Genomic DNA, 72089 nt, shown 5'->3' with positions numbered 1-72089 from the left:
CGCAGCTTGGAGGCAACACTATTTATTAAACGGTAAGTAATATAACACTGTACATGAGGTGGTGACCACCTTCCTCAACTCGCTAACACTCTGGAACGCGACACAGACTGGACCAGGCAGGCAACGGCCTGCCTGGCCCAGGACGACGACTCGGGACTTGACGACTCGTGATGTCTTCACTTCGGAGTACAGTACAACAGCCTAGCTCTGCGTTCACACCACGCTTATATCTGGTTTGGCGTGGCTGGCTCCGCCCCGGCGTGGCTGGCTCTCTTCAGGCCACGCCTCCCTTCCCAGGACACGCCTCACTTCCCCCACCTCTGGGAAGGTCCGGATCCCTCCACCACGTGACCCGCCAGGCACCCCCTTGGGGCCCCCAGCCTTCGTACAGGCCAACACAGTAGTGACCGTTCTGTCACTACACTTGTTAAATTCCGTCCGTGTCCAGTTAAGAGAGCCGTGTTTTTCACCATTCTCAGATTGGAGGTATTTGTTAATTCTCTGATGTCGTGCTACACTGTGGACAGCAGGTGATTGTGCGGAGGAGGAGCATCTACTCAGGATGTCAATGTTAATGTGAAATGTGGGGTTGTGTTTTTCAGGATCCCGTGCATGAGAATCTCAGGTCAGTGCCAACCCAGACTCAAACTACTGTCTGCCACCTGGTGGACAAATAAGTGATCGGTCGTGATGTGCTTCCTAATACACTCCATTCGATGCAGTTGCATTCCATATTTGCCATGGGTAGAGATAATTGACCCTCATTTGTCTACGTGTCTCGTGCATGTCTATAGGGACATGGACCCTCATTAGACTCCGTGTGTCCCGTGCTGTGTGAGTGCAGAAGCTCCGACTCACAGGGAATCCAGGATGCCCCTCCTCCCACATTCAGTCACCAAGAGCTCACAGAGGTCATCTCTCTAGGAGGAGTGAATACAAAGCTCATTGCTCTCGTGTGTGAGTCTCTCTGCGCTGCATACTGATCTCTGTCAACATAATTAATGACAAACACAATGTTCCAGAAAGGCACTGCTGGGTAGGCTGGTGACCTTTGTTAAGACAGGTGACATAGCATTGGGGAATGTATCTTCAAAAAATATTTGTATTTTACCAGGTAAGGCCTATTGAGCTATTTAGCGCTTTTTCAGAAGCCGCCTGGCCACAAATGATAGCTCAACGAATTGGATTATCACTTGGAAATGTATAATATCAGTCAAATAATCTAAACGCGTGACATTGATGTATACTCATGTTGATTCTAAATGTGGAGCAAACAACCGGAGGACCTAGAGAAAAATCCACGCGACCACGGGGAGAGACACACAAACTCCAAATATACAGCAGGCATCATCAGTCAAATGCACGACCTCCTGCACATCAGGCGGATCTAGAGTAAGCCTAGTGAGAAATACAGAAAAATACAAAGTTTCCCCGTATAACCTTAACAGACTATTGGGGCAAGTCTTGTTAGCGAGCACCTATACAGGCCGGCACCGCACACGAGAAAGTGGGTGGCCAGCACCACGCCCTGCCGCTTTTGTCTCCCCTGCAACAAATGTTTACATATCACGCCAGCAGAGGGCAGTGTAGTATAATTCATTGTTGTATTGTACCTCTATGCTTCTATGGTTATGATCCCAACCTTCACCAACGAAAACTGACAAGAGTGGTAACGTATGGGCAAATAACCCCCATGACCTGCACAGGGTGGAGAGGCCCTCATCAAGCATTGGATTGACAAAATGTCTGTGCGAGGCTGTGGTGACTATTGTACAAATGCCGTGTTTATAAAGAGATGCTACAAGAGTGGCATTGACATCGTCGTGCTGGTATCATCACCAATGTTCATTACTATGGCACACACATTCATAGTTCTATTAGTATTATTAATAATAATCATATTCGTAAGTATTTGTGTGTACATACTAGTATGCATTTGTTATGCATGTTATACTAATTGTGCATCTGTTACGTATGAGATGTATTATTTATTGCATTATTGCCATAACATAAATGATAATACAATACACAATGTGTTTTTCGACATTATCCATGCAATGCTTGTGTTGCTACTCGCCTTGCTGTGACTGATATGCGAGCGTTGTCGCTCTCGTCACCACAGATGGACGCTCACCGACTCTGGACACAAACTCAGCCCACGACAAACTTCAGATTTCCTCGGATCTCAGAACGGTGACGTGGAACGACATCTCCCAGGGTCGCCCCCACCACCCACACCGGTTTGATTGGTATCCACAAGCCCTGTGCTTTGAGATCTTCTCATCGGGTCAGCACTATTGGGAGGTGGACGTGGGGAGCGTGGAGTCATGGTGTCGGATTGGAGTCGCATACGGGACGATCCCACGGAGAGGGGGTGGTGCTGAGTGCAGCCTGGGAGGGAGTGACGACTCCTGGAGTCTACAGAAACGTAACAACAGCTTCTTCGTGTGGCAGGGCGGGGTGAAGATCTCACTATCGGTGCCAGAACCTCCACGGAGAGTCGGAGTTCATCTGGACTGGGACGCGGGCCTCCTGTCGTTTTACGACGCCGACTCCATGACGCTGTTACACTCAGTTCGCCAAACCTTCACTCAGCCCCTACAGCCTGGACTGTGGGTGGGGGTTGGTAGCACAGTGACGATTGTGGATCTGAGTCGTTAACATGAACGCCGTAGAGAGCAGACACCACGACACACGACGCTCGCCACCGTCATCACCATTACACGCAGTGCCACGCCCCTGACTGGTAGATGGGCGTCAGTGGTTAGGAGTGCCGAGGGTCTGCATTAGAATGTGGGTGAGTGTAAATTCCTCGCAACCTTCTGGAGCAAGAATTGGCAACCAAACTAACAAGAAAAGCCATTTTATTTACGAATTCGGTCAAAAAACCCATCACTATTTCAGGAGCCACAATGCACGTGATAAATACGAGATGGTGGTCCTTAATAAATAACGTCACGGAGCAGTCCTTGAAGAGCCGCATGCGGCTCCAGAGTCGCAGGTTGCTGACCCCTGTCCTAAGGGGTGATAAAATAACAACCACCCTGTGTGTGGCGCTAAAATAGATGTATTCACCCTGCCAGAAGAGTGTGATTAGAGTGTAGGGGTGTAAGTATTATATTATCAATGGTGAACTGGGATGTGCTTATACAGCGGTGATGTAACGCATTGTGGGAGAAATACAATAAAAATAGAAATTTTAATAAAAATAAATGTAAACGTACTAAAATAGCATTGTAATGCTTGTATCGTTAATACTGAAATAAAAATATGAAACACAAATAATAATTTCGTTTTATGTAGCGTTATTCATGCTCATTTTTTCCCACAACGCTGTGCATTAATTAAATATGACGACCAAATACTACATTCAGCAACTACCAAACAAATTCAATATAAAAATGAATAAGCAAATAAAGAAATGTCACCACAAAAAAAGGCACTAACAATAACAATCTAACTATTTTCGACTTCATCTAATAAAAAAACCTTTATTATGAATAATATTGGGTCGCGAAAGCCTACGTGTTAAACTTCTTCAAATTATCTGCTGCTGTATTATCGGCGTGGTGATGTCACCACGCATGCTTTGTGCGCCGTGACGTCACCACGCACGTTCCCGGCACGGTGACATCACCCCTCAGCAGCTGGTCGAGGAATTCTCATCCTCCTTGCCCAGCGCCAAACTCATCCACTCCCTCGCTGGTCCAACACTACTGGACATCTTTGAAACATTGCTTTATAGCTCATCGGATCCCTCCTGCAGTATAAATAAATATTCAGAAAACAAAACGATATTCTGCCTTCCCGCCACTGGGGATTCCCTGCATTGTAAACAAGGCCCGTGAGTCGAGACCATTCCCAGAAGAGACATCGCTGATGAGCCATGTGGACGCTCTCTTGAAGGCTGCCACCTCAGAGCCTGGCATCGTCAACAACGAGAGTGGGCATAGCGGGTGGAGAGAATTTAGTTCTGTGACTCCACACCACACGGTTACAACCCGCTAACACGTGAGAAAGCTATTTTTTTTACTATACTTCACCACGCTTGTCAGTGCGGGATGGGGAAGGCGAGAAGTGTAGATGTTGGAGCGCAGTACAGCTCAACTGCACCATCCTCTATGGCAGGGGTACGTGGCAATGTCCCAGGGGGTACGTGAGGTCATTTATAAAGGTGTGAAATTACATCACACATGAAAGTCATTGGTGAATAATCACGTATGAATCTGCGAAAATAAAATAACTATGATAACATTTAAATCCATATGGTAACCGACAACGATATAGTAGACCTTTCTAAACTCATTAATTGCAAACAATATGGTTGTCAAGAGTAACCAGCAGAGCACGAACAAATTACTCCATGCATGTGTAGTGTAATAGCACCGGCTGGTGGACAACGGCGGCAACTGTGGTGGACAGACAGTGCACACGCCAGTGAGCGTGTGCACGGGTGTGTTGGCAGAGCAGAGGAACTAGGGCAAGGGTCACAAAGGACCCCATCTGGAAAACCCTGTAACCTGCTTGTGGGTTCGAGAAGGGAGGCGCGGCCAGGGCGGGGCCAGGCCGTGCTGGTAGGATAAAAGGAGCCGAGAGCGGGAGCTCGAGGCTGCCGGTTCTGGGATATGACTCATCTCGACGTTGCTGTCGTCTCGTCGACGTCGTCGCTGCCGTCTTCGCTAGATATTGTGCTTCCAAAAAATGTGTGCTTGGCTGTATCAGTCAGCACCGTCAGTGTTAGACTGCTAGCATTGTGTATAGGCTAGGCTAAGCGACTGTAGAGAGTGTGTAGATGAGACCATGAATGTTACTAAATAAAGAAGGTGCCTCCTACAAACATTGTCTCCAAATAACTGACACTAAACATGCAGACAGTACGTTGAATTTTGTTTTATTTACTTGCAGGTGTAAGTACCCTGAGAAAATAGCATAAAATAGCAAAGCTGTCTCATCCAGCTCTGGAGGATAGGAGACACGCAGGGATTAGTTGAGAGGAGGGGGGAGAAGGACATGATGGCGGCCGATACTGGGAGCTGATGTGGTGCCACGGCCTCGAAGCAACTCTGTAAGCGCCGCAACTCCCCCCTGGCCCCCACCCTGAGTTCACACACACAGTGCACACACATAGAGTCCTCGCGGGGGATTTCCTGGCACAATAGGTTTTAATCCGAAGGGTCCCTAGGAGGAAAGTCCCACGGTCTCCCGGTGCTAGGAGATTAGCCGACCCTCACAGGACAGGTCACATTGCGGTGCCCCTGAGTTGGCTTAAAATTGTATGGGCACCAAAAGGTTCACCGGGCCAGCCGCATTGAGTCATACACGACATCGGGGGGGGGGGGGGGGGGCTGGGGTGGTATATTAAGCTAGAAGAGCAGACCATGAGGTCAGGGGATTGCAGAGCCACGACCCCCCCCAACCACCATACCGAATACACACTCGCAGGGTGTGTATTCGCCAGCCGGGCATCCTTCCAGATTGACCAGAGTGAGTATCAAATTAATGAGAACGGATGGACAGACAATGGGTTGCAGAAGCACCACCGCAGCGCTCCATGTCAGAGAAAAAAAATGGGCGATAATCACAGGTAGGCACCAGTGGCGGCTTGTCAATAGAGGGCGCTGGGGCGCTGCCCCCATCAAGATTCAAGAAATATACATATACAAAAATTATATAAAAATACATGAATAAAATATTTTTTTCATACGATGTGCCGGCTGGTAGTAAGAAAAGCATCAGCATTTAATAAAAACTGGCTTTAATCGGTCAACTATTTTCTATGTTTTTCAATGTGTTTCATGCGGGACGCCGGACAAATGGATGTCTATGTGAGACTTTAAATTTTCGGACAGCATGTGACCTGAAGCTGGTCTCTAATTGGTTTCTTAAAGATTCTCCTCAGGGCGCAAGTCGTTGCGTCCCTGGCCAATCAGAATTGGATACATGTTATTTTATCCAATCTGATTGGTTCTCGTCACCTGTCATTCAACTTTACGCTCTGGGCCATTACTGCGAGTGCGCAGGCGACACCACTTCGACACTTGCTAGGCTGATCAAATTTTTTGTGTAAACAATGGCAGCAGTTCATCCAAATTCTGTAATTTATTTACAAAAAAACCCTTTCACAAGGCTTTCGCTGGAAGAAATAAAAAAGATAAAGGATCTCGGACCGGACCAACCCGATTTACAAATCCAGCAGCAGGCCAGTGACAGAGGACGAAGCTACACACGAAGCTTCACCCGCGCTTGTTATGAGAAACGGAGGTGGCTGGCTGGATGTGATGTTAGCAATTCTCTTTTTTGTTTTCCCTGTCTTTTATTTCAAAGTGTCGGCACTGAAGTTTTGTGGACAACGACGGCGGTAAGAGACCTCAAACATCTCTCTGACAAATGCAAACGTCATGAAAGTAGCCGCAGCCATATTGATAATAGCATGAAACTAACGTTTTTGGGCAGAGTTAGCATTGCTGAACAACTAGATGAAGGCTACAGGATTGGCATTAGAAGGCACAACGAAGAGGTGACAAAAAATCGACACATACTGTCCAGGATAATAGACTGTGTGAAATTTTGTGGAGCATTTGAGTTGGCGTTACGTGGCCATGATGAGAGTGAGAGCTCAGATAACCCCGGTATATTTCGCGGGTTGGTGGATTTTGTTGCCTCTCTTGATGGAGCATTGAAAGAGCACCTTGACAGTGCTACTGTATTTAAGGGAACGTCGAAAACTATACAAAACGAGCTACTGGACTGTATGTTGTCTGTTACAAGAGAAGAAATAATCAAAGAAGTCCAGACAAGTAGTTTTTTATCAATCCAGGCAGATGAAACAACAGATATTGCCACACAGTCCCAACTTGTGCTTGTGCTGCGCTACATCGACGACAAAAATAACGTGCAGGAAAGATTTTTTGAGTTCATCCCTCTGCAGTCAGCTACAGCTGAGTCCATTGCTACTGCACTAAAAGAGCGTCTTGCTTCTATCCTTCCTAAGGATCAGAAAAGTAAGCTCATCTGCCAGGCATATGATGGGGCCAGCGTGATGAGCGGTGCCACTGCAGGTGTTCAGAGAAAAATACAAGATGTGTACCCAAATGCCCACTACATCCACTGCTACGCACATCAGCTCAACCTGATAATGCAACAGGCCACGTCTCACATATCCAAGACGAGAATATTTTTTTCTAACATTGGTGGATTTGCCAGCTTTTTTTCTAAGTCACCCAAGCGGACATGTTTTCTGGATAAAGTGGTTGCCCATAGACTGCCAAGATCCAGCAACATCAGATGGAACTTTCATAGCCGTGCCATTAATACTGTTTTTGAGCACAAAGAGGATCTCATTCACTGTTTTGAGAGCATACAAGACTCAGGTGACTTCGACCCCAATACTGTCAGAGAAGCAGGAGCCCTGGCAATGCTACTGGAGGATGAGGATTTTAAGTTCTTTCTGGAACTTTATCACCACATCATGCCACATGTAGACTTCCTCTATGCCAAGCTCCAGAAAAAGAACATTGATTCAGTCCATATCAAAGTGAGCATCCAACAGTTCCAACAAGAAATACAAAAGATCAGGTAACTTTATTCCTGTAATATGATCATTATTTGCTTTCTCTTTCATTTTTAACTCTCTTTATCCTTTGCCAAAATTATAATAAATTATCTGTGTCCTTTGCAGAAACTCTCTCCACTCCTTTGGTGAGCAAAGCAGTGGTTCTCGTCCAACAAAGAGGCGCCGGGCGCTCAGTTCGGAAGACCGTGAAAGGATTGCAGCAGAGGTGAGTTTGTTATAGAAATCAGTCAAAATACCATTTTACATTATTGTTGTGCTGCAGAGATGTCCTGCCTACATATCATATTCTACAGACTCAAGAAAACATTTTTAGTTTGGTATAAATCCTAACAAAAATCTTAATTTTAATATACAATAGCATCCCAAAAAAAATAAATTGGCAACATAAAAATAAATGATGAAATGAAATTTGAAGCCACCAAAAACTACAGTCTTGTATGGGCCAAAAACTCAAATGGCTCTATTTTTCTTTTGAAAGTAATTGCAACTGTGACAATTAGTGGTCTACTCCAGGCTACTACCTTACATTTATATATCTACTAGCTGTACTACCCGGCTTCGCCCGGGACTTGTATCCACCACGGCCGGCCGCCTTTGTCTCCCCAGTGGCGATGTTAATACGCCACACCAGTTACTCGTTTTGAGGCTGAGTCCGTCCCTCACCACTCTCCCTCCCTCACCACTGTCCCTCCCTCAGCACTCTCCCTCCCTCAGCACTCTCCCTCCCTCACCACTCTCCCTCCCTCACCACTGTCCCTCCCTCACCACTCACGGCCGGCCGCCTTTGTCTCCCCAGTGGCGATGTTAATACGCCACACCAGTTACTCGTTTGAGGCTGAGTCGACCTAGGGGAGGTTCAAATAATCTTGACCGGTGGTGGCCATGAGCGGGAATCGAACTCGGTTCGCCGGGTTGGTAGCGCAGCGTAGCGTTAACCACTACACCCACCGCTCCTCACACACGACACACGCACAGACACACACACAGACACACACACATAGACACACGCAGACACACACAGACAGACACAGACAGACACACACACACAGACACACAGACAGCACGCTAAGCACTACACTACCGCTCCCCACACACCACACACGCACACACACAGACACACACACATACACACACACACAGACACACACACACACAGACACAGACAGCACGCTAAGCACTACATTACCGTTCCCCCTACACAACACACGCGCGCGCGTCCATAGGTACACATACACGCGCTTGCTGCAGACACACACGACTTTCAGGGTGCTAACGGCAGTAAACGACTGAAATAATAAAGCGGCAATGCTGCGCGAGGAACGCCTTAGACCTGCAACACATTTGTGTAATGCGAGCGTAAACACACAAACACATACAAACACATACACACACATACATACACACACATACACACAAACACATACATACACACACATACATACACAGAGACATACACAGAAACACACACATACATACAAACAAACACATACACAATACACACACACATACATGCAGACACACAGACACACACATAACACACATACAAACACACACATACACACACATACATACACACACATACATACACACAAACACATACACACACATACATACACACATACATACAGACACACAGACATACACATAAACACATACACATGACCCGGCTTCGCCCGGGATTTGGATCCACCCCGCCCGGCCGCCTTTGTCTCCCCAGTGGCGATGTTAATACGCCACACCAGTTACTCGTTTGAGGCTGAGTCGACCTAGGGGAGGTTAAAATAATCGTCACCGGTGGTGGCCGTGAGCGGGAATCGAACTCGGTTCGCCGGGTTGGTAGCGCAGCGTAGCGTTAACCACTACACCCACCGCTCCTCACACACCACACACGCACAGACACACACACAGACACACACAGACACACACAGACAGACACAGACAGACACACACACACACAGACACACAGACAGCACGCTAAGCACTACACTACCGCTCCCCACACACCACACACGCACAGACACACACACAGACACACACACACAGACACACACACAGACACCACGCTAAGCACTACACTACCGTTCCCCCTACAGAACACACGCGCGCGCGCATCCATAGGTACACATACACGCGCTTGCTGCAGACAGACACGACTTTCAGGGTGCGTACGGCAGTAAACGACTGAAATAATAAAGCGGCAATGTTGCGCGAGGAACGCCTTAGACCTGCAACACATTTGTGTAATGCGAGCGTAAACACACAAACACATACAAACACATACACACACATACATACACACACATACACACAAACACACACATACATACACACAGACATACACATACACACAAACACACACATACATACACACAAACACATACACAATACTATGGGAACCTCATTTGCCAGTAAAAATATGATAATTGGTTCTTTACCCTTCTATCTGGCAACAAAACTGACACCTTTTTACAAGGAGTCATGTTTGCATAGACCGCAATACCTGCAGTCATAATACAAACAAAAGAACATGACTCTGATAATGTGCACTGTCCTTGAAGTTGATTGGTCCACACCCGAGACAGCTTTCCTTAGAGCCTAGTCTCATATGGGTTGGACCAGATGACGCCAAAAGGCGCACAACTCAAGGACAATGCACCATCAGAGTATGAGAGCTCGGGGCAAGCATCTACACTATGGGAACCTCATTTGCCAGTAAAAATATGATATTATTTGTTTCTTTCGGTTAAGTCACGTCTAAAGATAAAATAATAAATTAAATTAAATCATAGAATACGACGTTTCGATTGCAACACAAGCAATCATCATCAGGTATAATGAAATAGCGACATAAAATCTAACCAGAAAACTATAGACAGACATATTAGCAGACAGATGTCACCAAGATACATAGCGAGAGCAACACAGGTAACAGAGAGGGGTGATCGTCTCTGTGTGGTGGCCTTAAATAGACAGAGGGGGGGGCGGAGGCAGAGAGAGGGAGGAGGGTTAGAGAAAAAATTAGCATATCAATGAGTGGTCAACAGACGTGGTGCTGCGAATGCGATGGCACGGCAAGCAAGCCTGAAAATCAGGAGAAGGACACACTAAAATTAAATAACCTAGTAAAATATCGAAATGTAATGTAATACAACACAGAGGGTCGGTCAACACACAATTAACGCATAGCCTGGTTGATTACGTATTTCAAAGATTGCTAAGTTAGAATTTAAGTGTGAACAATCTAAAGAGAGGACACAGGCAGAGAAAACAAGTCGCCAGAGAGAGAGAAAAAAGATAAGCTTAAAACTTCCCCGTAGAAGTGGTTCAATCTTAATTTTAGAACTTTCGTGACTGCAGGAATTATTATTTGTTTCTTTCGGTTAAGTCACGTCTAAAGATAAAATAATAAATTAAATTAAATCATAGAATACGACGTTTCGATTGCAACACAAGCAATCATCATCAGGTATAATGAAATAGCGACATAAAATCTAACCAGAAAACTATAGACAGACATATTAGCAGACAGATGTCACCAAGATACATAGCGAGAGCAACACAGGTAACAGAGAGGGGTGATCGTCTCTGTGTGGTGGCCTTAAATAGACAGAGGGGGGGGCGGAGGCAGAGAGAGGGAGGAGGGTTAGAGAAAAAATTAGCATATCAATGAGTGGTCAACAGACGTGGTGCTGCGAATGTGATGGCACGGCAAGCAAGCCTGAAAATCAGGAGAAGGACACACTAAAATTAAATAACCTAGTAAAATATCGAAATGTAATGTAATACAACACAGAGGGTCGGTCAACACACAATTAACGCATAGCCTGGTTGATTACGTATTTCAAAGATTGCTAAGTTAGAATTTAAGTGTGAACAATCTAAAGAGAGGACACAGGCAGAGAAAACAAGTCGCCAGAGAGAGAGAAAAAAGATAAGCTTAAAACTTCCCCGTAGAAGTGGTTCAATCTTAATTTTAGAACTTTCGTGACTGCAGGAATTATTATTTGTTTCTTTCGGTTAAGTCACGTCTAAAGATAAAATAATAAATTAAATTAAATCATAGAATACGACGTTTCGATTGCAACACAAGCAATCATCATCAGGTATAATGAAATAGCGACATAAAATCTAACCAGAAAACTATAGACAGACATATTAGCAGACAGATGTCACCAAGATACATAGCGAGAGCAACACAGGTAACAGAGAGGGGTGATCGTCTCTGTGTGGTGGCCTTAAATAGACAGAGGGGGGGGCGGAGGCAGAGAGAGGGAGGAGGGTTAGAGAAAAAATTAGCATATCAATGAGTGGTCAACAGACGTGGTGCTGCGAATGCGATGGCACGGCAAGCAAGCCTGAAAATCAGGAGAAGGACACACTAAAATTAAATAACCTAGTAAAATATCGAAATGTAATGTAATACAACACAGAGGGTCGGTCAACACACAATTAACGCATAGCCTGGTTGATTACGTATTTCAAAGATTGCTAAGTTAGAATTTAAGTGTGAACAATCTAAAGAGAGGACACAGGCAGAGAAAACAAGTCGCCAGAGAGAGAGAAAAAAGATAAGCTTAAAACTTCCCCGTAGAAGTGGTTCAATCTTAATTTTAGAACTTTCGTGACTGCAGGAATTATTATTTGTTTCTTTCGGTTAAGTCACGTCTAAAGATAAAATAATAAATTAAATTAAATCATAGAATACGACGTTTCGATTGCAACACAAGCAATCATCATCAGGTATAAGGAAATAGCGACATAAAATCTAACCAGAAAACTATAGACAGACATATTAGCAGACAGATGTCACCAAGATACATAGCGAGAGCAACACAGGTAACAGAGAGGGGTGATCGTCTCTGTGTGGTGGCCTTAAATAGACAGAGGGGGGGGCGGAGGCAGAGAGAGGGAGGAGGGTTAGAGAAAAAATTAGCATATCAATGAGTGGTCAACAGACGTGGTGCTGCGAATGCGATGGCACGGCAAGCAAGCCTGAAAATCAGGAGAAGGACACACTAAAATTAAATAACCTAGTAAAATATCGAAATGTAATGTAATACAACACAGAGGGTCGGTCAACACACAATTAACGCATAGCCTGGTTGATTACGTATTTCAAAGATTGCTAAGTTAGAATTTAAGTGTGAACAATCTAAAGAGAGGACACAGGCAGAGAAAACAAGTCGCCAGAGAGAGAGAAAAAAGATAAGCTTAAAACTTCCCCGTAGAAGTGGTTCAATCTTAATTTTAGAACTTTCGTGACTGCAGGAATTATTATTTGTTTCTTTCGGTTAAGTCACGTCTAAAGATAAAATAATAAATTAAATTAAATCATAGAATACGACGTTTCGATTGCAACACAAGCAATCATCATCAGGTATAATGAAATAGCGACATAAAATCTAACCAGAAAACTATAGACAGACATATTAGCAGACAGATGTCACCAAGATACATAGCGAGAGCAACACAGGTAACAGAGAGGGGTGATCGTCTCTGTGTGGTGGCCTTAAATAGACAGAGGGGGGGGCGGAGGCAGAGAGAGGGAGGAGGGTTAGAGAAAAAATTAGCATATCAATGAGTGGTCAACAGACGTGGTGCTGCGAATGCGATGGCACGGCAAGCAAGCCTGAAAATCAGGAGAAGGACACACTACAATTAAATAACCTAGTAAAATATCGAAATGTAATGTAATACAACACAGAGGGTCGGTCAACACACAATTAACGCATAGCCTGGTTGATTACGTATTTCAAAGATTGCTAAGTTAGAATTTAAGTGTGAACAATCTAAAGAGAGGACACAGGCAGAGAAAACAAGTCGCCAGAGAGAGAGAAAAAAGATAAGCTTAAAACTTCCCCGTAGAAGTGGTTCAATCTTAATTTTAGAACTTTCGTGACTGCAGGAATTATTATTTGTTTCTTTCGGTTAAGTCACGTCTAAAGATAAAATAATAAATTAAATTAAATCATAGAATACGACGTTTCGATTGCAACACAAGCAATCATCATCAGGTATAATGAAATAGCGACATAAAATCTAACCAGAAAACTATAGACAGACATATTAGCAGACATATGTCACCAAGATACATAGCGAGAGCAACACAGGTAACAGAGAGGGGTGATCGTCTCTGTGTGGTGGCCTTAAATAGACAGAGGGGGGGGCGGAGGCAGAGAGAGGGAGGAGGGTTAGAGAAAAAATTAGCATATCAATGAGTGGTCAACAGACGTGGTGCTGCGAATGCGATGGCACGGCAAGCAAGCCTGAAAATCAGGAGAAGGACACACTAAAATTAAATAACCTAGTAAAATATCGAAATGTAATGTAATACAACACAGAGGGTCGGTCAACACACAATTAACGCATAGCCTGGTTGATTACGTATTTCAAAGATTGCTAAGTTAGAATTTAAGTGTGAACAATCTAAAGAGAGGACACAGGCAGAGAAAACAAGTGCACATTATCAGTTATGTTCTTTTGTTTGTATTATGACTGCAGGTATTGCGGTCTATGCAAACATGACTCCTTGTAAAAAGGTGTCAGTTTTGTTGCCAGATAGAAGGGTAAAGAAACAATTATCATATTTTTACTGGCAAATGAGGTTCCCATAGTGTAGATGCTTGCCCCGAGCTCTCATACTCTGATGGTGCATTGTCCTTGAGATGTGCACCTTTTGGCGTCATCTGGTCCAACCCATATGAGACTAGGCTCTAAGGAAAGCTGTCTCGGGTGTGGACCAATCAACTTCAAGGACAGTGCACATTATCAGAGTTATGTTCTTTTGTTTGTATTATGACTGCAGGTATTGCGGTCTATGCAAACATGACTCCTTGTAAAAAGGTGTCAGTTTTGTTGCCAGATAGAAGGGTAAAGAACCAATTATCATATTTTTACTGGCAAATGAGGTTCCCATAGTGTAGATGCTTGCCCCGAGCTCTCATACTCTGATGGTGCATTGTCCTTGAGATGTGCGCCTTTTGGCGTCATCTGGTCCAACCCATATGAGACTAGGCTCTAAGGAAAGCTGTCTCGGGTGTGGACCAATCAACTTCAAGGACAGTGCACATTATCAGAGTTATGTTCTTTTGTTTGTATTATGACTGCAGGTATTGCGGTCTATGCAAACATGACTCCTTGTAAAAAGGTGTCAGTTTTGTTGCCAGATAGAAGGGTAAAGAAACAATTATCATATTTTTACTGGCAAATGAGGTTCCCATAGTGTAGATGCTTGCCCCGAGCTCTCATACTCTGATGGTGCATTGTCCTTGAGATGTGCGCCTTTTGGCGTCATCTGGTCCAACCCATATGAGACTAGGCTCTATAGAAAGCTGTCTCGGGTGTGGACCAATCAACTTCAAGGACAGTGCACATTATCAGAGTTATGTTCTTTTGTTTGTATTATGACTGCAGGTATTGCGGTCTATGCAAACATGACTCCTTGTAAAAAGGTGTCAGTTTTGTTGCCAGATAGAAGGGTAAAGAACCAATTATCATATTTTTACTGGCAAATGAGGTTCCCATAGTGTAGATGCTTGCCCCGAGCTCTCATACTCTGATGGTGCATTGTCCTTGAGATGTGCGCCTTTTGGCGTCATCTGGTCCAACCCATATGAGACTAGGCTCTAAGGAAAGCTGTCTCGGGTGTGGACCAATCAACTTCAAGGACAGTGCACATTATCAGAGTTATGTTCTTTTGTTTGTATTATGACTGCAGGTATTGCGGTCTATGTAAACATGACTCCTTGTAAAAAGGTGTCAGTTTTGTTGCCAGATAGAAGGGTAAAGAACCAATTATCATATTTTTACTGGCAAATGAGGTTCCCATAGTGTAGATGCTTGCCCCGAGCTCTCATACTCTGATGGTGCATTGTCCTTGAGATGTGCGCCTTTTGGCGTCATCTGGTCCAACCCATATGAGACTAGGCTCTAAGGAAAGCTGTCTCGGGTGTGGACCAATCAACTTCAAGGACAGTGCACATTATCAGAGTTATGTTCTTTTGTTTGTATTATGACTGCAGGTATTGCGGTCTATGCAAACATGACTCCTTGTAAAAAGGTGTCAGTTTTGTTGCCAGATAGAAGGGTAAAGAACCAATTATCATATTTTTACTGGCAAATGAGGTTCCCATAGTGTAGATGCTTGCCCCGAGCTCTCATACTCTGATGGTGCATTGTCCTTGAGTTGTGCGCCTTTTGGCGTCATCTGGTCCAACCCATATGAGACTAGGCTCTGAGGAAAGCTGTCTCGGGTGTGGACCAATCAACTTCAAGGACAGTGCACATTATCAGAGTTATGTTCTTTTGTTTGTATTATGACTGCAGGTATTGCGGTCTATGCAAACATGACTCCTTGTAAAAAGGTGTCAGTTTTGTTGCCAGATAGAAGGGTAAAGAACCAATTATCATATTTTTACTGGCAAATGAGGTTCCCATAGTGTAGATGCTTGCCCCGAGCTCTCATACTCTGATGGTGCATTGTCCTTGAGTTGTGCGCCTTTTGGCGTCATCTGGTCCAACCCATATGAGACTAGGCTCTAAGGAAAGCTGTCTCGGGTGTGGACCAATCAACTTCAAGGACAGTGCACATTATCAGAGTTATGTTCTTTTGTTTGTATTATGACTGCAGGTATTGCGGTCTATGCAAACATGACTCCTTGTAAAAAGGTGTCAGTTTTGTTGCCAGATAGAAGGGTAAAGAAACAATTATCATATTTTTACTGGCAAATGAGGTTCCCATAGTGTAGATGCTTGCCCCGAGCTCTCATACTCTGATGGTGCATTGTCCTTGAGATGTGCGCCTTTTGGCGTCATCTGGTCCAACCCATATGAGACTAGGCTCTAAGGAAAGCTGTCTCGGGTGTGGACCAATCAACTTCAAGGACAGTGCACATTATCAGAGTTATGTTCTTTTGTTTGTATTATGACTGCAGGTATTGCGGTCTATGCAAACATGACTCCTTGTAAAAAGGTGTCAGTTTTGTTGCCAGATAGAAGGGTAAAGAACCAATTATCATATTTTTACTGGCAAATGAGGTTCCCATAGTGTAGATGCTTGCCCCGAGCTCTCATACTCTGATGGTGCATTGTCCTTGAGATGTGCGCCTTTTGGCGTCATCTGGTCCAACCCATATGAGACTAGGCTCTAAGGAAAGCTGTCTCGGGTGTGGACCAATCAACTTCAAGGACAGTGCACATTATCAGAGTTATGTTCTTTTGTTTGTATTATGACTGCAGGTATTGCGGTCTATGCAAACATGACTCCTTGTAAAAAGGTGTCAGTTTTGTTGCCAGATAGAAGGGTAAAGAACCAATTATCATATTTTTACTGGCAAATGAGGTTCCCATAGTGTAGATGCTTGCCCCGAGCTCTCATACTCTGATGGTGCATTGTCCTTGAGATGTGCGCCTTTTGGCGTCATCTGGTCCAACCCATATGAGACTAGGCTCTAAGGAAAGCTGTCTCGGGTGTGGACCAATCAACTTCAAGGACAGTGCACATTATCAGAGTTATGTTCTTTTGTTTGTATTATGACTGCAGGTATTGCGGTCTATGCAAACATGACTCCTTGTAAAAAGGTGTCAGTTTTGTTGCCAGATAGAAGGGTAAAGAACCAATTATCATATTTTTACTGGCAAATGAGGTTCCCATAGTGTAGATGCTTGCCCCGAGCTCTCATACTCTGATGGTGCATTGTCCTTGAGATGTGCGCCTTTTGGCGTCATCTGGTCCAACCCATATGAGACTAGGCTCTAAGGAAAGCTGTCTCGGGTGTGGACCAATCAACTTCAAGGACAGTGCACATTATCAGAGTTATGTTCTTTTGTTTGTATTATGACTGCAGGTATTGCGGTCTATGTAAACATGACTCCTTGTAAAAAGGTGTCAGTTTTGTTGCCAGATAGAAGGGTAAAGAACCAATTATCATATTTTTACTGGCAAATGAGGTTCCCATAGTGTAGATGCTTGCCCCGAGCTCTCATACTTCGATGGTGCATTGTCCTTGAGTTGTGCGCCTTTTGGCGTCATCTGGTCCAACCCATATGAGACTAGGCTCTAAGGAAAGCTGTCTCGGGTGTGGACCAATCAACTTCAAGGACAGTGCACATTATCAGAGTTATGTTCTTTTGTTTGTATTATGACTGCAGGTATTGCGGTCTATGCAAACATGACTCCTTGTAAAAAGGTGTCAGTTTTGTTGCCAGATAGAAGGGTAAAGAACCAATTATCATATTTTTACTGGCAAATGAGGTTCCCATAGTGTAGATGCTTGCCCCGAGCTCTCATTCTCTGATGGTGCATTGTCCTTGAGTTGTGCGCCTTTTGGCGTCATCTGGTCCAACCCATATGAGACTAGGCTCTAAGGAAAGCTGTCTCGGGTGTGGACCAATCAACTTCAAGGACAGTGCACATTATCAGAGTTATGTTCTTTTGTTTGTATTATGACTGCAGGTATTGCGGTCTATGCAAACATGACTCCTTGTAAAAAGGTGTCAGTTTTGTTGCCAGATAGAAGGGTAAAGAACCAATTATCATATTTTACTGGCAAATGAGGTTCCCATAGTGTAGATGCTTGCCCCGAGCTCTCATACTCTGATGGTGCATTGTCCTTGAGATGTGCGCCTTTTGGCGTCATCTGGTCCAACCCATATGAGACTAGGCTCTAAGGAAAGCTGTCTCGGGTGTGGACCAATCAACTTCAAGGACAGTGCACATTATCAGAGTTATGTTCTTTTGTTTGTATTATGGCTGCAGGTATTGCGGTCTATGCAAACATGACTCCTTGTAAAAAGGTGTCAGTTTTGTTGCCAGATAGAAGGGTAAAGAACCAATTATCATATTTTTACTGGCAAATGAGGTTCCCATAGTGTAGATGCTTGCCCCGAGCTCTCATACTCTGATGGTTCATTGTCCTTGAGTTGTGCGCCTTTTGGCGTCATCTGGTCCAACCCATATGAGACTAGGCTCTAAGGAAAGCTGTCTCGGGTGTGGACCAATCAACTTCAAGGACAGTGCACATTATCAGAGTTATGTTCTTTTGTTTGTATTATGACTGCAGGTATTGCGGTCTATGTAAACATGACTCCTTGTAAAAAGGTGTCAGTTTTGTTGCCAGATAGAAGGGTAAAGAACCAATTATCATATTTTTACTGGCAAATGAGGTTCCCATAGTGTAGATGCTTGCCCCGAGCTCTCATACTTCGATGGTGCATTGTCCTTGAGTTGTGCGCCTTTTGGCGTCATCTGGTCCAACCCATATGAGACTAGGCTCTAAGGAAAGCTGTCTCGGGTGTGGACCAATCAACTTCAAGGACAGTGCACATTATCAGAGTTATGTTCTTTTGTTTGTATTATGACTGCAGGTATTGCGGTCTATGCAAACATGACTCCTTGTAAAAAGGTGTCAGTTTTGTTGCCAGATAGAAGGGTAAAGAACCAATTATCATATTTTTACTGGCAAATGAGGTTCCCATAGTGTAGATGCTTGCCCCGAGCTCTCATACTCTGATGGTGCATTGTCCTTGAGATGTGCGCCTTTTGGCGTCATCTGGTCCAACCCATATGAGACTAGGCTCTAAGGAAAGCTGTCTCGGGTGTGGACCAATCAACTTCAAGGACAGTGCACATTATCAGAGTTATGTTCTTTTGTTTGTATTATGACTGCAGGTATTGCGGTCTATGCAAACATGACTCCTTGTAAAAAGGTGTCAGTTTTGTTGCCAGATAGAAGGGTAAAGAACCAATTATCATATTTTTACTGGCAAATGAGGTTCCCATAGTGTAGATGCTTGCCCCGAGCTCTCATACTCTGATGGTGCATTGTCCTTGAGATGTGCGCCTTTTGGCGTCATCTGGTCCAACCCATATGAGACTAGGCTCTAAGGAAAGCTGTCTCGGGTGTGGACCAATCAACTTCAAGGACAGTGCACTGTTGTATATGTTGGGTGTGAAAATTTTGATGTGTTGTATGCGTGCGTGGGTGAAATTATTATGTTGTATATGTGGGTTATGAATATTCAGTGAAAATAATAATAATCAATCGAAATTTGGCCAAAGGTGTAATTATCCGGAAATACTTTAATCCATGTAATTACGCACATTTAATTATGCCAATTCGAGAGGTAATTGTAGTAATTATGCGAGTGGGTGTAATTATGATAATGCAAGTCGTTATGACAACCAGACCCCGCCTCGGTGACGAGGGTGGGTTATCGATCGGAATAAGGCAATTAATCGTATGCAGTTATGCAGGTGTGGTGTAAGTATACAAGATTAACTTAGATTAACTCGGCCTCGTTGTCTAGGTTCGTCTCATTCTCGCTTATTTAGGTCCCCGGTTCGCCCCGTTATCGCTTTAACATTTACTGAGTATGTGTTAGTGTGTTTATTAAGGTCACCAAGTTCAGATCTCAACGCAGAAGCAGATCTTATGCATAGTTCAGGAAAGAATCACACAACCACTTCTGTATTAATCAATTTATTACTAATTCAACCTCAACTATGATATAGTATGCGAACTCTCAATCCCGGAACGTCAACACGGCATCAATACAGTATCATCAATGATTGTCTGATTTCACTTGACAACGGCACATGGATCCCGCGTAACGCGATGGTTGTTAGTGAGAGAGAGAGTCGTTAAAACATGCAAATACTATGCTAAGAAAACCTTAACGTTAATGAATGAAAGATGCTTGAAAGATTATACGGCGATAAAACACAATCAAAACAGTTATTATTCTTAAAGGCACCAATCTCAACAGATACATCGCAGGTTATCTGACAACAGAGTGGCTCGGCGGAAGGAGGTGCCAAGAATCAATTCGTATTGATGGATCTGTTGGGAATTTATGCGATTAAGAGTACAGTCCACTAAATATTAAAGATAATACTCTTATAAATGACGGATGGCCATCACTCGGTCTCGAGTTTTTCTTCACAGCCACGGATGGCTTATGGGTTCGAGTGGGTTTGAGTGGTAAGAGTTGTCTTCAATAGTCAGTGTTCGGAGTCGGTTCTTTATGTCAAACAAACGCCTGGTGGTCGTGTGGTGAGGGGGCGGTGCGCGTCATACGTATTAGTCGCTCCTCTGTCGCCGTGGGGAATTGGTTGGATGCCTGTTGATACGCTGTCGTAGTTCGGAACCCGGTCGGTAGGTGGCGCCCGCAGCTCGCTCGCAGCGCACCGTCGTCCTCTCGTCACCAGACCGCGACCCTGGCTGCCAGCAGGGGCTTCTGACGCGGCAGGTTGAGCTGTCAAGCGGGTCTTGCCCGCCTGCAGAGGAGACGGGGAGCTGCTTGAGTCGAGCCCCAAGAGCCAGCTGAACTCGGCTGAGTCCCAGAAGCTGAAGAGTCGAGCCGACCCGTTAGTCGCAGCTCGCCCTTGAGTCGACCCACTCGGTCGAGCTCCTGATGAGTTGACACTTCTGGTCGGACTCGGCTGATGAGTCGAGCCGACCCTTCCGGTCGAGCTCGCTCATGAGTCGACCCTGTTGGTCGCACTCGTGATGAGTTGACTCCTGGTCGAACTCGGCTGATGAGTCGAGCCGACCCTTCCGGTCGAGCTCGCTCATGAGTCGACCCGTTGGTCGCCCTCGTGATGAGTTGACTCTCCTGGTCCAACTGGTTTCCAATGCTCAGAGTCCTTTCTTTTATGCCGAAAAATCCCTTTGGGTCCTGCCCACAAGGCGGGGTTTCTTTTGATTTACTGTTGTTGTATCCTAACCCTTCTTCCAAACTTGATTTTTATATATTATCATCATTGATATATAATGAATGAAAACACTAAAGCGCAGCAAACTGCAAAACACCAGGTGTTGTAGTAATGAACGGGAGGAGGGCTAAGATGGCAGAATTGCAACCTTGCTTCAGGGATAGATAAGGCCTGAGAAACGGGCATGTCACCCGTGCAAGGGCAGAGGCAGTGGGAGAGTCAGCCAGACAGTTAAAGCAAAAAGCCCAACCATCTATGACCTCAGCACATGGGCAAATAATTGGGCAATGAAAGGAGCAGAGGCGCCTTTGTCTGGATCACGGCCACAGAAGGCCGGGGGGGTCATCACTGATTGTGTGTTAGGGATTTCGAGCTAATTGGAACACGTGCACACAGGGAGGAGGAACACGCCTTGTTCTCTGCAGCTGAAAGATAAACTCAGCTCAAGGTTGTGTATACAGGAGAGGGGGCTGATTAACAACCACTGCACGTCTGAACGTGAGGGGGCCTTGTCCTGAAATTAATCACACTCCCAGAGCAGAAGGTTGGGTGACCACAGTGAGACGAAAATAAGGGTGTTGCTCTCTCTCTCAAGGCTGCAGGCTCAGCTGAACAGCGAGGCTGCGGGGGGGGGTTACCAAAAGTTCGTGTTCGCCTAGTTAAGTCGAAAAGCTCAATTATTCTGTATTGCTATTAAAATAACGTTAAAGTCGGAGTTTAACAACAGGGTAGGCTAAAGTTATTGATACAACTCGACCCGAAGCATAACGGGATAAATCACCACCAGGTCGAAATAAAATACATAATAAAAGAGCGATGTTAAACCCAGGGTCGGAGAGAAAGGGAGATCCCGGCCGTCTTTGTATCCCCGCAGCGCGGGATATGAGTGTGTACACGCTCGGGGAAACCTCCACTTGAGTCAAGCACCACGATGGGAAATGACAGACCTTAGGTTAAATACAGAATCATAACTGGGAAATGGTAAGGGACAAATGTTAAAACTTTTAATCATTTCTTCATGCGTCAGCGAGGGTCGGGGGGAGTGTGCCCCTCCCTCCAGGTGGTGCAACACGGACAAAGACGCCTATGAGACGATTTGTAACGTCTGTGTTTTGGTTCATGAAGAAGGCCAAACAAGGGATGAATCGCACCCATGACCTCGAGGCAATTTGTAACACCTGATTGTTTGCTCGTGGATTTTATGGAGGGAATATGACCACGGGATATATCGTGGGTGATGCACACAAGGACACACGGACGTACGGACACACACATGCACACACCTACACACGGACAGATCCTGACACAGTAAATCAAAAGAAAACCCCGCCTTGTGGGCAGGACCCAAAGGGATTTTTCGGCATAAAAGAAAGGACTCTGAGCATTGGAAACCAGTTGGACCAGGAGAGTCAACTCATCACGAGGGCGACCAATGGGTCGACTCATGAGCGAGCTCGACCGGAAGGGTCGGCTCGACTCATCAGCCGAGTTCGACCAAGAGGGTCGAACTCACCAGCCGAGCTGCGACTAACGGGTCGGCTCGACTCTTCAGCTTCTGGGACTCAGCCGAGTTCAGCTGGCTCTCGGGGCTCGACTCAAGCAGCTCCCCGTCGCCTCTGCAGGCGGGCAAGACCCGCTTGACAGTTCAACCTGCCGCGTCAGAAGCCCCTGCTGGTAGCCAGGGTCGCGGTCTGGACGAGAGGACGACGGTGCGCTGCGAGCGAGCTGCGGGCGCCACCTACCGACCGGGTTCCGAACTACGACAGCGTATCAACAGGCATCCAACCAATTCCCCACGACGACAGAGGAGCGACTAATACGTATGACGCGCACCGCCCCCTCACCACACGACCCCCAGGCATCTGTTTGACATAAAGAACCGACTCCGAACACTGACTATTGAAGACAACTCTTACCACTCAAACCCACTCGAACCCATAAGCCATCCGTGGCTGTGAAGAAAAACTCGAGACCGAGTGATGGCCATCCGTCATTTGTAAGAGTATTATCTTTAATATTTAGTGGACTGTACTCTTAATCGCATAAATTCCCAACAGATCCATCAATACGAATTGATTCTTGGCACCTCCTTCCGCCGAGCCACTCTGTTATCAGATAACCTGCGATGTATCTGTTGAGATTGGTGCCTTTAAGAATCATAACTGTTTTGATTGTGTTTTATCGCCGTATAATCTTTCAAGTATAATCATTCAGTAACGTTAAGGTTTTCTTAGCATAGTATTTGCATGTTTTAACGACTCTCTCTCACTAACAACCATCGCGTTACGCGGGATCCAGGTGCCGTTGTCAAGTGAAATCAGACAATCGTTGATGATACTGTATTGATGCCGTGTTGACGTTCCGGGATTGAGAGTTCGCATACTATATCATAGTCGAAGTTGAATTAGTAATAAATTGATTAATACAGAAGTGGTTGTGTGATTCTTTCCTGAAGTCTATGCATAAGATCTGCTTCTGCGTTGAGATCTGAACTTGGTGACCTTAATAAACACACTAAAACATACTCAGTAAATGTTAAAGCGATAACGGGGCGAACCGGGGACCTAAATAAGCGAGAATGAGACGAACCTAGACAACGAGGCCGAGTTAATCTAAGTTAATCTTGTATACTTACACCACACCTGCATAACTGCATACGATTAATTGCCTTATTCCGATCGATAACCCACCCTCGTCACCGAGGCGGGGTCTGGTTATCATAACGACTTGCATTATCATAATTACACCCACTCGCATAATTACTACAATTACCTCTCGAATTGGCATAATTAAATGTGCGTAATTACATGGATTAAAGTATTTCCGGATAATTACACCTTTGGCCAAATTTCGATTGATTATTATTATTTTCACTGAATATTCATAACCCACATATACAACATAATAATTTCACCCACGCACGCATACAACACATCAAAATTTTCACACCCAACATATACAACACTGTGTCAGGATCTGTCCGTGTGTAGGTGTGTTCATGTGTGTGTCCGTACGTCCGTGTGTCCTTGTGTGCATCACCCACGATATATCCCGTGGTCATATTCCCTCCATAAAATCCACGAGCAAACAATCAGGTGTTACAAATTGCCTCGAGGTCGTCTCTCTGTCTGGGTGCGATTCATCCCTTGTTTGGCCTTCTTCATGAACCAAAACACAGACGTTACAAATCGTCTCATAGGCGTCTTTGTCCGTGTTGCACCACCTGGAGGGAGGGGCACACTCCCTCCGATCCTCACAGCACACAAAGACATGGTTAAAAGTTTTAAATTAACATTTGTCCCTTACCATTTCCCAGTTATGATTCTATGTGTAACCTAAGGTCTGTCATTTCCCATCGTGGTGCTTGACTCAAGTGGAGGTGTTTCCCCGAGCGTATACACACTCATATCCCGCGCTGCGGGGATACAAAGACGGCCGGGATCTCCCTTTCTCTCCGACCCTGGGTTTAACATCGCTCTTTTATTAGGTATTTTATTTCGACCTGGTGGTGATTTATCCCGTTATGCTTCGGGTCGAGTTGTATCAATAACTTTAGCCTACCCTGTTGTTAAACTCCGACTTTAACGTTATTTTAATAGCAATACAGAATAATTGAGCTTTTCGACTTAACTAGGCAAACACGAACTTTTGGTAACCCCCCCCCGCAGCCTCGCTGTTCAGCTGAGCCTGCAGCCTTGAGAGAGAGAGAGCAACACCCTTATTTTCGTCTCACTGTGGTCATCCAACCTTCTGCTCTGGGAGTGTGATTAATTTCAGGACAAGGCCCCCTCACGTTCAGACGTGCAGTGGTTGTTAATCAGCCCCCTCTCCTGTATACACAACCTTGAGCTGAGTTTATCTTGGCTTTTTCAGCTGCAGAGAACAAGGCGTGTTCCTCCTCCCTGTGTGCACGTGTTCCAATTAGCTCGAAATCCCTAACACACAATCAGTGATGACCCCCCCGGCCTTCTGTGGCCGTGATCCAGACAAAGGCGCCTCTGCTCCTTTCATTGCCCAATTATTTGCCCATGTGCTGAGGTCATAGATGGTTGGGCTTTTTGCTTTAACTGTCTGGCTGACTCTCCCACTGTCTCTGCCCTTGCACGGGTGACATGCCCGTTTATCAGGCCTTATCTATCCCTGAAGCAAGGTTGCAATTCTGCCATCTTAGCCCTCCTCCCGTTCATTACTACAACACCTGGTGTTTTGCAGTTTGCTGCGCTTTAGTGTTTTCATTCATTATATATCAATGATGGAAGAAGGCTAGAATACAACAGCACATTATCAGAGTTATGTTCTTTTGTTTGTATTATGACTGCAGGTATTGCGGTCTATGCAAACATGACTCCTTGTAAAAAGGTGTCAGTTTTGTTGCCAGATAGAAGGGTAAAGAACCAATTATCATATTTTTACTGGCAAATGAGGTTCCCATAGTGTAGATGCTTGCCCCGAGCTCTCATACTCTGATGGTGCATTGTCCTTGAGTTGTGCGCCTTTTGGCGTCATCTGGTCCAACCCATATGAGACTAGGCTCTAAGGAAAGCTGTATCGGGTGTGGACCAATCAACTTCAAGGACAGTGCACATTATCAGAGTTATGTTCTTTTGTTTGTATTATGACTGCAGGTATTGCGGTCTATGCAAACATGACTCCTTGTAAAAAGGTGTCAGTTTTGTTGCCAGATAGAAGGGTAAAGAACCAATTATCACATACACAATACACACACACATACATGCAGACACACAGACACACACATAACACACATACATACACACACATACATACACAGAAACACATACACACATGCACAGAAACACATACACACACATACATACACACACACATACATACACACAAACACATACACACACGTACATAGACACATACATACAGACACACAGACATACACATAAACACATACCAAAAAACCCACAAACATACACACACATACATACACACAAACACATACACACATACATACAGACACATAAACACATACACGCATAGACATGACCCGGCTTTGCCCGGGACTTGGATCTACCACGCCCGGCCGCCTTTGTCTCCCCAGTGGCGATGTTAATACGCCACACCAGTTACTCGTTTTGAGGCTGAGTCCCTCCCTCGCCACTCTCCCTCCCTCGCCACTCTGCCTCCCTCACCACTCTGTAGAGGACGTGAAATTTGTATGAATTTACCTCAGAGTGGCGTGGTGGGTGTCGAGGCCTAGCACCGTGCAGAGCCTCTCGCCTCGCCTGATTTTCCCACCCGGCTGACGCTGGGTACGGGTGCCGGTCCCCCCCCCCCCCCCCCCGCGCTACAATAATACTGTGTAATCGCTATAATTTAATAATCGACCGACCCTGTAATAGTAATAGCACACATTGTGGTGGGGGGGGAGTGAAGAGGACGTGAAACTTAGATGAATTTACCTCAGAGTCGCGTGTTAATGCGTGCGCCTATTTTTAACGGGAATTAAAAATGGCGTCCACCCCGCGGCGAAAAGTTGCTACTCGTTGCCAGGGGCAACCGCCGTCCAATGAAAGCGGCGAAGGCGTCGCTACCCGTTGCCAGGGGCAACCGGCGTCCAATGAAAGTGCGTATAGTCCGGCGACACACACACACACAAACAGACAGATTCACGATTTTATATATATAGATTTGTTTAATTATCTCTATAGGTCTGTGACACAATCCTGGGACACACTAGGGAGCGTTTCTCCTTCACAGACCACCTTGTCTGTGCCACCTTGTTGCAGGGGGACAGGTTTGATGAGTACAAGGATACCTTTCCTGAAGATGCATTGAGCAGCACCATGAAAGCGTACCCGATGCTCAGTGGAAGCAAGCTGAAGACGGAGCTCAGTCTCATCTACAGCAAGGAAGAGTTCAGAGCCTGCCGTGGTGCTGTGGACCTATTCCAGCTGTTTATGGAGAATAATCTCGAAGAAGTCTTTTCCGAAACTGTGACTCTCCTAAAAGTTATCATTACCACACCCATGACCACGGCTGAAGCTGAGAGGTGCTTCTCAACCTTGAAACGAATAAAAACTTTTCTCAGAAACACCATGACCCAGGAGAGGCTGAATGCACTGGCATTGCTGTCCATGGAAAAGAGACTTGTTACGGAGATGACTGACTTTAATCAGAGAGTAGTTGAGAAATTTGCTGGCCAGAAAGAAAGAAGAGCAAAATTTATGTTCAAGTAGGAAACATGCTTTTTGGTACTTTGGTCTGAAATGTATATAAAAGAGAAACATTTATGTTCAAGTAGGAAACATGCTTTTTGGTACTTCTTTTGGTCTGAAATGTAAATAAAGATCATCAAAATTTATATTCAAGTAGTCAAAATGGTTTTTGGTACTGCTTTATATTTATTTGCCCCCCTCAATAAAATAAAAAAAATGCGCCCCCCCAAAAATAAATATCACCAGCCGCCACTGGTAGGCACACGATTGGCCGCACGATACGTAACCCTGGGCATTTGAAGTTAGGGGGATAAAAAGAGGAAACTGGGACCATTCCAAGGGGCATCTTGACTTCAACCTCTTGGCCGCCAAGACCCACTCCCTGCCTTTCTGCCTTCTCAAGCCGCTCGCAGCATCCGTGCCACGCCAGTGAGTGTCGCCACGAGGTACGTGATAGGGCGTCTGAGTATCTGGGGACTTGGTCAGCAGTGGGCTAGGCTCTTCTCGCAATAAAAGTTAGTACAGAGCATAGGCGTGGTGTCTGTGATTCCTGTGTGGAGCGTCTGCGTGAGTGAACGCGCGGCGAGAGTGAACGCGGAGCCGCAGCATGGGCGTGCGTTGAGGTAATCGCTCGCAGGTTTAAGCACGAGCGTGCCGCTGTGTTAGCGATAGCTGCGGTGTGCACGGGTGTGTGGATTAACTCCGTGCGGCCGTGAGTCAGCAGTACGAGTATGTCCCTCAGAGAGGGCGCTAGCGCGGGGGCCCGATCACTAGGTCGGTGGGGGCCCGACAGGAGCCGACCGACGCGGTGGAGGAGGGAGCGAAATGGGCGGACGTCGCTCCCCACCAGCCTAGCGAGGGCGGTGGGGAAGACTTCGGGCCCCACACTGACGTGTCTATAAAGAGAGCCCTTCCCTGTGTGCTGAGCCTCTGTGTTCATTCATATTTGTATACTAGCCATTTAGGATACCTCTCAAAATGGATAATTCCTTAAAATATTGATGTTCGTTATTCATACATTTATTTCTCAAAACAATGTTGGGTCAGGCAAGCGAGTCCTCGGTTAAAACTAAATTCACCAAGGGGAATAGTAGCCTAAAAAGGTTAAGAAGCACTGCTCTATGCTGTGATAACATGAGTGTATCACTCAAAACTCAGCATATAAATGAACCCTCAGAGTTGAGTCTGACTCGTAAAAAGCAAACAAGATTTTATTTTTCACGATGCTAGTTTTTTGTGGGGTTCCATTTGATATTGTTAAAAACCAATAGCGTTTGTAAATGTATGGCTGCATCGAGACAACTCTGTACAGGATCTGTGTGCAATGTGAGGCTATTTGCCTCATAGGTTGTGCACGACATTGCATGGCCAAATTCAATGGTTTTCTGATGGTTATGGGGAGAGGCTTGAGCTGGTTCAGGTTGAGAGGATCTACAGATGAGAGGGGAAGGATTCAGAGTGGTATGGCCACACAGAAGTCGCGTGATTCATGGGAGGCTTGAGCTGGTTTAGGGATAGAGATTCCGGCAAACCAGGCTGAGCGCGACCCCCATAGAACGCTGATTAGTTATAGCACTCTTTGTACTGGATAACATTTTAACAAAAATAAATGAAATCAACAAATCTACAAAGTTTATTCGAGTGAGAATACCAGGCAGCGTTGAATGAGGAAATGTACCCGCCCACACTTTCACTCAGCCAATGAGAGCGACGTACGCTCTGAGCCAATCAAATCCCACCCCCGTGATTCGATTATCACGATTCGTGGTCACGATTTTCTTTTTATCCACTCCCCCCCATGGTATTAAAGTACGTTTAGCCTGGTGAGTACTCATGAGACCGCAATAGTCTCAGCCTCCACCCAAAAGAATCCTCACCACAGAAATGTTGACTGAGGGCATCGCTAAGATTCAGATGGGGATCGCAGCAGCTCCTCCAGCCTCATCTCCCACGGCTGCTTTGTAAGAGGAGTACAGTATAATGCATTCGTGAGGACAGTATATAATACTTACTGATGCTATCATGTTAATTTAATTGATGAAATAATGTTAACCATTTGTATGATTGTAATTTTTGTAATGCAATTTCATGCTGTCATATACCAGGAGAGTTTGTAAAAATAAATATAAATCTAGACAGCTATGTGCAGTCACCAATGACTGCACAAAACCACCCATCACATTGAATTTCGGCACTTAACGTGACTAAATTCTATCTCTCATAATAAAAAAAAATCCAGTTGGCTCTTGTGCAACGAACGTATGGTCCGGCGACATATTCAGAGTGGGTGGGAAAACTGCTGCCCTCCGCTGTGACCAGAGGTCTCCACTTTGAAGGTTTCTCAGAGGTGGCTCTGTGATATCCACTTGGTGGACTGTTCTCTAACACAAAGGGTCGCACTGCTGTGCGATAGATAAGACTGGATTCATAATTTCATGACGGGTTAAAGGCGTGGAGAAAATGGATAAATATGGTGATATAACCAAGCGCAATCGTTATATCACCAAGCGCGATGGTGATATTGCTTCCATTTAATGGTGAACGCCGATTGGCATACGTGTTGCTGCACACTCATGCATGTGTAGTGCCTGAAAGTACGCGTCATGCGCGGAGGTCGGTGTGCGCGCACGCGGCGTACAGTGGGAGCAAATAAGGACACGGGGCGCTGATTGGCTGGTCGTTGTTGTCGGGATGTGGGCCGGGCCGCGCTGTCTGAAGATGGTAGCAGGTGGCAGGGAGTAATTAAGGACGCAAGGCGCTGATTGGCCGAGAGGGTGTTGTTGTCGTGGAGTGGCGCCGCATTGTCTGGAAAAACATGCCAAGTGGCAGCGGGGGCTGGGGGCGAGTGGCGTCGTGGGGGATGCCCCTGATTAATTGGGGATTAATTGGCTCGGGGATAAAGACAGGGGTTTTTGGAGGAGACGGGAGTTCGCGTCTGGGTGGAGACAGATGATGGAAGAGTCGGAGCAGCAGAGCTAATAACAGTATAGGGTAGCCGTGGAGAAGCGTAGGGTAGCAGTGGAGAAGTGTAGGGTAGCAGTGGAGAAGTGTAGGGTAGCAGTGGAGAAGTGTAGAGTAACAGTGAGACGATGAAGCCAGTAGGAAGCGGCTGGAGTGTGGGAAGAGAAGTTGATGTAGTTACGACAGAGTGGGACGGCGGAGCTGATAAAGAGCAGCCGAACTGTGGCGGAGAGAGTGGAGAGGAGAGTCGACGGAGGAGAGATGGGGAGCGAGTGAGGCCGGCGGAACGCGGCGAGTGAGCGGAGAGCGTGGAGGAGAACTGTGGATCGGTGTTAGCGGGAGGAACGTTGAGCGATGTTGGATGGAGGAGTGTTGATCGAAATACGTGAAATAAAGTAAAGAGGAAAGACAAGAAGCTGTCGTGTTGGTTCGAGCACTACACATGTGTAGTGTTGTACAGACGGACTCTTCAACGTCTTTTGTAGCACACACTTTTATTCGTCTTATGAACACAGTCCCTATGCACTGAGGGGTATACGGTCCCCTCACCCGTTACACTCAGAACGTACAAGCCTCCGCACCCTACAGGCAACTTAATATCCTGCTCTTTCAATGTCCTCTGACTGGACCTAGGAGATGTCTCCCCGACCACTGGTTACACTGAACCCTAGCCCTTATAAGGGCTGGAGGGCTTGGTCCAGGGTCCTAGGCTTCTTCCGCCGTCTTGGGTCTTCGTGTAGTCGAACTCCCTCAGAGCTCTGAGCGCTCTGGCTTTATACTTGTTCGTGGCCGGGTTGTCCAATCCCCGGCCCACTTGTGGAACCCTGTGATTGGTCGTTCCCAATCTGCTTTTGGATCCCAATTCAGCCTATCTGACCCTGACCGTTTGGTCGCGCGGGAAAACCTTGTTTACGGTCAGCTCTCACAGCTTGTGAGACCCTGACCGTTAGTTTGAGTGAGAAAACCTTGTTAACGATTTGCTCTCCCAGTTTGTGAACATCGAGTAGTTAACTCTACTACACATGTAGCACGTTAAACGTTTTCCCCCTAAGTAACATGGCTAAACGGTACAATGCCAATGGGTCTTTTATGTAAAAAATACTACTTTAGAGTCACTAGATACTACTCACTGTATTGTATGTAGGGTGTTTATGATTATATGCCTACGCGGGGGTAAAAATATTTTTTGAGGGTGGCGGGGGGATCGACAATTTTCGGAAACCTTTTAGATCAACTATTTAAACCCCATTTTCTATAACTTTTTTGACTTATCATTTTGTTGATGGACAAATGGACAGACAATAGCTTAGTATTTGTGTATGTATATGTTATGTTTTTAAGTTTTGAAATATATTTTTCCCCTGGGCAACTACCCGCTAGTATACGATAAAAAGGTAAAATGAAAACAACACGATTGGTAAAATATTTCTTGGGCCTTCTGTTAAAATAAAAAAATCTTTACTTTTCTTCTTCATTAGCCATATGTCACGTGTCAATAACATATTTGCAAACGTGCCATTCTTTCTGTGCAGTGGAGATGTTCGATGAGCCATGGGTAAGATAGGATCGTCTTAGCTCGCTTTGGTAAACTTTTCGAGGGAGGTTTTATGACGACTTTACACACGGTGGCCACGCTTATGCCGGTTAGTAAGCAATTCAGATACATCCAGGCAACGTGTTTAGTGCAATCTAGGTCAGGTTCAGAGTCCAACTCAGGTATAAAGTTCACGGCATGCTTTATGTACGGTTAACAACTTGCAGGTGCACCAACTTATTGAACAACTTACCTATATATTTCGATTTAAAGCTTTCGTGACTGCAGGGATTCATCTTCTTGGTTCTTTCGGTAAAGTCACGTAGAAGGAAAATAATAAAATAATAAAAATAAAACATAATAAAATCATTCTCACGACGTTTCGGCCACAACGCAAGCAGCCGTCTTCAGGTGGAGAACAGGTCTGTCGAGAAGGCAGAGTCTTCTCGACAGACCTGTTCTCCACCTGAAGACGGCTGCTTGCGTTGTGGCCGAAACGTCTTGAGAATTATTTTATTATGTTTTATTTTTATTATTTTATTATTTTCCTTCTACGTGACTTTACTGAAAGGACCAAAAAAAAACGTACCTATACATATCAAGAGGACACCTACCAATAATACATTGAAGACTAAATTAAAGAATTTATATTCAGACTAGCATAAGTACCCGGCGTTGCCCGGGTGAAAAATATATTTCTTAATAACCTTACATATATACACAGATGGGCTGCTACCCCCCCCCCCCCCCAGCCACGATCTCCTCGGCCGCTGTGCAGTAATATGTACGGCCTATAGTGTGGTGGGGTGTCGAGGCCTAGTACCGTGCAGAGCCTCCGGCCTCGCCTAAATTGCCCACCCGGCTGAGGCTGGGTACCGGGGCCGTTACCCCCCCCCCCCCCCTGCGCTACAATAATACTGTTTAATCGCTATAATTTTATTATCTACCCAGCCTATAATAGTAATTGCACACATAGGGGTGGGGAGTGAAGAGGACGTGAAACTTTGATGAATTTACCTCAGAGTCGCGTGTTAATGCGTGCGCATATTTTTTACGGGAATTAAAAATGGCGTCCACCCCGCAGCGAATGCGTCGCTACCCGTTGCCAGGGGCAACCGCCGTCCAATGAAACTGCGTATGGTCCGGCGACACACAGACAGACAGACAGATTTGCGATTTTATATATATAGATTGTGTTTGAATAACTCACATTTTGTGGGCAAAAAAATGTCGTCTCAAGTAGTTTTTCTGTTCGTCAATTTACTTTGTTATACACTATATATACGATTGTTTTGAACATCGTAGACATACACTTATCACTTCCTTACTCGGTAAATATCTCAAATACCTGTTTCTTTTGGTACCTTGAAATGTGGCCCTGTGGTGGTGAGATGTTATCTCCCTCGTCTGGTATGGAGGTCGTGGGTTCAATCCTGATCCCGACCCTGACGCCTGTGTATTTTGAGTTTTCATGTTCTCCCGTGGTCACATGGATTTTCCTCAGGGTCCTCCGGTTTTTCCCTCCACATTTAGAAACATGCATATAGAGTATTTGGCTGCTATATATTTCCACATGATAAGACACCTCGTTGAGCTATGATTTGTGGGCAGGTCGCTTCTGAAAAAGCACTATATAGCTCAGTGGGCCTTCTGTTAAAATAAAAATCGTTTACTTTTCTTAGTTTTTGTATGTACTTCATGGGAGGCGCAATTTTAGAGACATACAGAAGCATGTACAGTACTACATACAGATCATTTACCGAAAGAACCAAAGAGTATGGATTCCTGCAGGCACGAAAGCTTCAAATCAAGATTGAACCGCCTCTACGGGGAGGGTTTCCACACATCTATTAGAACTTTAAACAGACTGCGAGACAAGAAGGCTTACCTGATCGAGTCGCTAACCTTTCTCAAGAGATGCCGCGATAACAAGGTAATACCGGTCGTATTTACACTCACATCTGCTGCTGTCACTTCTCCTAACGCTAAACGGTCTTGTTCAAAGCTAGCCTATCGCTAATCTCAGAGAGAATAAGATTGCTCCGATTTGAACTTAATAATTTAGACAAGACTCTCTTACAATCACACTTATAATTAACAGATAGGATGTCCACTTCTGATTGGGACCATGTAGATAACATGACAGTCTCTTCTGCTACTTCAATGTCAATCAAATGTAAAGTTAACTTGATCACTAAATTCAACCTCCTGTCAAAAAAGAAGCCAGAGCCACACGTTAAAAAGTTAGATGTTAACAAGATTGTCAGCAATCATAGTAACATCCCAATTTCCGACAGCCTAAAATCGGTACTAGCCAAAGGGTTGAATTTAACAGTCACCCCTAAACACATCCCAGTGGATGATATAATTGCTCAGGTCGACGTAGCCCTCAAAGGCTTGGGACACATCCCGGCAGACGTTGCTAGATCTGAAATTACTGCTATCCTCAAAAACGCTAAGAAACCCATTAGCAACATCAGCAATGGCGAACATTTTGAATTCTCTAAATAAAAAAAACAGAGATGACATTGTCATCCTCTCAGCCGACAAGGGCAATGCCACTGTCATCATGGATAAAACCACTTTCAACAACAAAATTCAGGACCTTCTTAATGATGGCAACTATACCAAAATCAACAGAGATCCCACCAACCGCCTAGCTACAAAACCAACGATATCATCACTAAATCGACCTCTATAATCGATCAGTCCAAGCAGAGCTCCCTAAAACCTTCGGCTGCTAGACCACCCAGATTTTATGGCCTTCCAGAAATCCACAAAGTAGGTACCCCGCTCCGTCCTATTGTCTCAACCATTAACTCACCCACCTACAAACTGGCCCGATTTATTTCTGAGACCCTGCTTCCGTTCACGGGCAAGTCCACCTCAGCTGTACTTAACTCAGCTCACTTGGTTTCTCTAATCAAGGACATCTCAGTGTCTCCAGATGATTTGCTTGTCAGTTTCGATGTAATCTCTCTGTTCACCAATGTACCTATATCTTACACCATTACAATCATTGAAGACTTGGTCCAACAAGGACTGAATCCAGATGTACCAACTTTGGTAAGGCACTGCCTTACCTACACATACTTCTCCTGGAATGGTACATTTTGCAAACAAAATTAGGGTACCCCTATGGGTTCTCCCTTATCGCCAGTCGTAGCGAATGTTTTCATGGAGAAATTTGAGACAGATGCCATCCAGACATCCACCCTACGTCCTTCCTTGTGGAAGAGATACGTGGGTGACACGTTCGTTATCTGGCCACATGGCCTGCCAGCACTGAACCAATTTCTAAATCACATAAATTCCATACACCCGTCTATCAAATTCACCATGGAAGTGGAAAAGGATGGCAAGCTACCATTCCTGGATGTTTTGATCGAGAAGAGACCTGATGGCTTGTTGGGACATTTAGTCTACAGGAAAGCCACCCACACGGATGCCTATCTAAAGCCTGACTCCCACCACTATCCAGCCCAGAAGAATTCCATCATCAAAACACTACACCATAGGGCCCATTGCATCTCCGACCAGCACCACCTAGCCAGTGAGTTGGAGCACGTACACCAAGCCCTCAGGATTAACGGATACTTGGACCGTACAATCCGCAAAGCTGTCTCCCCAGACATACGGAGACAACCTTCTGAGGATCCAACAAAAACCATCACTTTACCGTACATAGAAGAGTTATCCAAAATATTTCCAAAATTTTGAACAAACACAAGATCCAGGTTCGTTTCAACCCAGTACACAAAATCCGTTATTTAATCCCATCTGTAAAGGATGTGATTGCTGACATGCAATACCCTGGTGTCTACAAACTGAATTGTGGTTGCGGCAGCAGTTACATTGGGGAAACGAAACGACATGTCTCGGACCGCATTCGTGAACACAAGGCAGATCTGAAACACGGTAGGACCAATACCTCTGCCATTGCCGATCATTGTTTTAACGCTGTGGGCTCACCTGAAATAGATTTTTCCAAGATGGCCGTACGCTGCAAACCTACCGGCTACCTTCAGAGATTTCTTCATGAAGCCATCCAGATATATAAACACAGACACAACTTCAACCGAGAGGATGGGTACAAACTGAGCAATCATTGTGTAATAAACCCACTCCGGACGATATCGTATTCTCTTGTCATTTCTTTATTCACAGCTCTCTCTCACACTGGGTTCCTTTTCCCGTTACTCCCGTTATCCCTTCTGAGCGTGGCGTTCGCTCGCTTCCCTCGCCCCCTCACACCGCTGCCTAACGGCGTTCGGAAAACAGCCTCCGGCCGGCCACGTGGCCGCTGGCGTGCCGGAGGCACAAGACGTAGTCTCTCCTTCAAGCTCTTCACACTGACCCCAAACTGTCTCTCTCCACCCCTTATATCACCTGGCTCACGTGATGCCACGCAGCCAATCATAAGCCTCTCCCATGGAACCTTCTTGATGTTGCTATACAGCCCCAGGGCTACGCCCTTGGCTCGACGTCCATTGGCTGCGGGCTGAGGCCGGCAGAGCCTATCACCATCGCCCAGTTACCCCCAGGTGCATCCTCATATTACAATTGGAAGGACGTTATTAACCAGGTAAAGTCTTAACTGACTGTGATGTTTACATCCGACCTGCCTATGTCAGTTGTTATTTCTGACTCTCTGTGTCTCTCTCTCTATGCCTCTCTCTTAGATCTCTCATGCTCACATGTCCTTTGGATTGCACCCATTTGGTTGCACTCCCTCGTCGAGGAGGCCGCTCTCCTCCTATCTTACAGTTACATGCTAATTTCTCACATTGACATCATGCTAATCTCTCACATTAACATAGCCACTTCCGTGCCCTCATCAAGGAGGCCGTTTTCCTATCTTACAGTTACATGTTAATTTCTCACATTAACATCACTAGCCCCGGCCACTTTTTTATGACCCTTGGGTTACACCCATTTCAAACCTTTTAAAACAGTTTGCCTCAGCAGCAGACCATGCTTTCCCACCTGATGACAGACGCTTGTGTTGTGCCCGAAACGTCGTGATTTATTTTATTTTATACCTATGTGACTTTACCGAAAGAACCAAAGAGTATAGAGACACAGATTAGAGACACACACAGAGGCTGTACACACAGACTAGACACACATAACCATATCCAGTACTGTACTACACAGAGAGTCTCACACAGACTAGAGACACAAAGAAGTATAGACATTACTACCCACAGAGACACACACAGAGGCTTTTCATTTGTAGTGAGATAGCGCCGACTGCTGTCCAGCAGCGGCAACTGCGGTGGACAGTTCACGCACACGCCATTGAGCATATACACGGTGCGTGTGCCGGCAGGGCGAAGTAACTGGGGCAAGGGTCATGGAAGACCTCATCTGGAAGCCCCTGGAACCCGCTAGTGGGTTCGAGAAGGGAGGCGTGGCCAGGGTGGATCCAGGCGCGCCGAGTAGGATAAAAGCAGCGGAGAGCGAGAGCTCCGGGCTGCCGGTTCTGGAAAGTGGACTCGTCTCGTCGTCACTGTCATCTTCGCCGCCTTCGTCGCTGCCGCCTTCACTCGATAATTGGCGGCCTGGATAGTTGTTGGCTGTCTCGGTCGACGCCGTCAGTGTAACGCGGTCAGGGATGTTTCTAGGATAGGCTATACGACTCGGAAGGAACGAGGGCGAACTTGTGAACCCAAGAGTGTTAATAAAGAAGGTGCCTCATCAAGCATCCTGTCTCCCGGCCCGTCGACACTACACATACACACAGACTATTAATAGTACAGCAGCCCCTTGAATATCGCGGGGGTTACGTTCTTGGAAAGTGCCGCGAAAGCCAAAATCGTGATATCAATCATTAAGCCTCACCTGTTTAATGGGGTTAGGTCAACAGCAACCAAAAATAGACACATCACAATTTAAATAAGTGGTGTACTGTATGCCAAATAAAATAAAAACAAAACAATTGAATTGAACATGTAAAAACCCGATACAAAAAATATTCCTAGACGATAATTAGTAGTATAATTTGGAGCTTTCGTGGCTGCAGGAAATACTCTTTGGTTCTTTCGGTAAAGTCACGTATACAGATAAAATTAAATAATAGCATACTACGACGTTTCGATTGCAACACAGGCAATCATCATCAGGTATAAAAGAAAGAAATAGCAACAAAAATCTAACCAGAAAACTATAGACAGACATATAAGCAGACAGATATTATACCTGATGATGATTGCTTGTTTTGCAATGGAAACGTCGTAGTATGCTATTATTTAATTTTATCTTTATACGTGACTTTACCGAAAGAACTAAAGAGTAGTAGTATAACTACTGAATAAATACTGTATTTACCAATAATGATGATCCAAAGCGAGAGTGTGTGCTTGTCCGTGAGTGGGGAGGAGTGGTGCAGCGGTTAGCGCGCTGCTCTGCCAACCTGGCGAGCCAAGTTCGATTCCCGGTCATGGCCAACAACACCAGTAATGATTATCTGAACTGGTCATGGGCCTCTCCTAGGTCGTCTCAGCCTTACATGAATACCTGGTGCGATGTGTAAACATTGCCACCCACCCCCTCGTGTGCCATGCCGGCAACAGTATGTTGAGGCTTTTCAGGGGTATTTTGTCAATCATCATGATTATGGACATGCTTGTTGTTGCTGGTAATATTACTGTTATAATTATATGATTATAGTGTTAATATGAACATGATTGTGTTTCCTGCTACTGCCAATGTTGGACTGCAAAAATAATTGTAGCAATATTCTTTGCATTACGAGTACGATATCACATACCCTAAATTACTGGAAATATGTTGAAACTATGTACGAGTGTGTGGTTGTTCCTGAAATGGGGAGTGGTAGTATAGTCGTTAGCGCGCCGCGCTAGGAACCCAGTGACCAGAGTTCGATTCGCGGCCAACAATAGTTACGATTATCTGAACTTGTCAAGGGCCTCCGCTAGGTTGATTCACCATAAAATAATTTCCTGGTGAATTGTGTAGACATCGCCACCCCCTCGTGTGCCGTGCAGGCCTTCAGAGGTCATCGTTAACAGCACTTGTCCCAAGTGTTACTGGGGGTCTTTGTCTTTGTCCGCCAGATGCTTGCACGGCAAAGGTTGAGGTGCCACTGACTGTCTTGCATCCATTGCCCGCCCTTCACCACGATATCAGTCAATAATAATCGAAAAATAATACAGTACTTACGTGTAGAGTATAGCCGTGAAAGGCCAAAGAGCTAACCTCCGCGATAGCTAAATTAGTACATTAAAATATTGCCCAGGATAGATCTAAACCGCGAACGATAAAACTGCGAAATTCAAGGGTCCACCGTATACGAAGACAGATTACACAAAGAGCCCCCGTATAATATTAGCAGACTGTTGGAGCAAGTTTTATTAGTGAGCAGCAGCGACCATGAAGGCCGCCAGGGCACACGAGGGGGTGGGTGACCAGCACAATGCCCGGCCGCCTTTTTCTCCTCAGTCGCGATGTTTACTACACACTGCACTAGGTATTCCTTTGAGGCTTAGTCGACCTAGGGGAGAAGGCCCAGGACCGGTTCAAATAATCGCAACCACTCGTGGTGGTGTTGGTGGCAACTGTGAGCAGGAATAAAACTCGCATCTCTGCCGGGTTCATAGTTCAGTGGTAATTGCACAGACGCCTATGCTCTAAGCTGTGGAAGAATGGGATTATCTCTCAATAATCATCTCACAACAGAGCCATCGCGGTTGAGTCTCTGATTTGTATTAACAAAAAAGCTCTATTATTTAGATCAGTGTTTTTTTAAAGGAATATATTCTTTCGATAAATGTTCATTTTAAGCTGAATCTAGAGAAGTGTGTACAGTATCCGTGTACAACTTGACGTACAGTATTTGTTTATCTAGGGCACAGTCTAACATTCTAGGGCGTGTCTCGTGATGCCAATAACATTGAAAGCATTTAAGGTTTTTTACTTCCTCCTTTACTCTCACTATAAGAGTTCCTGGTCCAGCGTCTATCTGAACCACACAGCGAGTGATCCGAGTGAAGCACATAACTCATGGCAAGTGCGACTCCCAGTGAGAGTGTGGATAGTGAGCTGAGCTGCTCCATCTGCCTGGACACGTTCGTCTGCCCTTCCACGCTGAGCTGTGGACACTCGTACTGCATCCAGTGTCTGGAGGCCGCCTGGGAGACAGCGAGCAGCTTCCGCTGCCCGCAGTGCCGAGCAGCCTTCCCTGTCCGACCCCAGCTGAGGCGGAACGTGGCCCTCGCCAACCTGGCAGAGCAGCTCAGAGCTGAAGATGTGATGACCACGGGCGTCGTGTGTGACCATTGCAGAAACGGCCAGACTCCTGCAGTGAGGACCTGCTTGAGATGTGAGATGTCTTACTGTGCGACGCACTTGAGGCCACACGTGGAGAATCCCAGGCTAAGAGACCACCTCCTGGTGGATCCCATCGCGAACCTGGAGGAACGACGGTGCCGGCAGCACAGACAGGAGCTCATTCTTTACTGTCAACAGGATGAGATCCTGGTCTGCACATTTTGCACCATGGCTGGAGAACATAGAGGGCATGAGGTCATTACAGTGGAAAATGCTCAATGGTCAAAACAGGTGAGATATAAATCGCTGCTGTAACCCAATATCCTACAGTGTGACTACAGCATTCTCGGTGTGTATTAAGTGCGAAAGTCTGTATATTATCATTTATATTTACATATTATGAGGTAACTCATATTTTATTATGAGGGAACTCATATTTTGCCAGTATTGTGACGTTCAATCAATTCAATGTGGGCAATACGGATTGTAAAACTGGCACACAATAGAGAGCAGAGACACGGAAGATGAGAATGTTGATTTGAATGGATGTAAAAGCAGGGTATTACCTGCTTTATTTATAAGACAAAGCACTTCGTGGCATAGGTAGCAGCGATGTAAAATGCAATTCACAGGATAAGATTTGTACATGTGATTATCAATGATAGGTGGAGAGAAATTTGGAGTAATTTGAGATTCTTCAAAAGTGCTTTGACCATGGACTTAAAGGAGGCAAATGGAAGACCATTTCAGTGCGAGAAACAAGGCCGTCAGACAGGATTTGATTGTCGATAGAGCAGATTTAGATTTGTCTCGAAAATTACAACTTGCCGCTAATATAAACGCTGTGTGTTCCATTCTTTGACAGAACATTGGCTTGTGGTTGAACGTTGCCACGGTGAAGCTTGGCCAACCACCAGAGTGATAATTGTTTTTTTACCCTTCTATCTGGCAACAAAACTGACACCTTTTTACAAGGAGTCATGTTTGCATAGACCACAATACCTGCAGTCATAATGCAAACAAAAAACAACTCTGATAATGTACACTGTCCTTGAAGTTAATTGGTCCACACCCGAGACAGCTTTCCTTAGAGCCTAGTCTCACATGGGTTGGACCAGATGGCGCGCGTCATCTGGGCGCCTTTTGGCGTCATCTGGTCCAACCCATGTGAGACTAGGCTCTAAGGAAAGCTGTCTCGGGTGTGGACCAATCAACTTCAAGGACAGTGCACATTATCAGAGTTGTGTTTTTTGTTTGCATTATGACTGCAGGTATTGTGGTCTATGCAAACATGACTCCTTGTAAAAAGGTGTCAGTTTTGTTGCCAGATAGAAGGGTAAAAAACCAATTATCATATTTTTACTGGCAAATGAGGTTCCAATGGTGTAACCACCAGAGTGTTTAGCCGTCAGGCTATTGACAGGTGAAATGGAGCAACACAGTGCGGGATTAAGGCCACATAGCCTGCAGACTGGGTGGGACTTGGCGTCGGCAGTTTCATGTATAGAGCACTTACTCCTGCCAATGCCAAGCCGTGCCAGAGGCAATCACATGGGTACAGATTGCATTGTGAAATCTGAGCACTTGGGTTTAATTTTACAGAAAGTTAAGTTAAACATCCCAATAAATTTCGATTTAAAGCTTTCGTGACTGCAGGGATTCATCTTCTTGGTTCTTTCGGTAAAGTCACGTTGAAGGGAAATAATAAAATAATTTTTATTATTATTCTTTTATTTTTTCCCTTCTACATCCCAATAAAGGCTATTCACGTCAATAATCTTCGCCATCATTATGAATATGTTTGTGGTTGCTGTTTGCGTTGTTGCTGGTAATATTCCTCATATCGTTATCCGATTATAGTGTTAATATTGACGTTATTGGGTTTCCAGTTGCTGACAATATTATTCTGAATATATTTATTCGTATCGATATTCTTAGAAATACTCGTACCACATTTATAAAATACTAGCGGGAAGTACCCGGCGTTGCCCGGGTCTTAAAAATATTTCAAAACTACTCTTAAAGATCTAATAGCAGTGCGTACTGACTGTGGTGGTACCTGCTATGATTACAGCAGTGCATACTGTGGTGGTACCTGCTATGATAACAGCAGTGCATATCGACTGTGGTGGTACCTGCTATGATTACAGCAGTGCATAATGACTGTGGTGGTACCTGCTACGATTACCCCCAGCCACAATCTCCCCGGCCGCTCTGCAGTAATATCTACGGCCTATAGTGGTAGCATCTAGCGACTGTATAGTAGTAATAACTGCACGCATCGGGGTGGGGGGGGGACATCACACAGTGAAGAATTAACGTCAGCGTTTAGTGTATTTTTATAGCACACAGTGAAGAATTAACGTCAGCGTTTAGTGTATTTTTATAGCATTTTTAACGCAAAAGAAAATGTCCCCCTCACTCCCACCGAAGGCGTGCGACTTGGAATGAACTGTCCGACCCACCAAAGGCGCGTGAGTTGGTATGGTCGTGCAGGCGTCATAAATAGATAAATAAAAGGGAAGCGCACAAAATCGGTAATTACACTAATTTTTAGTTTACGGATGTGAAAAAGGAATAGGGCTTGCTCACCGCGGGGCTTACGGCATGGTACCTAGCTATTTTCTTTTCACATAAACCCCACCGTTGGATATCCAAGCGCGCGACCACACACAAACCCACACACAAACCCACACACAATTTGTTTCTTTTATATATATAGAAGAGAAGATAGATGTTTAACCTGTGTATGAGGGTGTGGTTGTTCCTGCATTGGACAGCGGTGGTGTAGTGGTTAGAGCACTGTGCTATGAACATCATCACATAGCTCTCCCTACCCTGAGTCCTGTCCTACTTGTCCGAACACACCCAAGCAGCAGCCCTGCCAGCATCAAAGCTGTCTGTACTCCTGATACCACTCTTGAACTTAGGTTGGTTTCCTTAAAGATTTAGGATTTAAGTTTTCGTGTTTTGCCGCACTTTCATGCAAAGTGTGTGCTGTAGATATCTCGGGAGTTATGGTTATTGGTTACCCGAGATTACATTGTTGGGAAAAAACTGGAAAAAACACGAGCATGCGAGTTGGCACCCCTTAATTAACCAGCCACCTACTTGAGACACGACTGTTGTGATGCCTCCTAAAGACCACCTCGCAGCCTGGGAGGTTGGGCGTTTCAAAAGAGCGATGATTATCTCTGGGCGATCCAGGAAACCTGCCTACAAGGCTTTCAGTTAAAGACATGTGCCAGATGATGAAAATGATGGTAATACTAAACATTGCGTGTTTATCTCCCCCATGTAAAGGAGGTGTTTAGACTCGAGAAGACGATGAGAGAGGAGAAGAAGACTACAGCAGAATCACGGACACAGCAGCTCAAGGGCGCCTACAAGCGTGTGCAGGTACAGAAATACACACATACACATGCATGTACAGAGACACAGACGCGCAGGTACAGAGAGGCAGGTATTGTAGCTACAGAGGCACATGCACCTACAGGTATACAGAGAGCTACAGACACCTACAGGTATAAATAGACAGGTGCAGATACAGAAAGATACACAGACACGTGCAGGCACAGAGAGAGAGAGACATACACACAGACTCATGCAAGTATAGAGGCACAGACCCAATGACACGTAGATACAGAGAGATACACAGACGCATGCAGTTACAAACAGAGACACAAACAATACAGATACACAGAGAGACAGTGTAACATGTAGTAGGCTTTTGCCGCCAATATTTTCCAGCCAATTAGTAAGGTTTGTCACTTAAACAAAAAATGTCAATTAGTTACTAGTTCAGCACATCGGTATGTTAGAAAGTACACCCAAAAAAATTACAATTTGAGTATGACGTTTCACTGGTCGGGTGATGGCGGGTTTAACGAAATATTTACATTTACACGATCTAACCAAAAGAAAACCCTCTATTATGGACACAGAGAGAGATTGGCTTAAGACTGCCCATGAATAATTTATTTGAATCTCCTTTCATGCATTGAATTTCTCCACGTTCTAAAAAAATGTCACCTGCCTCTCTGTATGTAGTTAGGAGACATGGCTGTATCGAGGTTCTTTATGAAGTCACATCGCACTGTGTTGTGTTCTGTTTCAAAGCGCATCATGGTGTCTCTGCATAGGAGTCACTGAATGGAACCAAAGAGCGGATCAACAGAGAATTTAAGTGCAGGAGGGAGCAGCTGAGGGAGGAGGAGAGGGAGGCGCTGGAGCGCGTGGACGAGGAGGGCCGCTCCGTGCTGTCCCGCATCCAGGCGACCATCGCTCGCTATGAGAGCAGAGCACAGGACCTGGAGCAGGAGATCAACCAGCTGCTCGCCGCCCTCACCGTGCAGGACCCGCTTTCCTTCCTACAGGTGGCCCGACTTCCATTCACTCACGGCCTTGGTTTATCAGAGGGTTCATCTACAACCAGAAAAGGGTCACCACTCTGCGAGACGTTAACATTGTAGGCAATTTAATTTCAAAGTTTTTAGATCTGGGTGGAATATGTGGTGTCCAGAAATAGACGTAAGTTTGCTTCCATGTGACAATCAGATTTGGACTTGTTCAATACAACCTCACCATAGTCAAAACTACAATATGTCACTTGGTAAACATTATCTAACCATTAATTTAGGTGCTAGACCTGTAACGAGTGGTTTTATCATTTGTAGAGGTCCGCCCGTGTCCAGTAAAACAAACTCTTTTTTCACCATTCTTCATTTGCAGTTATTTGATCATTTCGTGATGGGGCATCTGTTTAGGATGTCAATGTAATGTAAATTGTGGGTTTGTGTTTTTCAGAATCCCGTGCATGAGAATTTCAGGTCAGTACCAACCCAGACTCAAACTCGAGCTCTGTCTGCCACCTGGTGGACAAATCAGTGAATGGTCGTGATGTGCTTCCGAATAAATTCCATTGTATGCAGCCTGTACAGGTCGTCCCGATATGTTGTTTCACACTCACGTCACCGACTTGAGGAATACAACGTAAAATGTCCCCGCACATACGTCGTTTTGACTGAGGTGCATAGCAGTTAGCACGCCGCTCTACGAGCCCGGCGATCCGAGTTCAATTCCTGCTCACGACCAACAACCAGTGACGACGATTATGTTTTTATCATTTTTGACTCGGCTCAGCTGAACTCTACTCTGGGAGGAGGGGGGGGGGACTGTAAAACTCGCGCATGCGCCGCCTTGTTCTCAGTCCCATCGTGTACTCTCGCGTGCGTTGCGAGTGCTCATTGTAATCGGCGTGGACTTTCGCAAAATATCGTTGCACAACTCATCCACTCCTCAAAGTAAGATTTTTTTAAATTATAGGTTAAGGTAAATCTTTTTTTTTAATGCTGTTTAAGATTCTGTGCTCTTTTCCACTAATTTTTTTTTTCTGTTTGAGTCATTGCTTAAACATTTCACATACGTTTTCTATTAAAAAAGGGAAAATGCTTTAAAGTGTACAGGGCTGCTTCGCAATGCTCGGTAAATGGTGTTCAATTAAATGTTTGATAAGTGTAAATGATGTTTAAAGGTTCTTGAACTCAGAATTGGTTCGAAATGTGTACATTTTGTTGTACGCTGTAGTACATGTACAGTACATGCACAGTACCTGGATTTGTCCCATGTAATGTAGGTATTTTGGTTGCTAGTTACGAAACACAACATTTCCCTAAGTTATGATCCCTTCCCTACATTATTCCATTGTTTTTTTATGGGAAAAATTGCTCTGCTTTGCATCGCATAGGTCCCTACCCTCCCTTCTGCCATTTGCATTCCTCTGGGGGAAAAGTTCTCGTTATACATCGTTTCGTTATAAGTCTCAACTTTCCAGTCCCATCCCCGACGTATATCGGGGATGCCCTGTATAGTATCTTTGTTACCTTTTGAAGCAAAGGTAATTAGTTAATCTCTTAATTAACTGTCAATCATCCAGATCAAATTCATACCATAACTACATTTTGTACATTACCATTTGCCGAATCAAATCCAGACTGAAAATATTAACCATGGCCACGAGTAAATAACTTCACAATTATTCTTAATCCAATTGTTTGGTCAGAAACGGACAGTTATTGAGGACTTTCAGTGAGACTTCTTAAGCAGCCAAGACTCCATGTTCAGTAATCGCAGTTTCAGTGCTGTGGAGCCAGAGCGAGCTGTCTGAAGGAGGGAAGGTAAAGAATGACCCTGATTCCTTAAGGAACCTCATCAGAGACACGGACCCTCCTCAGACTCTGTGTGCCTCGTGTTGCGTGTGTAGAAGGACATGACTCCTCATTAGACACGGAACCTCATTACACTCTGTCTCTTGTTGAGTGGAGAGACATGGACCCTCACTGGACTCTGTGGGTCCCGTGCTGTGCGACATGAGTTGGATTCCCGCTCGCGGCCAACACTAGTGACAATTATATTATCTGAGCCGGTTCTGGGCCTCCCCTAGATCGACTCAGCCTCCAATGAGCACCTGGTGTAGTGTGTAAACATCGCCACCATGGAGACAAAGGCGGCCAGGCGTGGTGATGGCCACCCATCCCTTGTGTGCCGTACCAGCTTTCATAGGTGCTCTCTAATAGCACTTGCCCCAACAGTCTGTTAAGGCTATACTGGGAATATTTGTCTTTGTAGAGAAATAGACCCTCAGACTCTGTGTGTCCTGTGCTGTGAGTACAGGAGCTCAATCTCTCAGGGGTCTCAGGATGACCCAGCCCCCATCTCCAGCTGTCTGAACCTCGCAAAAGCCATCTCAGTGGGAGGCGTCCAAACGAAGCTTCTGCCTTTTCTCGGTACGTACCTCTGCCACATTGGCCTTCGTTAGACTCCATTACAGACACTGGATTGCCTACAAATCCTACTTGTGTGCAGGGTGTCCTTTATTTTACCCAGGCTTGAGTGCATTAATGCAGCTTGTCCCTTTTGCAAGGGGGGCCTGCATAGATTCAGTTCATGAAACAGGCACAAAGGTGCTGGACAAAAAATAGTCAATAACACGAAGGGTCTCATTTATCAAGAGTTGCAAACAACAATGTGAAAATGTTTATTGAGAGCAAAATGGCGAATTTGTAAGCCATGAATGAAGCACGTTCCAGTCCTGTCACGCTCATTTAGACACTGACGACCACGCGTTTTGTAGTGGGTACGAAGTTGGTTGAGGAAAGTGAATTCTTAGTTAGAATTTAGATGAACATGAACCACATACAAGTAACCTATCACACTAGTCTGCGTTAGTATTTGTGTACACATACTATTCCTCGGTAATATATGTGTGCATCATCATAATGCTCCATGGGCAGATATCCAGTAGGTGTCCACTGCCCATTTCGTATATTTTTTCCACTTTTTTTTGTCTTGTGCCAATATGGTCAAGTAGTACCATATCTTTCTAGCACCAATCTCTTATAACACCGTCGTCAAGCCATTCTCTCTTAGCTCTTCCCCTGTTTCTATCATTTTTCAGAACACACTTGGAATTTTCCTGTTGTCCATCCTACATATGTGTCCAAATAGTGCCAGTTTCCTTCTCATCATTGTCTCTATCAGGTATTCTTATATGTCCAACCTTTTTCTTCTACATTGGTCACTCCACTAATCGAGCTTCGATGTAGTATCCTTCTGTAGCAATACATTTGAAGTGGCAATATCTGTCAATATTTTTAGAGTTTCCAAGTCTCGCAGGCGTATAAAATTGTACTGGACACGCATGTTCTGAAGATGTTCAGTTTGGTTTTGTAGCCGATTTTCATGCTTTTCCAGATATTATAGAATTCTGCCATTACTTATTTTGCCTTTGCGATCCTCGATCTTATGTATTTTGTGCAGTCCCATGTCAGCACGCTTCCCAAGTATACAGATTCCTTTACATTCACAATCTTTCTGCTTTCTATTATTACTTCTTTATCAATATCATCCCTTCCGAACGCCTTCGTCTTTGTCTTTTCCACATTAATCCTCAGTTCTGAATCCGTTTCTGACCTATTCAGTGTATGAACTCTTTCCTGCAGTGCTACACAGCTTTCTACCATCAAATCTATGACGTCCGCGAATCTCAGGTTATGTATTCTTTCTCCTTGCACATATATTCCTGTGCTGTTGTCATGAGTGGTATCGATCACTCTTTCCAAGTACGTAATTTAGTTGTTTGGTGATAGTGGCTCTCCCTGTCTCATACCTATTGTTATTAGGAGTCATTGTCCTATTTTATGTCAAAACGTTATTACTGTCTTTGACCTTTCATCTATATCCTGCATAATCTGTAAGTCTTTTCCTTACTCCATTTTATGTAAATTCTGCCCATGTTATATCTTGCTTAGTCGAATCCAATGCTTTCTGGAAATCGATGAAACAATAATAAACCAGCCTATTCTTTCTCTTTGCTGTCTCTGGTATGATCCGTAACATCAAGATTGCTTACTGTGTTCCTGTCTTTCCTAAACTCTGTTTATTCATCCACCAAATAGTCCTCAGTGTGTGCCTTTAATCAAGTAAATAGGAGCGTCATTAGTATCTTCCCCATGTGGCACATTCGTGCAATGGTTTTGCAATATCTACAATTGGTGAGATCTCCTTTCTTGGGTATCGCCACAAATATGGATTTTGTACATTGCTCCAGTATTTCTCTTCTCTCCATATTTGCTTGTACAGATCATGGATGTTTTTCATAAGTTCCTTACCTCCAGCTTTTATGGTTTCTTCACTTATGCCTTCTACTCCTGGACTTTTGCTTTCCTTAATGTTTTATTGCCTTGTCTACTTCTTTGTACAAGATGTTATAATTTTCGTCATTCCTTAGTGGTGGGGGTATCCTTTCTTATTCATCCAGAAGCTCTTTATTATCTTGATCTGTATCCATATTTAGATCACTGCAATACTCAGTCCATCTATTTTTTGTATCTTGTTTGTCCATCAGGATCTTACCGTCCTTGGCTTTTATCGCTGTTTGCCTTGGTTGCCTTTTCCTATCTGTGCTCTTCACTAGTTTGTAGACCTCCCTAGTCTTGTATACTCCAGCGTAGGATTCACTGTCGCTAAATTACTTTTCCAGCCATTCCTGATTATCCTATATTGCCGATGTCAACAAGGATGCGGACCTTGTTGACCCGGGTGACGTCTGAGCCGGTATCCTTCTTATGTGGTCGTCATGTGCATTGGATTACTTTAATCTTTTTCTTCATGGCTGAAGTATCAGCAACCTTTTGCCTGACCCTCCTGTTAATCCAGGCTTGGGGCAGGCTCAGATATCCAGTGGATTAGGCACCCACGAGGCAGAATTTATTTGTATACACATGTTGTGTGGTGAACGACGACTCGGAGGTAGGTTTCCAGGTAAGGGCTTGCGCCGGTTTATTAACACAAGGGAGCAATAACTGTACCAAAGGTAGGTGCCCCAATACTGGGTCCTTCACGGGGACCTTGGGCTCTATCTGCTGCTAGCCCAGCTATCTCTCGCTCTCTCACTCGAGTCGGGACAAGGGCTTAACCAACACCGCCCGACCGAGGAGAGCAGCACCCCACCTAACCCTAGCTGGCTCGTGCAGCCCTCTCTCAGCCTTATCCCTGGCTATCTCTTGAACCTCTCTCCATCCCGGGCTCCCACAACGACCCCCCTTTCGTCACGGGGCCCCCCTTAAGTACCCCCAGGTTGACATGACGTCCTCGCACCTCACCGCGCATATGATGTCACGTGTCCATACTACTCCTTTACACATATACTAGTATGCATTAGTATTTGAGTACATATATAGTATTCATATTGTCATACATTTTATAATCATTGTGCATTAATTTCCTATTTGAATTATTGCATAATTACTATAATAGAAATTATTATACAGTACACAATGTGCATTTGTACACGGTAATTGTAATGCTTGTGTTGCTATCGTACACACATTGTTGTGACTGCATGCACGTGTCTTCACTGTCATTACCACAGATGGATGCTCACCAACTCTAGACACAAACTCAGCCCACAACGAACTCCAGATTTCCTCTGATCTCAGAACAGTGACATGGAGCGGTGTCTCCCAGGGTCGCCCCCATCACCCACACCGATTTGAAGTCTATCGACAAGCTCTGTGCTCCGAGAGCTTCTCGTCGGGTCAGCACTACTGGGAGGTGGACGTGGGGAGCAGTGCATGGTTGTGTCGGATTGCAGTCGCATACGGGACAATCCCACAGAGAGGAAGTGGTCCTGAGTACCTCCTAGGAGGGAGTGATGTCTCCTGGAGTCTACAGAAATATAACAACAGCTTATCAGTGTGGCATGGCGGGGTAGAGACCTTACTGTCAGTGCCAGAGCCTCCGCAGAGAGTCGGGGTGCATTTGGATTGGGACGCAGGACTCCTGTCATTTTACAGCATCGACTCCATGGTGCTGTTACACTCATTTTACCAAACCTTCACTCAACCCCTGTATCCTGGGCTGTACGTGTGGGGTAAAGTTGGTGACTCAGTGACGATTGTGGATCCGAGTCGTGGATCCTGAGAAAGATGAATGTGAACACCGTAGAGATCTGATACAACACACGACAATCACACCATCATCACTTACACGCAGTGCTACATATTGGTGGGCACAGTGATTTGGAGTGCATGGCTTCGATTATAACGTAGGTGAGTGTAATTCCTCACAACCTTTTAGCGATCATAAAATAACTACCACTGTGGGTGTGAAGCCAACATCATTGTATTCTCCCTGCCAGTGGATTGTGTTTATAGTGTAGGGGTACAATGTTGAGCAATCGTTAAATGGAATGTGTTTATATAGTAGTGGTGTAATCGCTATAGGGGTACAATGATTCTCTACTATTGCAACTCAATTAACTGTCTTTATTCCTGGTGGTGAATGCAACAGCATCTAGTGGTTGGAATATAAAAATATTCTTACAGATGCATTGAGTCTGCGATTCTCTGTGTGAGTTTGTGTCTGTGTGTCAATGTATTGTCTGTGTGTGATATGGGCCTCTGTGTGTGTACAAAAACGTCATTATAATACTTGTATCATTGATTCCACATTAAACAATTTTCACGAATCTAACAATGTTTGTACATTGAAGTTCATTCGCACCGTACATAACCACTGCGCTTATCGAAGGTACAGTGGAAGGACAACAAACTAAATACAAAAAGCAGTTTGAAAAAGTTAGATTTCAATCTAGATGTAAAAGTGCATAGCGCCAGTGACTTCCTCATATCAGAAGGAAGCGTGTTCCAGATGGACACAAGCACATCCAAAATCGCACGATGCAAATGTTGTATAAAGAGGCTTTTTCCAAAAATGTATATTAAGAGTGATTCTGCCTATTTTTTTGTTGTTGTAATAATTGATCGGGGTGTAGCGCGGGGGCGCGAAAAGGGGTTCCCTCCCCCCCCCTTTTGCCTCCTGCCTCTACCGGGCTTCAAAGGCCGCCACAAAGCACTTACAAACAGTAGGGGCCACGGATCTTCCCGAATGGTGAGAACAGGAGGGGCGATTGAACAGACAACTGTTTTTTGTTTATTATAGTACAACGGTAAAAGTTCGAAGCTTGGCTATAAGAATAAGTCGCCATTATAGACTGCACTCATTAAGAACCAGGCTACAATCTACATTAGTGGGTTATTATTTCTCGTATATTATTATAATATTAATATTATTCACCTTTATTTATTATTTTTCTTCTATCTACGCGACTTTACCGAAAGAACCAAATAATGAATAAGAAGCACGGATCACTGGCGACACAGACGGAGAACAAGTTAATAAAACCCTTGGAATACCTGTGGTAACAACTATGGTAGATCACAAATCTTGTTTAAACATAAACCAAATAATACTTATGAAGTATTAGACTGAGGGTCATCCATAAGAAATACAATGGGAAACAGATAAATCACACACGACCAAGATAATATGTATTCCATAAAATCAGAGCCTCCCAACCTCCTTTGTCTTCCAGAAGTACGTGGTAGCAATAAATGACACATGCAGGGAGGGCGCCTCCCCTTGAGATATCAAACACAATGAAGAAATTCCAAACCACGACGGAAGTACTGTAAACACTTACAAACAGCAGGGGCCACAGATCTTCAAAACATACCTTTGGTCCACTTACAGAGTCAAAACCGCAAAAAGGGATACAAGACTAAGATAAGGGGTGGAAAATAATATTATTTTCTCTCAATTTACAACCCGTAAGAGGGAACGGAAAACATGGTAACAGGAGGTCATACTTCAAGAGACGGCACCCCTATTTGTGAGAGACAAGAAAATGTAACACCGCCAACCGTGAGGGAAGAGGGAGGGATGCAACCGGACAAAAGGAACCCACCCCCTCCTTCCAGATTAATTATTGCAGAAAGTTTAAAAGCTAGAAAAACACACTTATGGGAAATTGAAAGCATCTGTTTCCACAGATGGCGAGATGGCTTGAGGAAGGAGACAGGAACCAGGCCTTGATGTGACTTAACAGACTACTTCAACTTCTTGGTTCTTTCGGTAAAGTCACGTAGAAGGGAAGTGATAAAATAATAAAAATAAAACATAATAAAACAATTCTCACGACGTTTCGGCCACAACGCAAGCAGCCGTCCTGAGGACGTCCTGAGGACGGCTGCTTGCGTTGTGGCCGAAACGAAAATTGTTTTATTATGTTTTATTTTTATTATTTTATTACTTCCCTTCTACGTGACTTTACCGAAAGAACCAAGAAGATGAATCCCTGCAGTCACGAAAGCTTTAAATCGAAAAGACTACTTCAATACATGATAACGGACACACACACGTACATCGGACAAACAGTTGCTCCCACAGGCTGAGTGCGAAATCAAAGGAATTCCGGTCCTTTGTGAGAAGGGGAGCCGAGGTGGGAGAATTTTAGATATAAGCAAGAATACAGCACACACGTTTTAGTCTTGCTGCGGCAAGCTCAGGGGGTGGGCCCCGCAATCGACCAAGGATGGCGAGGCTTGCAGAGTAGTGATGTGTCACCGAGTGTGAGTTCAGCGCTGACAGACGAAGTATCGCTAAAAGTTGTATTCTACATTGAGTGCCAGCTCCCACCAGCAGCTGCAGTAGAAGAGAAAGGGAGAGAAAGAGTAACGAGCAATGACAAGCAAGCAACCTGGAGAAAGGGCGGAAAGCGCCAAGTATCGACCAAGCGAGCATCGCACAGGGCCAGCAGCGGCTAACGACTGCCCACGAGTGTGTGGACTCGGAAGCCGAGCACACTCCTGCAAAGGTCGCGTCTACAAGGATCAACCGTGCATGGTGCAAGGGAGAAAGCGTGACCGGCGCAACCTAGGAAGGGTGTCGGCACTGGCGACCAGCGGACGAGCTGCGAGTGCAATCGGGCGCCATCAAGGATGAGCGTTGTGCCGGCTCGGAATCATTCAGCAGTGGAGAAGAAAGCACGGAGAAAGAGAGATAGTGCGTGACCAGCGCGACCGAGGAAGGGTGTCGGCACTGGCGACCAGCGGACAAGCTGCGAGCGCAATCGGGCACCGTCAGGGACAAGCGTCGTGCCGACTCAGCTCATCCAGCAGCAGAGAGGCCTGTAGCTGCCGCCAAGAGATAGAGAGAGAGAGCGCCATGTGTATGACACGCCCACACACACACACGACTCATCGCCCAGCAAGGAACCAAGGCATTTTGGGTACACCCACACACACACATAACGCACATATCGGGACTGATAAGATTACTCCAAAGTTCTCCTTGTGTTTCGAACAGGGCCATCCTAAGGTGGTGCGTCAACTATTAGCTGATCATGAAAAGCATTGCTGCCCATTGAGTTACGTGGATATGGTCGTTTAGAAGTATTTTAGTCATTTTTGTTAACTGCATAACTGTACCAATGAATTAATTGATGAAACTAAACATTTATAATCATTTATGTTACGAATCTACACACTTACAGGGATACTATTGTGTTAAAATATTTATTTTGATCACAGAATCTTGCCCGCGAATGTATTGAAGCCTGAGCCAATTGAGAATCATTTCTTCGACAAGCAGGGACAGCTGCCGCACAGCATTGTTCCAAGACATTTCGTTAATTGAATAATGTTACCAATGAATTAATTGAGGTCTACTTTTGCCTTAGGCACATGCTTATTTATTACTGTTAATATGAATATTGTCACATTAATTTTAAGGACTTTTTCCTATCGCCGTGTATGGTCACTTTACTCTGAGGAATTAGCCGAATGTTCTATTACCCAGTTTAACAAATGTGACCATTGAGGGCTAAATGTACGGATCAATGAGGAAAACATCTCCAGGAGTACTGTGTTGACATTCCTAGCATAAGAGGTGGCATATTAGAATGTTATGTTTTTTTAGATATTAAAGTTGCTTAACACAGAAGAGTCTGAGTGGTGCCTTCCTAAGTTCATGCATAATAATCTTAATTATAAGAACTGTTTCCTGCGGTGAGATCTGAATTTTGAGACCTGACATAAACACACTAAAACATAATCAGTAAAAGTTAAAGCGAGAATCATTGTATGATCCTGATTGATAATACAACCCTAGACAACGAAGCCGAGCCTAATTAGCACAATTACATACACTTGCATAACTTCATACGATTACACCTTCATTGTGTAGGGGCGTGTATGGGCTATGTGTAGCGACGTAAACGGACTGTGTACACTTACGTGTAGGGGCTGACACAGTCGAGCAGGGGCAGTCGCAATATCCCTAGCCCCGGAGCAGGAGGGGGCTGTGGGGTGTTCTGGGATCCCCCGCGACCCCATCCCTCGGTTGGGAGGTGTATAAAAGCCCGACCTCTCTACAGGCTCGGGGCCAGTCAAAGACAGAAGCAAGAAGACCGGTCAGATAGGACGCTGGGATCGCTAGTCCCGCTGCCCTTGTCAGGGCCGGGACTCTGTGTGGCTCAGTGGTGAGACCCTGGGAACCCCCGGCCAAACGTCCTTGAAAGGGCCGGGTCTGAGCGGGCCAGTGGTTGGAACCCGCACCTTATCTAAGTCGGGTTAGATTAGCCACTGCACAAATGATAGATACAACTATTACATTATGAACATGGTCTTGTGGATTGTTCTCCAGGTCCTCCTTCGGTTTTGCCCTCTTCCATGTTTAGAATCAAAACGCGTTTATAATCATTGGGGAATGGAGGGGGCGAACGGGAATAATTATTTCGGAAGGATTGATACGAAGAACGTGCTGAGAGATCCAAGATTGGATGGCAATCGGGCAGCTGTAAATGTTGCTCTGGAGCATCGGGTCCAGAAGCTGACATGAACACAGACACTGACCTTGCAGAGCCAGTGTCCTGTGAGTTCAAGCACCATTGCAAATCTGAAGCTGAAAGACTTTTGCTTGATTTAATAATAGATATTTACTGTACCAGTTTAAACAATCTGATTAGTACTTGGCTAGATCACTTGGTTGATGTTCCACATAACAAATCGACCTGTGTTGCGCAGTTACTGATTTCCCACCAAGTGGCCCTTGTTTTATTGACTACTAGCTGGAAGTTCCCGGCATTGCCCGGGTCTTAAAAATATTTCAAGACTACTATTAAAATCTAACAGCAGTGCGTACTAACTGTAGTGGTATCGTTGCACAACTCATCCACTCCTCAAAGTAAGATTTTTTTAAATTAAAGGTTGAGGTAAATCATTTTTTAAAATGCTGTTTAAGATTCTGTGCTATTTTCCACTAATTTTTTTTTTTCTGTTTGAGTCATTGCTTAAACATTTCACATACGTTTTCTATTAAAAAAGGGAAAATGCTTTAAAGTGTACAGGGCTGCTTCGCAATGCTCGGTAAATGGTGTTCAATTAAATGTTTGATAAGTGTAAATGATGTTTAAAGGATCTTGAACTCAGAATTGGTTAGAAATGTGTACATTTTGTTGTACGCTGTAGTACATGTGTAATAAACGACTGGACCACGATGTCTGGCTCAGTGTCCTTTATTCGGTTCGTGCTGTACACCCACACGGCTGTCTTTACTCTGTAGCTTCTCCACGGTGCTGACTCCAATGTCGGCCCGATCCACAACAGCAGCCCCGCTGCTGTTTCTCTCACACAGCCCCCCTTGGCTGTACTCGCTGCAACTCCTCTCTCTCCACAGCTCTGACAGCCTCGTGCTGTCTCCCTCTCTCCCTCCGCAGCTCTGACAGCCTCGTGCTGTCTCTCTCTCTCTCCGCAGCTCCTCCTGGCAGCCACACCGCTGCCTCTAACACGCAGCCCTCTCTCTCTCTCTCTCCGCAGCTCCTCCTGGCAGCCACACCGCTGCCTCTAACACGCAGCCCTTCTGGCTGTCTCCTCTGCAGCTGCACACCACTCCGCAGCTTCCTCTTGTCTTCGGGGTTGGCTCCCGATGGCCGTCGGTGCCCCCCCCCTCTTCTCACTCGCCCGCGTGGCCTCACTCTTTTCCGCTCACACCCCGACTGACTTCCCCTTCCGGTTTACCCGCTTAAGGACCCGAACCTTCCACCCACGTCACATGACTCCACCCCCCGTGACGTCACATCCGGAAGGTCGCTTACGCCCGCATTACACCACCCTCCCCCGTAGAAAAATCCCAGCCGACCTCGGCTGACCAATAGCAAATCGTAATGCGGCGAACCGAGCTTCCCCCCCTAAAGGACACTAAGCATACAATGTAACAGCAAGAACAACAACAACAACGCAATTAACATCAACGAACGTACAAAAAGCATGCAATAAATACAACTGTAAGAAAAAAAAATAACAAGACAGCAACAATCAACGAAACGTAAGCGATTTGGAACGTGTGCGGGTCGCCGGCCCGTCCCGGACGGTCGGCGGCCCACTCGCAGAACGGGAACGCGATGAAAGTCGAGGAATGACAGGGGGTAATCCCCCTGTCGCAGCTGGAAGTCCACCGACGTCCCGTGTCCCTAAAGAGTTAGTCTTGGGCTTGTCCTGTGACCGTGCCCGCAGCTGGGTCGGAAGGGCTGCAGGGCTCGAAGGTCCCGCAGACCTGGCAGGCGTCCTCCGAGCAGGGCCCCTCGTCCCCCGCAATGTCACGGCCGGCCTGTCTGGAACAGGTACGACAGGCGCTCTAGCAAGATCAATGGACGCAGGCAGGGGAGAGTCAGCAGCAACAGACCCCGGCAAGGCAACATTGGGGGATGACGCATCATGTAAGGGAGCAACATATGGTTTCAAGCGCGACGTATGCACAACCCAGCGACGAGACCCAATCTGGACGCGTGCTGACTGTGGGTTGGGAACCGCAATGAGGCGTACGGGACCATGCCAGGGTTTGTGCAATTTCGGCGAGGTCCCCGGACGTACCTGTGGACAATGAAGCCAGGCTAGGTCCCCAACCTTCCAAGGGCACTCCCCCTCAGACCGTCGCGCATATCGCTCGTTCCGGGCCTGGGCTTTGGCCGTAGCCACGCGGGCATTCTCCCGCGCCTCTGTGACTCGGCGAACCGTGTCCTGAATGTATTCAGGAAGTGGTTTACGAGGTCCCTTCACCCCAGTTCCCAATTGCACATCCACCGGCGGCACGTTTTCCCGACCATACATAAGGTAAAACGGCGAATATCCTGTAGCCGCATGAGGCGTCATCCTGTACGCCGAAAGCACCCCGGGGATGTGCAGATCCCAATCTGATTGTTGTTCACTCACGGTATGGCAAAGCATGGCAGACAATGTCCTGTTCAGCCGTTCAACCATACCATCCGTCTGCGGATGGTATGGGGATGTCCGTACTTTCTTAGTCCCAAGGCCCGCGCACACTTCCGCCAATAATTTAGAAGAGAAATTCCTGCCCTGGTCCGTGAGGAGTCTCTCAGGCGCCCCCTTATCCATAATATACCCAAACAAAAAGGCGTCGGTAATGGCCGCGGCCGACTGATCGGGCAACGGCCAGGCCATCGGCCAACGGGAGAGGTACTCAACCCCTACCAGCAAATATTTATTACCCCTCGCCGATGGTGGAAAAGGTCCCAATATGTCCAGTGCCACCAATTCATTGACTCGAGACACCTGAATCGACTGGAGAGGCGGCACGTAAGGATGTTTCGGCGGCTTACGTCGTGCACACGCAGGGCACGCGCGCACGTGCCCTACGACATCTGTCGCCATGCCGTGCCAAAAATAATGACGTTGCAACGTCAACAAGGTCTTCTGCACCCCTAAATGTAAGAGAGTGTCACAATGGAGGGTTATAATCAACTCGAATCGCAAGGACGTTGGTACCACCAGGCGCCAACGTTCCTGGAACCCCTCCCGCCACATAAGCAGACCATCTCGGAGAGCGGTTTGCGGCCCCATAGCCGTACTCGGACTCCCATTGTCCCTAGCAGACCGCTTCCGCAAGGACACCAATGACTCATCCATCATCTGTTCCTGGATCCAGACAGACCGCGGCAGATTCAAAACCCCGTCAGCCGGTCCCGGTTCCATCGGAGTGTCCGACTTCTCGACGGCCAACGTAAGCGGCTGAGGGGGGTTTGGAATCGGCGAACACCTATGCGTCCCCGACTCACATTTACAAGGGGCGCGCCGCGGTAATCTGGAAAGTGCGTCAGCGTTCGCATGGCGCACTCCCTTCCGATGTTGAATTTGGAAGGAAAATTCCTGTAGCGTGTCCAACCAACGTGCCAACTGTCCGGATGGCTGGTCAATTTTAAGGGCATATTGCAAGGCCGCATGATCCGTACGCACAATAAAAGAACGACCGTAGAGGTATGGTCGAAATTGCCGTAGGAAAAAAAAAACCGCCAATAGTTCTCTGCGAGTGACACAGTAGCGGGTTTCCGCAGGAGACAAGACTCGGCTACCATACGCCACGACACGCTCTACACCCCCTTTAGACTGTGATAACACCGCCCCAATACCTGTGTCACTCGCGTCCGTATCAAGAATGAATGGGTGATCGAAATCGGGATAATCCAATGTTGGGGCCGTGGCCAATAGATCACGCAGACTCCGAAAGGCCGCCTCCTCCGGCTGTCCCCAAACAAACTTCCGTCCTTTACCCGTAAGGAGATGCAAGGGCCTCGCAATCGTCGCAAAACCCGGCACAAATCTTCGGTAATACGAGGCAAATCCCAAAAACCGCCGAACATCCCCCACGGTGGCCGGAGTCGGCCAATCCCGGACGCACGCCGTCTTTTCCGGATCCGTGGACACTCCCTCAGCACTCACAATGTGCCCCAAATAGCGGACGGACCGTTGCAGTAGGTGACATTTCTTTGGTTTGAATTTCAATTTGGCAGAACGCATCCTCGTGAACACTGTCTCCAGCCGCGTCAAATGTTCATCAAATGTGCGGCTGAAGACAATAATATCGTCCAAATATATAAGACACGTCTCCCACTGCAACCCCGTCAAAACGAGCTCCATCAATCTTTGAAATGTAGCAGGGGCCGCATTCAATCCCATCGGGAGACAGTTGAATTGAAATAACCCCTGCGGCGTACGGAATGCGGTTTTCTCCCGTGAGGACTCGTCAAGGGGAAGCTGCCAAAATCCCGAAGAGAGGTCCAGTGTGGAAAAGAACTTAGCCCCCGACAATGCGTCGAGGGAGTCATCCATACGCGGCAGGGGGTACGCATCTGCCACCGATATCTTATTCAATTTGCGGAAATCAACACAAAATCGCAATTTGCCATCCTTCTTCTTAACCAAGACGACTGGAGCGCCCCATGGGCTGTTAGATGGCGATATAATGTCCGCAGCCAACATGTCTTCCACTGCCCCCCGTACGTGTTCTCGCTCCGCAGGACTCATCCGATGCGAATTTAATCGAATAGGGGCAGCATCGCCCGTCTCAATGTGATGGTAAAGCAACGAAGTGCGGCCCAAATCCAAATCATCGGAGCTGAACACATCGGAATATGTCAACAACAATTTACGCAGCGCACCACGTTGCTCCATGGACAGGGAAGAATTTCCGTCACATAAATGAGCAACCCAACGATCATCCGAACTCCTTGGCTCGGAAACCCCAGCAACAACTCCCCGGCTATGTGGACAATTATGGGTCGCAAACGCCGTAGTGGCATGTGCCACAACCGTACCGGCCGGGACACGGACGTTTTCTCCCCCCGCATTAAGCACCTGTAAAAACGGTAATTGATCCGGCCGGACGATGGTCTGTGCCCCCACTAACGCCAACCCGGTTGTTATCGTGGCGGACGGTGACAACAAGACCCCTACTGCTCCTAGCCGATCAGGCAGGGGCTTCCGATACCGCAAGGGTATAAGCATCTGTGTACCAGGTGGGATGTCCACAGATGCGACGGACAGCGCCTGCACTTGTACGGCCGAAGCAGGTCGCCCCCAGGGCGACGGCAGAAACGAGATTTGACGGCCCCCCGGCAGTTCAATACAATTCTCATTGATTTTGATCAAAATGGGCATCTTAGCCAAAAAATCGGTGCCTAACAAACAAGGAACCGCCAAAGATCTCGATATCAACACAACACCCGAGGCCGACACATCCCCAATAGATATCTTAGCATCCACCTGACCCACGATACCCATGCTACCCCCGTTCGCAGCGACGCACGACCCATAAACCGGACGCACAGCCCCCGGCGGGATGCCCAACAGATGGAAAATGACATCCGAAATAATAGTCGCAGACGCGCCGGAGTCGACCAAAATGCGTACGTCCACCCCTTGTATAGACCCCGGTACAGTGGACGAGCCCATAGCAGCCGCGACGACTCTCCGTGCCAACTTGCGCCACTGCGTGACCGAGCGACAAGGCCCCGTCGAAGGGCATGCTTTAACCACAACGTTAGGATGGCGCAACGACGGTGATGGGTGAGGTGTAAAGCCTTGCCGAGTGTCTGGTGCGTGCCGACATGCCTGTTTCGGAGGATCTTTCGCCGACTTGACCGGTGCCGAGGCCTCCTGCTGCGGCGGAGCCGGGAAGCGGGCCCAGCAGTCTCTGGCGTAGTGGCCCCTACGCCCGCAGCGGAAACATTCGGCCTCGTTGCGCCGAAGCGCAGGCCTCGCCTCCTGACGGCCCCGTTCTGGTAGCGCCGCGCGCGGTCTCGGCCCGCCGCGTCCCGTCCATGGAGCGGAGGCGGCCGTCAGTTGTTGAGGGCCCCAGTCATCCGGAACATAGACAGCCTGCGCAGGGTTCCACCCCAGCGCATCCCCTTCTTTGACGGGCCCCCCCGTCCACGCCGTCACTTGTTTCCAGCGACGGAGGTTGAATTGCGCATCGAGACACTTAGCAGCCGTCCGGGAAGTTAGCTTCTCATGCCCACACACAGGCATGGGGATCCCTAGATCCCGAGACAGCTCCAACATTTTCCCTAATATGAGAGGCTCGAGCAGGTCCTGTGGCGTCTCAGGATAAGCTGCCATGGCCAGCTCCAGCACCGCACCCCTGAACGCCACGGGCGACTCCTCTGGTGCTCGTTGTCGTTGAGCGAATCGCCGATGCGCATCATCTGGTGGCTCATAAGCATCGGCCATTTCTTGAAAAACACCACATAAAGTTGCCTTCTTATCGGTCGTTATGGAACGGAAGAATCGGACAGATTCGTCGTCCAGGAGAGTCGGCAACACCTCCAAAGCCTCCGCATCGGTCCATCTTGCTGTGCGTACCGCCGCCAAGAAGCGGCAGGCGAACGCGCTCCAGTCCCCACCGACGGAAAATTCTTTAACCGTTGTAAGGTGGCGACTCCGACTCCTCTTCCCGCCGTCTTCCAATGGTGGTGGTTGTGATGGCAAATTCAAAATGGCGTCGGCCCGCGGCGTGGCCAAGATGGCGGTTTGGCGCCACGGAGCGCGCAAAATGGCGGCCTCTTGCCGCGTGGGCAATGGCGGCGGCAGGACAGGCAACGTGGCGGCCCGCGGAGCACCAATTGCATCATCCATCGTCCCTGGCGCGACGAGATGGCATAGATGCGCCAGGACGTCCTTAAGTGCCTCCAGTTGTACCGCCATCGCTTGCCATCGTTGATCCGCGTCTGATGATGTCGACGGACCCGCCACCGCGCCAACATCCTCCACTCCCGTTCCCGTGGTCGCCTCAGCCGGGCTCTCCTCCACCACCCCAACAGGATCCGTGGTTGGAGGGAGTTCGTCGTCGTCGGACGAAGAAGCCGATGCAGGCGCCGGATTAACTTTCTTCCTCACTTGTTTCGACATGCCGTTGCACTTCCGACACCAGTGTAATAAACGACTGGACCACGATGTCTGGCTCAGTGTCCTTTATTCGGTTCGTGCTGTACACCCACACGGCTGTCTTTACTCTGTAGCTTCTCCACGGTGCTGACTCCAATGTCGGCCCGATCCACAACAGCAGCCCCGCTGCTGTTTCTCTCACACAGCCCCCCTTGGCTGTACTCGCTGCAACTCCTCTCTCTCCACAGCTCTGACAGCCTCGTGCTGTCTCCCTCTCTCCCTCCGCAGCTCTGACAGCCTCGTGCTGTCTCTCTCTCTCTCCGCAGCTCCTCCTGGCAGCCACACCGCTGCCTCTAACACGCAGCCCTTCTGGCTGTCTCCTCTGCAGCTGCACACCACTCCGCAGCTTCCTCTTGTCTTCGGGGTTGGCTCCCGATGGCCGTCGGTGCCCCCCCCCTCTTCTCACTCGCCCGCGTGGCCTCACTCTTTTCCGCTCACACCCCGACTGACTTCCCCTTCCGGTTTACCCGCTTAAGGACCCGAACCTTCCACCCACGTCACATGACTCCACCCCCCGTGACGTCACATCCGGAAGGTCGCTTACGCCCGCATTACACATGTACAGTACATGCACAGTACCTGGATTTGTCCCATGTAATGTAGGTATTTTGGTTGCTAGTTACGAAACACAACATTTCCCTAAGTTATGATCCCTTCCCTACCTTATTCCATTGTTTTTTTACGGGAAAAATTGCTCTGCTTTGCATCGCATAGGTCCCTACCCTCCCTTCTGCCATTTGCATTCATCTGGGGGAAAGTTCTCGTTATACATCGTTTCGTTATAAGTCGCAACTTTCTAGTCCCATCTCCGACGCATATCGGGGATGCCCTGTATATTATCTTTGTTACCTTTTGAAGCAAAGGTAATTAGTTAATCTCTTAATTAACTGTCAATCATCCAGATCAAATTCATACCATAACTACATTTTGTACATTACCATTTGCCGAATCAAATCCAGACTGAAAATATTAACCATGGCCACGAGTAAATAACTTCACAATTATTCTTAATCCAATTGTTTGGTCAGAAACGGACAGTTATTGAGGACTTCCAGTGAGACTTCTTAAGCAGCCAAGACTCCATGTTCAGTAATCGCAGTTTCAGTGCTGTGGAGCCAGAGCGAGCTGTCTGAAGGAGGGAAGGTAAAGAATGACCCTGATTCCTTAAGGAACCTCATCAGAGACACGGACCCTCCTCAGACTCTGTGTGCCTCGTGTTGCGTGTGTAGAAGGACATGACTCCTCATTAGACTTTGTGTGTTTCGTGCTGTGTGTGTAGAGACACGGACCCATATTACACTCTGTCTCTTGTTGAGTGGAGAGACATAGACCCTCACTGGACTCTGTGGGTCCCGTGCTGTGCGACATGAGTTGGATTCCCGCTCGCGGCCAACACTAGTGACAATTATATTATCTGAACCGGTTCTGGGCCTCCCCTAGATCGACTCAGCCTCCAATGAGCACCTGGTGTAGTGTGTAAACATCGCCACCATGGAGACAAAGGCGGCCAGGCGTGGTGATGGCCACCCATCCCTTGTGTGCCGTACCGGCTTTCATAGGTGCTCTCTAATAGCACTTGCCCCAACAGTCTGTTAAGGCTATACTGGGAATATTTGTCTTTGTAGAGAAATAGACCCTCAGACTCCGTGTGTCCTGTGCTGTGAGTACAGGAGCTCAATCTCTCAGGGGTCTCAGGATGACCCAGCCCCCATCTCCAGCTGTCTGAACCTCGCAAAAGCCATCTCAGTGGGAGGCGTCCAAACGAAGCTTCTGCCTTTTCTCGGTACGTACCTCTGCCACATTGGCCTTCGTTAGACTCCATTACAGACACTGGATTGCCTACAAATCCTACTTGTGTGCAGGGTGTCCTTTATTTTACCCAGGCTTGAGTGCATTAATGCAGCTTGTCCCTTTTGCAAGGGGGGCCTGCATAGATTCAGTTCATGAAACAGGCACAAAGGTGCTGGACAAAAAATAGTCAATAACACGAAGGGTCTCATTTATCAAGAGTTGCAAACAACAATGTAAAAATGTTTATTGAGAGCAAAAGGGCGAATTTGTAAGCCATGAATGAAGCACGTTCCAGTCCTGTCACGCTCATTTAGACACTGACGACCACGCGTTTTGTAGTGGGTACGAAGTTGGTTGAGGAAAGTGAATTCTTAGTTAGAATTTAGATGAACATGAACCAGCAGTGCGTACTAACTGTAGTGGTACCTGTTATGATTACAGCAGTGCATACTGTGGTCGTACCTGCTTTCACTGCAGCAATGCATACTGTGGTGGCACCTGCTATGATTACAGCAGTGCATACCGACTGTGGTGGTACCTGCTATGATTACAGCAGTGCATACTGACTGTGGTGGTACCTGCTATCACTACAATAGTTGATGCTGACTCTATAGCAGTATGTATCGACTTTATAGCACAAAGTACTCACCTGACAGAGTGACGTGGTGAGGCCTAGTCCCGTGCAGAGCGTTCGGCTTCGCCTAGATTGTCCAGCCGGCCGCGGTGGCACCTTGGCAGGCTGGGACTGGGCTGCTACCTCTGACCCTTCCCCCCCAGCCACGATCTCCCCGGCCGCTCTGCAGTAATATCTGCGGCTTATAGTGGTTGCATCTAGCGAGTGTATAGTAGTAATAACTGCACGCATAGGGGTGGGGGGGACATCACACAATAAAGAATAAACGTCAGCGTTTAGTGTATTTTTATATAATTTTTTACGTGAAAGAAAATGTCCCCCTCACTCCCACCGAAGGCGTGCGACTTGGCATGCCCCCCCCCCCACCAAAGGCACGTGAGTTGGTATTGTTGTGCACGCGTCATAAATAAATAAACAAAAGCGAAGCGCACAAAAATCGCACTAAATCACTAATTAAACTAATTTAAAGTTGACGGATCTGAAAAAGAAATAGCACTTGCTACCGCGTGGCTTACGGCGTGGTACCTGGCTATCTTTTTTTACGTTAACCCCACCGTTGGAGAGCCAAGCGTGCGACCACACATAAACCCACACACAAACCCACACACAATTTTTTACTTGTATATGTATAGATAGATGAACAGATAATGGGCAGAAAATCCTTGACCAGGTTCTAAACTCGTGTCCTTCCAACTGCGAGGGTAAATCACAGCGCCACTCAGATGGTCGTATTGCATCCATCTGACCATGAGTGTGATGAAGCTTGGAGAGCTGAGTCTGTTATGAGCGGTCAATGAAATTACCATGAACGTTGATGCATAGGAGCTCAGACTACAGGGATTCCTCTGATCTTAGCATCTCCGTTTCTTCTGCATAGAAGGTGACTGGTCAGTGGAATGGCAGTCTCATCGCATTGGTATGTTGTTCTCTCCATGAGAGATACCTCATCCTCTGTCTCAGTGACACCTCTCATATTCACATCCATGCTACTGTAGTGGTGGTGTTGACGCGCGCCGACAGTGATAGAGCACGGGGCGGCGCGGGGTGCGTGGTTGTGCGCGCTGACACAAGGTGGGAAATAGGATCGTGGGCAGCGCACAGTGATTGGTCAACTGGGGTGGGTGCTCTCAGCGACGTCTGCATGAAGGACTATAAAGGGGGACGCGCGGGAGCACTCGAGGAGTTGATAACCAGTTGAAGATCGAAGACGGAGTTGAAGAGGTAGGGCCCTGAGACCCCTAGTCCCGCTGTCCTTGTAAGGGCCGGGACCCTGTGTGGCTCGGAGGCGAGACTGTGGGACCCGTGGTCTGACGTCCATGTGGGACGAGGCTGTGGGACCCAGAGTCGAGACGGACACCCCAGCCGGGTGGGTTCCGAGAAGCTACGGGGCGTAAGAGCCCGTGTGGGTGTAGCCAGGGGAACCCCGTGGGTTAGGCTGCAGTTAGCCACCCGTGTAATATAAGTTGGTGTTAATAAAGAGTGTGCTACCCGTAAGGTCGTCTCCCGCCAAGTTACTACATTACACTACCACTGACACTGCGATGCTTTAATGGTGAGAGTAGATGTTTTGTTTGTGGATACTCGTGGAGTACATAGAACGTCATCAGGCATCACTAATATCAACATAATCACAGGTTACATGGAGTTACAGAAAGTTACTTCTTGCAATGGACATATTTCTGGTTTTACGGACAAATTCCAAAATAATAACGACCTCGTGACTTCCTATAAGAAACTTATCTGTAGAGTATTTATGTGTTTTCTTGACGTATGTTCAGTACCCAAAGATCTGTTACCTGTGTAGTAAGCGACTTCCAAGACACGCCATGCAGAGGGCTCCTTATTTATTTCTCACACTTACAGGCACAAATCACTGAGCGACATATATATATACGGGGCTATGCATTGCTGACCCATCCACACAGCCCCATCGTGGGCGTCTAACTATATAGCTGGCTGACTAATATAGCGATGACGAAGATGGGAGCCGTACAGATGATCGGCCATGCGGCCGGACAATGAAGAAGATATGATGGCGAAGACAGCGACAGCAGCCAAGACCCGGACCCCACGACAGCCTTGAACCTTCGGTCACGTCCTTCTTATATACTCCTCGGCATGGCCAGTCCCCGCCTCTGGCCACGCCCTGGCTACACCCCCTTCTAGAACCTTCGAGCCGGTTCCCGAAGCTTCCCGACTGACTCAACCTTTAACCTTTAGCCCACTTACGCTTCGCTTATAGTTGGTTATTATATAACGCACCCATACCCGTGATTATCCCTCCTGGCCAGCAGATGGCACCCTGTCATTACACCTGTACAAATAATTTTGAATAATAGGTTACATGAGGATATGTTTAATTATGTAATCAAGGATGAGATATATATTACCTCAACAGTGTGTCCAGTTGAGTGTTGTATGGCTCGTTGTTTTGGCCACAGTTGGTCTTCTCAGGATACATGACTCAGATCCACAATCGTCACTGAGTCATTATGATTCACCACCCACAGCCCAGGATATAAAGAGAGTAACAGTGTCATGGAGTCGGTGCTGTAAAACGACAGGAGCCCCATGTCCCAGTCTAGATGAACCCCGACTCTCAGCGGTGGCTCTGGCACAGACAGTGATGTCTCTAACCCTACAATGCCACACTGAATAGCTGTTGTGAGGGGAACTCAGAACTAATCTGTTTCCGTGGGATCATCCCATACGTGACCCCAGTCCGACATATCCCCGTGCCCCTTACGTCCACCTCCCAGTAGTGCTGACCTGACAAAAAGCCCTCAGTGCACAGGGCTGGCAACTTCCTATCAAATATCTGTTGGTGAGGGAGGTGACTCAAATAAATGCAGATCTGTATCACTGTCTTGAGATCCGAGGAAATCTGGAAATCTTTATTGGCAGACGTTGGGTCCAGAGTTGGTGCAACGGAAATATTAATATTTGCAAAATAGTCACAAAAACGCATGCATAATAGCAACACAAGTGGTAAAAGTATAAAAATAAAACATAAACAAAAATTCAGGAAAAATGTGATAAGAACATAACATGTAATAAAAGCAGACATCTGATATGTATAACAATATATGCTCAACACGTAGGCTTTTGCGACCAATATCCTCCATGAGTGTTTTTTTTGGGGTTAGATCGCACAAATATATAAATGTGTCATTAAATCCAGCCACCACCCGACACAGCCAACTAGTAAAGGTTGTCACGTAAAAGGAATATGCCAATTTGCCACGAGTATAGCACACCGGTGTGTTGGAGAGCCAAGCCACAACATTTACAATCTGAGTACGAAGTTTCACCAGTAATTACAACTAGCTTCATCAGGCGACAGCCAGATTTGTGGAGAAGTCCACCTGTTTCGTTCCACATACAAATTAGCACAATACGTAACGAAACAAATACAGCCCTAAATCGGTAGGACCTCTTCGTTCATCAAAAACTCTGAACATCTCATAAATATAATTAAATATATTAAGCTTAACCCTAATGATATTCTCGTAAGTGTTGTTGTGACTTCTCTGTTCACGAGGGTTCCGGTCAACGAGTTAAATTACACTACACTCTGGTAACGAACAAAGGTTTAGCCAAATATATCCCAAAACTAGCTGAACAATATCTAAAGAACACCTGCTTCTTGTGAAAAGGTGACTTCTATAAACAAAAGGAAGAAGCAGTAATGGGCTCTCCTTTGTACATGGAAGATTTTGAAACAAAAGCAATAGCTTCAAGCACACTAAAACCCGATGCTTGGTTTAGATATGTGGATGACACGTTGGTGGTATGGCCACATGGCACAAATACATTTAAAACATTTCTAAATCATCTTAACTCGCAAAACCCATCCATCCAGTTCACCATGGAAGTGGAAGCTGACAGAACTCTATCATTTTTGGATATTCTGCTCGGGCGGGGTCGAAATGATAAATAACACACAACATTTGCCGATAGAAAACGCATACTGATGCCTCTCTGAATGCAGAGTCACACCATCATCCCTCACAGAAATCTGCTCTTATCAAGATGCTCATTCGTCGGGATGAGAAACTGTCAGATGTGACAGTCTGAGAAGTGAAATTCAACAGGTTAAAGAAGCGCTGCAAATGAACGGTCACAATGATGCACAAATCAACAGGGTATTGAATTCCAAAACCAAATCAAATAACACGAACATTGAAACTGCCCAAGTAATCAAAATACCGTACATTGCAGGAGTAACTGATAAACTAGCCAGATGTTTGGAAAAAATAAATATCCGAGTCAGATTTGGCATGGTACATAAAATACAGAAGTTAATATCTGAACAAAAAATAAATTACCGAAGCTATCAACAGAAGGTGTGTACAGGATTAACTGCACGTGTGGCAAATGTTATGTTGGGCAAACAGGACAAATGATCAGCACGAGACAAAAAAAACATCAGATAAATATTAAATTATCCCAAATGCAACTGTCAGCAGTAGCAGAACACGCGTGCCAACACGGACACTCAATTGATTTTGATAATGTTGAAGTTCTGTGCTAAACTAGCCACTACTGGCCAAGACAAATTAGAGAATCTATCGAAATATAAATAAATAAAAGTAAATTTAACCGTTTGGATAGCTATCACCATAGTGCTGCGTGGAAGCGAATCAACAAATAATACATCGTTTGAAAGCATGCTTATGAAGGGGACCATACTTCAATAGGGATTACCGTTGGTACGGCTATTTTAATACACACAATGGACAAGAAGTACAAGATCAAAGGGCTCGCATAATGCGCATGCATAATGTACTTTGACTCATTACTCACCCCCCCCCCCTTCCCACTTTACGCAAGAGCACACAAGTGTGGTCACCACATCTACGCCTCTATATAAGGAACGAGACAGTGGGACTTCTCCACAAATCTGGCTGTCGCCTGATGAAGCTATTTGTAATTACTGGCGAAACGTCGTACTCAGATTGTAAATGTTGTGGCTTGGCTCTCCAACACACCGGTGTACTGTACTAGTGACGAATTGGCATGTTTTGTTGACAAGACAAACCTTACTAGTTGGCTGTGTCGGGTGGTGGCGGGTTTTAACGACACATTTATATATTACGCGATCTAACCCAAAAAAAACCATTATGGATGATATTGGTCGCGAAAGCCTACCTACGTGTTTAACTCATCCAATATTTTCATAGCGTTTGAATTTAGTTCAATGTTACGCCTTTATCACGAGGGGGCGACACAGCACCGCTCTGATGACATTTGACGTGAGATGTATTTATTGTGATTTTTGTTTTTAAATCTATTTTGTTCTTGCACATGGCATTATATTCAGGAGCGAGCGAAGGCAAGGAGGCTTGAATTCCAAATAAACTTTTGAACAACAAATTTCAGCCTACGAACTTGTGTTGAAGTTTCAATGATTTATTTATTTTGAATATTTCTGGCACATTCTCACATGAACTAGGACTAAACTCTTTTATTTACCTGGTAAGGCCCACTGAGCAATGTAGCCCTTTTCAGAAGCGAACTTGCCACAAATGATAGCTCAACGAAATGCCTTATCATCATGTGGGTAATTATAGCAGCCAACGCATGTTGATTCGAAATGTATAGAGAAAATTCAGATGACTCGGAGAAAATCTACGTGACTACGGAGAAAACATGACAACGCTAAATATACAGGCGTCAGAGTAGGGATTAAACCCACGACCTCCTGCATACCATGTGAGGGAGATAACATCTCGCCACAATGGTGCCCCTTGAAATATGACCATTCATTAAACATGACCAGCGTCATCACTTAATATATTGTCAAGTTTGTATTTTTGTTGGTGGAAAGTCTCCTGCCTTACACAGTGTGGTTATCCGGAGATGTTTCTAGGACAGTCGTGGTCAGTATGTGGATCGCTAAACAAAATAGGAATCCTTGACGAGATCAGAAAGGTATTGTGGTTCATTTGTGGCAAGCACTTTCTCTGTAATGAGTGCGACCTTATAATTCATGTGATCGGCAACCGGAAGCCAATGCAGCTCGGCGAGCACTGGACGAACATGGTCGACTCTTGCAGTAAACTTCCAAAATACATAAGTATACACATTCCTTTACATCCACAACATTTGCTGCTTTCCATGATTCCTTCTCTTTCAATGTTCTCCCTTAGCTGGAGTTATGGCTGATTAAATCCGTCTGATATTATGGCTGTACATGGTGGTCCAGATGTCTTATGAACCCCATTTAAGTTTAATTTTGTTTTTTATATATTTGTAAGTATGATTTATTTAAAACAGAAATGAACATCCAAATGAGGAAAAACAGACATGGTCGGGGTCAATTAATTGGGGGGTCAAAAAACATCTGGATCACCCTGTACATGTGCGACCTGATGTCACTCGCAGTGTTGTGTGCCCTGTAAGTATGTTGAACTTATTTTGCACAATGAGTCGCCACAAAAAGCAGTTCTAAACAAATGAGTTTTCAATCTCGATAATGTATAAGTGCGTACCCCCAGTGGCTTCCTAATATTGGGATGAAGCGCGTTCCAGGCGGCCACAGAAGCGCATCTGAAAGTGCGCGATGCGGTGACTGTCTTTGTTCGATGGCTAGCCAAAAGCCGCTTCTGCGAGGATGACCAGAGTTTACTTGATGGTTTATGCTCATTAACGAGATCAGCAAAGTATTGTATATGTATGTTGAACTTCTTATGCACCGTATGTAGCTAACCGTGCTGATTGGAGGTGCGGGAACAATTACCCGGGGCTGCCCGCCCCCTGAACCGATTGAGCGACTTTTTTTCGGAAATGTTCCACTGTCTCTCGGTCACAAAAAGAACTCGAGTGAATCGCTGCATTAGAGTCGTAAAGTCAACGCTGACATGAGCAGGGCAGGAATTTGCACTGTACATCTGTAACGCCAGAGTTCAAGACAAAATAAAACAACATTAATATTGGTTAAGTTATAGGCCTGTGTCACATTGTCCATGATAACACGTAGGCTTATCCATAATCAAAGTTTTTCTGGATGTGCTGAAGTAGTAATTGGCACGTTTTGTTTACGTGATACACTTTACTAAATGGCTGTATTGGGTGGTGGTGGGTTTAACGACGCATTTATATTTACGCGATCTAACCCAAAAAAATCGTTATTTTTTATTGTCCATGATGTTAATTAAAAGAAAATAAGTTTGGTAAACTACCCAGATTAAGCTACTATAACCCTACGATCTAAATGGCCTCCCTAAAAAAAGCTTATATCTGCTTTTTTCCATGTTTTTATGTTCC

At 46.1% G+C, this 72089-nt stretch overlaps 2 protein-coding genes across 2 annotated transcripts in view; both read left to right on the top strand.

The window, feature by feature from the left end:
- LOC144732979 (nuclear factor 7, brain-like) overlaps positions 1-3273 on the top strand; it is a 10353-nt gene extending 7080 nt beyond the window's left edge. The window contains exons 4-6 of the mRNA XM_078614648.1: positions 603-625; positions 845-957; positions 2123-3273. Of these exons, the coding sequence (XP_078470774.1) occupies positions 603-625; positions 845-957; positions 2123-2661 (675 nt within the window). The 3' untranslated portion in view covers positions 2662-3273. The remainder of the gene's footprint in view (positions 1-602; positions 626-844; positions 958-2122) is intronic.
- Positions 3274-39706: 36433 nt separating this feature from the next.
- LOC144732976 (E3 ubiquitin/ISG15 ligase TRIM25-like) lies at positions 39707-51155 on the top strand. The gene is made up of 6 exons (XM_078614645.1): positions 39707-40550; positions 43563-43658; positions 44402-44635; positions 45066-45088; positions 46932-47044; positions 50191-51155. The coding sequence occupies exons 1-6, from the start codon at positions 39993-39995 to the stop codon at positions 50739-50741; spliced, it is 1575 nt and encodes a 524-aa protein (XP_078470771.1). The 5' UTR covers positions 39707-39992; the 3' UTR covers positions 50742-51155.
- Positions 51156-72089: the final 20934 nt, after the last annotated feature.

Source organism: Lampetra planeri, chromosome 45 (assembly GCF_965212315.1).
Source record: "Lampetra planeri chromosome 45, kcLamPlan1.2.h2, whole genome shotgun sequence".
In the NCBI taxonomy this organism is placed as follows: Eukaryota; Metazoa; Chordata; class Hyperoartia; order Petromyzontiformes; family Petromyzontidae; genus Lampetra; species Lampetra planeri.
The sequence above is the reverse complement of the archived record's forward strand: the minus strand, read 5'-3'. Positions and strand labels throughout refer to the sequence as shown.

Excerpts from the sequence above, each read along its gene's own strand:
- LOC144732976 (XM_078614645.1), top strand. The coding sequence starts at position 39,993 with ATGGCAAGTGCGACTCCCAGTGAGAGTGTGGATAGTGAGCTGAGCTGC. Across the intron at positions 40,551-43,562 it reads ATGCTCAATGGTCAAAACAG|GAGGTGTTTAGACTCGAGAA; the intron begins GTGAGATATAAA and ends CCCCATGTAAAG. Across the intron at positions 43,659-44,401 it reads GCGCCTACAAGCGTGTGCAG|GAGTCACTGAATGGAACCAA; the intron begins GTACAGAAATAC and ends GTCTCTGCATAG.